Below are 71,395 nucleotides of genomic sequence, written 5' to 3' on the forward strand. Positions count from 1 at the left end.
TCCCAGGGTCCTGGGATCGAGTCCCGCATCGGGCTTCCTGCTCCTTGGGAGCCTGCTTCTCCCTCTGCCTCTCTCTCTCTCTCTCTCTCTGTCTCTCATGAATAAATAAATAAAATCTTAAAAAAAAAAAAGAATTGATTATACTCACAGGTCCTAGAAGAGGGAGGCCAGATGCAAACTCAGGGGCCAGATGGAGGAGAGCCCAGGAAGCCGGTTCAACCAAGCAGGAGGGGAGCAGAGAGAGACAGACACAGAACAAAGACCAACAGACAGGAGACAGGAGAAAGCAAGAAGGGACACTTGTGGCAGGAGCCAGCCTTATCACACTGGTGCATTGGTCACCTGGTGTTCACAACCTGTTTGTGGGGATGCTGAAGCATCAGGGACATGGGAAGTTTAAAAATTTTAGCTTACTGAGTGTGTGTGTGTTGTTTGATTGTTTTATCTTATGAATCACGTTGTGTTTGGGTGTCTCTAATAGCATGTCTCTAAAAATAGTGAGTGATAAGCGTGAGACTGAAAACCACCTTCTCTTTTTGTGGATTCAGGATTCTTTTTTTTTTTTTTATAAGGTTTTTTTTTTTAATTTTATTTATTTATTTGAGAGAGAGAGAATGAGAGATAGAGAGCACGAGAGGGAAGAGGGTCAGAGGGAGAAGCAGACTCCCCGCCAAGCGGGGAGCCCGATGCGGGACTCGATCCCGGGACTCCAGGATCATGACCTGAGCCGAAGGCAGTCGCTTAACCAACTGAGCCACCCAGGCGCCCGGATTCAGGATTCTTTTTATTGTGCCTGTGACATTAGATTTCTAGTAAATATCTGTGGCGATGCAAAGTAAACTTCATCTCCTATTTAGAGAAATAGAAGTCATGTTAAATAAAAAGTGATACAAAGGTTGCAAAAGTTGGAGAGCAGGAATGACCAGGAATTGTAGATGGGTTCCATGTGACCCCGACATGTAACCAGATGTAAAAGTGCTTTGATAGACTCTGAACTCAGCACTCGCTTTGGATCTGCTGAATTTGTTGGGATTTCTAAAGCTTTCGCCCCTCTCAGCCTTTGATTAGTGATAACTTAGTCTGTCTAACTGCTTAAGTTCCAGCCAGAAAAACTGGGGTGGGCATTTTCCTATTACTGTCCCTGAGAGATGCACCCAGCTTAATCCCTAATTGTGCCTGCATGAGGAAATGAGTTAGTACTTTATTTGTCCATGAATGACTGCAGTTCTTCAACAGCATGTTAATCTAGAATTCACTGAGATTCACAGAACATTTGTAGACTCCGTTCACCTTTTTTATTTTTAAATTTTTTGATGACTTTCATCTTACATAAATTGTACACTTTTACATACTCATTGAATTAAGTAATTTTTAGCTTCTATTTTTGGCATTGCTTACTAAGTATTTGCCATAACTCTTGGAAGAAATACACACATTTCTAAGTGGTTTATTCATGTGCTCCATACACACTTGTTAGAGCAGTGCGTAAACATGACACCTCATATTCCCTGTTTATGATTACTCTTCCGGCTACTCTAAATGTCCTCTTCAACTGTCTCTCCAAGCTGGTATTGCTCACTGTGCTCATGAATGAAAAAGAAGACAATATCCTCAGAGTGACCAAGCTTCCAACAGAGACACATGTTCTCACCCCTAAATGACTTCTCAAAGTCACTGAGGTCTTAAATTTTTTCACCCTTCCCTGATGTTTCCCCAGAGCTTCCTGCCACTATCTTTAAAGAACTACATAAACATTATCAATAACTCTGTCATTTCTATTTCACTACTGTCTTTCTGAGATAATCTGAATTCCCCTTGCAGAACTTTCCCTTCAGTAACAGAAATGATCATCATTTCCCAGCAAACTGATGAGACCATGCAGTTCAGGTGCTTCCTTCCTCTTGAGATTCAGATACCCCCTTAGTATTGGGGTTCAGATGCTCCTTTTGCATTTGTGCTGGAAGTGTGAAAACTGCAGCTACTGTCCCATACCGAAGTAGCATTTGTTGGGGCACCTGGGTGTCTCGGTTAAGCATCTGCCTTCTGCTCAGGTCATGATCTCAGGGTCCTGGGATCACGCCCCCACCTCAGGCTCTCTGCTCATCGGGGAGTCAGCTCCTCCCTCTCACTCTCCCTCTGTGCTCTTCTCTCTCTCTCAAATAAATAAATAAAATATTTTTTTAAAAACAGCATTTGTTTAGTTGCTCTCCATTTGAGGTACATGTCAGGTTCCTAAAAGGAGTTGGATATCTTGGAATATGGGGAAAGAAATAGCCTATGGATTAAACTGTTCCTCAATGGGTAGGACACAATCACAGTATATATAGGCGGGAGAGATGTTTTCTGTGAGAACCAGAGGCAGAGCTTCACCCTTGTGCAGTTGCTTCAGGGCAGCCCCCACATCCCTCATCGGATGAACCTGTCTCGAGTCTTCTCCTCTTCTGCCTGACCAAACGTACGAAAACTCACAAAACTCACTTCGACCTCTTGAGGTTTCATGCATGTGAAGAACAATAAATGATGTTTATTAGTTTACAGCTAAGAATGTATATATTTTATGTCGAAATGACTTTAGGGAATGATATGTCCATTTATATCAGACTTTGGGGACACCAGAAATACTGTTTTTATTCTCTGGGAGGCTGCTGAGCTTCATGGGGTCTGAAATCATGTTTCTAAGACCTTTTGAGCACTTGCAGACAGAACCCCTTATAGATCCGCGGGAATCCCTTAAGGAAGCCTCCGGAACGTTGTTAGACCGTCACAGAACCTCAGAGCCCTTGGGATGGTTCCGGTGGGGAACGTCCTCCCTTCCGCCTCTACTACATTACCCGGAGGGTGCCGCGCGGAGAAGCTGCGGGTTGAGCCAATTAAGGCCCAAGAGCGTGGGCCTCACGTGAGAGCTCTTCCGTGCGTTTAACAGCGCTGTGGGCGGGACTTCCGGCGTTCTCGTTGCGGCGGTGGTTTTGGGTGTTCCTGGGTTTGTTCCGGCACCGTCAGGCCGGTCCGGGACTCTGGTGACGGGACCGAGAAGGCGCGAGGGGAGGAGCTGTCCCTGCCGCACAGACTGGGGCCACCGGCTAGGGACGCCGCCCGGGCTGCCCCGCGCCGGGGCCGAGACGGGGACGGCCGGTCCGGGTGTCCGCTCCGCACACCGAGTCCGATGGCGGCGGCCGCGCCCAGGGAGCCGCCGCAGGTAAGCGCTTGTCCCCCGGGCCCTCCCCGCCGTCCCCCCACCCAGACCCCGGAGGCCCGAGCGCGGGGCGCCGGCTCGCGGCCCTGCGGCCCAGGCCCCGGCGTCGGACGGGGCGGCGGCGGGGGGCGGGGGCCCCGTGTGCGAGCGCCGGCGTGCCGGCGTGAGGAGCGGGCTCCGGGCCGGGGGGCCTGAGGCGGGAGGAGGCTGCCCGCAGGGGACAGCGCGTGAGGCGGGAGGAGGCTGCCCGCAGGGGACAGCGCGTGAGGCGGGAGGAGGCTGCCCGCAGGGGACAGCGCGTGAGGCGGGAGGAGGCTGCCCTCAGGGGACAGAGGGCGTGAGGCGGGAGGAGGCTGCCCTCAGGGGACAGCGCGTGAGGCGGGAGGCGGCTGCCCTCAGGGGACAGCGCGTGAGGCGGGGTCGCGCCGGGACTGGCGGGCCGAGGTGCCGTACCTCTGTCCCGAGGGCCCTGGGAGCCGTCGATGGTTGTGACGAGAAGAGGGACACGGTCTGATTTAGGGCCGGAAAGGTTTCCAAGGGCTGCTCAGAGGGAGAACAGGCTGGACCGGGAGTGATGAGGACGGTGAGGCACTGGGAGGTTGGGTCCAAGACACAGAACTGGGAGAAGGCAGTCCTGAGAACTGAAGTACAGAGTTGATTTAGCCTTTCGCCCAAGGGCTGCCGCCAGGGTCGGGTAGAGGTACAGGGGAGGTTGAGCCTGTTGAAATACTCATGGCCCCCAGCCTCTCTGACTTGCTGCTGTTCCTGGTTCTCTGAGGCTGGAGCAGCACTTACGGAACCGACGCGGTGAAGTGGAGGGTGTCCCTCCCCTCACGGGTTTGGATCCCACCCATGTCCGCTTTGGGATTGTGGTGTCCTGGGACTCTTCACCTGCTTTTCTGCCAGCCCTTTTGGTTTGGGGATCTGGGAGAGATCCCAAGGGCAGGGGGTGACCCTGATTCCAGGTTATGTGGACTCAGGGATGATATGGAGTTCTTATTCCTGGCCACCAATGGAAAGAAGTGTAGACGCTTATCCCGGGAACAGGGCGCAGCCTGTAGGAACTCTTAGGAACAAAGAGCAGGGGGACTGGAGTTAGTTTTGGAAATGGCTGCCTGAGAAGTTGGGCAACTATAATGGACGTAATGGAGATTTGGAACAGAGGAGGGAGGTGATCTTACCCAGGTTTAAATATCTCCATCTGGTTGTAGAGTCGAAAACAGACTTTGGGACTGAGGGAGGAGGAAGGGTGACCAGGGGAGAGGCTACTGCGATAGTCTAGGTGAGTGTTCATGGACCAGGGTGCTGGCTGTGGAGGTGGGAGAAGTGGTTGGATTCTGGATCCGTTTTTCAAGAAGGGCTGATTTTGAGGATGAGAGAGAGAAAGGAAGGAGTCGGAGATGACACCAAAGTTTGGTCTTAGCAGCAGGAAGTGTGGAAGTTAGATCAACTGAGATGGGAAAATCAGCAGTAGGAGTGATCCCCCACTGGGGATATCAGGAGCTTTGCTTTTGGCCATGTTAAGATTCTGAGATACTTCAGAGACCAAGTGAGTCGTGGCATCAAATGGGCACTGGACACAGGTCTGGAAATCTGGAGTGGGGTTTAGGATGGAGGCATCCGAAAGTGGTGACTAGTATGTGCACCAGGGTGGAGCTGTGGATCATATTTAGAAATTAGAATTCAGCTCATGGCAGTAATGTTATTAGTGGGTCAGAAAGAAGAATAAGAGTTCCAAGGGCTGGATCTATTGCTCGGGTACCTGTTTGGGGGTTATGGGTATCATAAATACAGATGTAGGAGAGAAATACCCACAAAGGGAGTATGTGGGGAGGCTGGTCTTGGCAGGCGGCCAAGACTTCCAAGAGAAGAGTGGACATGAGATAGATAAAGAGAACTACTTGAGATAAGATGGGTTTACTATAATTTTGCGGTGAGCTTTGGTGGGTTCTGGGGTATTTGCTGGTGTGTAAGGTCTGGGGCAAATGTGGTCATCTGTGAGAATCACTGTGCTTGGTATGGGTACCAGTATGGCTGAGCTTTGAATGAGGGTCAGGTGGAAAGAGGAGGGTTGTGGCTGCTGGGGGACAGCAAGTGCACACAGAAGTGGGAGAGGGTTGTGTGTATCTGAAATTCACATATAGTTCCATGTGATTAATGTTGAAGCAAGAATTAGAGACAGGCAGAGAAGGCCTTTGAAGCAGCATCCAGGGCTATCCCTGGTGTTGAGATCCATCGGAGGTCTGGAGTAGTACTGGATCCTATTTGAATTTGCCAAGTTCTTTCTGCATGCCATGTGCCAAGTAGCGTGGAGCAAGTCCAGGGAGATGCATATGGTGTGGGGCAGGGAGTTGGCAGTGGCTGTGGGGATGCATCTATGGGGTGTGAGGATGTGAGAGGTGCATGTGGAGAGAGGGAGTGTGAATGGATGGTCCTGGGCCCTGGTATTGGAGACTTAAGGATGATAGGTGACCCCAGATTTTATTGTGAGGCATGATATGGAGGACTCCAGGGAAATTGCCTGGCAGGAAGAGATGCAGCCCTGTAATTCAGTTCCTGAATGTAGATGGTGTCTCTCTGCCTACCTGCCTGCAGTTGCTGAGAGCTGGGCATGCTGATTAATAGAACCATGAGGAAAGAGCAGTACCAATGGCATCAGGTCCTGGTTTCTCCTCTCAGGTGGGGAGCTTGGGAAGGGGATGGGCATGGGGTAGATGTGTGAGAGTGGATTGTGGGTCCTCAGGAGGGAGGCTGTGGTTTCATCTGTCCCCAACATGACAGGACAATGTGACTTTGGAGGATGTGGCCGTGTACTTCTCCTGGGAGGAATGGGGTCTCCTTGATGAAGCTCAGAGACGCCTGTACCATGATGTGATGCTGGAGAACTTGGCGCTGATAACTTCTCTGGGTAAGTCCATCACACCTGCCACCATGACCTGGGTAGCAACTTTGCCTTTCTGCTTTTGCCTGCGGGCTGCTCTGTGCTTCCATCCAGACCATGGGCATTACATCCTTTCCTAGTTCCCTGGGTAGGTGCTGTTGTTGCTAGGACTGGATTGTTCGCCCTGCCCTTTTCTCTCCCTACTACCTCAACACCTGCTGCCCTGAAGTCTAGTAGCAAAGGGTTCTAGGTAATCCTTCTAAGTCTTTGCAGTCAGTCAGATGGATCCCACCTTGGTTGCTCCCTCCCTGGCTGGGTGATTTCTGCAGTTCCATGGTACCTACTTACTTCAGGTTTTGCGCCCTTCTGATAGTTCTACATGTCTGCATGTGCCAGGAATTGCCATCACTGACATGGACACTACTATGTGCACTATGGGTTGTTTTTGGAGACCTTTGTGTGAGGTTTCTTTTGTAATGTTTAGTTTTCTGTGATCTGTCATGTGGGCTGATAGTGGCCACTTACATGTCCTGTCTTTCTCTTAGGACTTACATTATCCACGTCCCATGTAGTTGCTCAATTTGGGTTGTGGGGGAGACTTCTGGGCACTTCACAGAATGATATCACTCCTGCCATGGCAGGAGGAGCCAGAGGAGGCCTGGCCCTGCTGATTGGCAGCTGAAACAGGACATGACATCAGGGCTGTGTTCACCTAATACCAGGAACTTCTTCAAACTAGTGTTTTGGTGCCATTTCCAGTGGCCACACCTCATTTTCGCCTTTTCTTCCCTATTCTTGATACTTGACTAGTTTGTCATTTTTACTGTGACCTCTAGTCCCTGGCTGCTGGCAACTTCCCTGCATCTATCAGTTGCCCATTCCTTTCCACTGCTGCCATTGCAGTGTTCCCAGCATTGGCTCATGCTTAACAGCTGGTGAGCACTATCCTCAATAGTCCTTGAACACTAGCTACTCACTAGCAATCATTTTTCTCTTCCTGGACAAAAACGTCTTCATAATACTCACATGTGAGCAACACCCCTCCTGGAGGTCATTCTGAGAGGAGTAGGTTGGAAACTCTGCCTGCTTCTCCTTAACTGTGCTGCGTCACGTTCTTTTTTTTTTTTTTTTTAAAGATTTTATTTATTTATTTGGCAGAGAGAGACAGTGAGAGCAGGAACACAAGCAGGGGGAGTGGGAGAGGGAGAAGCAGGCTTCCCGCTGAGCAGGAAGCCCGATGTGGGACTTGATCCCAGGACCCTGGGATCATGACCTAAGCCGAAGGCAGACACTTAACTACTGAGCCACCCAGGGGCCCGCTGCGTCACATTCTTAACTTCTTTCATCTTGTGAGGCCTCCCTACTTCCTAGAGGAGCCTTTTAGAATCCCAGTACTGCAAAACAGCCCCTTCCTCATCTTGCCTCCCAACTCCTTCATCCTGAGAACACTCTCATGTATTCATTCTTTGGTATGTCAGGCACATATTTATAATGTGGCTGCCACCTGTCCCCAGAGACAACGTACTTTACTAGCATTTCTCTGTTTTCAGATTGTTTGTGTGGCATAGAGCATGAGGAGGTGCCTTCTGGACAGAATGTTTCTCTGGGAAGAATGCCACAAATCAGGTCTTCAGAGCCAAATCCATCCACTGAGAAGGTTCATTTCTGTGAGATGTGTGTTTCTGTCATGAAAGATATTTTGTACCTGGCTGAGCATCAAGAAACACATACTGGGGAGAAGTCATACACATGTGTGGCATGTGGGAAACACTTCTGTTTCAGTGCAAATCTTCACCAACACCAGAATGAGCACAGTGGGAGAAAGCCCAATACCAAGGACATGGACAGGGCTTCCTTTGTGAAGACCTATAGAAGTCATTCATTAGGGAAGCCTTTCACCTGTGAGGTTGAAAAGGACTTCTTGGCCAGTTTGGGACTTCTCCAGCATCAGGCCACTCCCAAAGCAGTACTGAGTATACACAACAGTACTAAGTGTGAGGGTTCCTTTCACAGTAGAAAAAGTTCTTACAAATGCGGTGAATGTGGAAAAGCCTTCTGTCACAAACGTACACTTGTTCAGCACCAAAGAATTCACACTGGAGAAGGACTGTTTGAGTGCATTGAATGTGGGAAAACCTTCAGCTACAAGCATACATTTGTTCAGCATAAGACAGTCCACACTGGAGAAAAGCCTTTTGAGTGCAGTGAATGTGGAAAGGCCTTCAGGTTCAAATATAAACTTGTTCAGCACCAACGTACTCACACTGGAGAAAGGCCTTATGTGTGTAGTGAATGTGGGAAAGCTTTTGGATGCAAATCCAAACTTGTTCGGCACCAGAGAATTCACACCGGAGCAAGGCCTTATGAATGTGCTGAATGTGGCAAATTCTTTAGACAAAGTTCCAGCCTTGTTCAACATCGGAGAATTCACACTGGAGCAAGGCCTTATGAATGTGACGAATGTGGGAAGTCTTTTAGCCAAAGCTCTATCCTCATTCAGCACCGGAGAGTTCACACTGGAGAAAGGCCATATGAGTGCAGTGAATGTGGGAAATTCTTTAGACAAAGCTCCAGCCTCATTCAGCACCGGAGAGTTCACACGGGAGCAAGGCCTTACGAGTGTAGTGAATGTGGGAAATCCTTTAGCCAAAGTTTTAGCCTCATTCTACATCGGAGAATTCACACTGGAGAAAGGCCTTATAAATGCAGTGAATGTGGGAAATCCTTTAGCCAAAACTATAGCCTCATTCAACACCATAAACTTCACACTAGAAAAAGGCCTCAGGAGTGCAGCCAGCCTGAGAAAGTTTTCATTTAACAGTCTTTGATTCAACACCAAAAACTTCATGACTCACATCAGTCTTATGAATCAGGAGATGTGGAAAAACCTTCAGCCAAGATCTAAACCCATTCAGCCTGAAAAAGAAATTCCACGTAAGATAATGGCCTTAAACCTTCAGGGAATTTGCTGTCTCTTTGTTCAGTGTGACGGCACTAGAGAGCCTCTGTGAGGAGCCATCTACCATGCATTCCAATCAGGAGTTTTCAGGAGCTGCATTTCATATTTTGACCTGCTCAGACCTTGCCAGAATTGTGTCACTGCCAATTGTGGCAGAAGTTATCTCCCTCTGACACCTAGCAGGTCCTCCTCATGGCATGCATGTCACCTTAGCATGCTCAGAGAAGACAGATGTTTGTGCTCTCCCGTTCTCTGCTGGAAATCAGTCTGAACCCCTGGGGTGGGAGGTTCCCATTCCCTTCTCTCTGACTATGGCATGGACCTGATCCACTTTTTGCCCAAAGAACTCAGTCTAGGAACCACTGATATTTTGCAAGTTTTACCTCTTCATGGCCTTGTTGGTCTTATGCAATATTTTTTATGGATTTTCCAGCCTCCCAAGTCACTGATGTGGGACCTGTCTGCCTCACATTTGCTCTGATTTGTGCAATAATAAAGGTCTTATTAAGTCACATTTAATCTTAAGATTTTTATTCATTGTGTGGAGTGGGTTGAAAACAGTTGGGCTTTGCCATTGTGGAGAGGTAGACAGCTTTCTTGAGGACCTCAAGGGGACAGTATAATATCAGAGACTCTCTCACTATTTATTTATTTATTTGACAGAGAGACACAGCGAGAGAGGGAACACAAGCAGGGGGAGCAGCAGGCAGAGGGAGAAGCAGGCTTCCCGAGAGCAGGGAGCCTGATGCGGGGCTCGATCCCAAGACCCTGGGATCATGACCTGAGCCGAAGGCAGACGCTTAACGACTGAGCCACCCAGGCACCGCAGGGTTGTTTTTTGTTGTTGTTGTTGTTGTTTTCAAGATTTATTTATTTGAGAGAGAGGATGTACACACATGTGCATGATTGGGATGAAGGGCAGAGGGAGAGAGAATCCCAAGCAGACTCCCCAGTGAGCGCACAGCCTGACATGGGGCCCAGTTTCATGACCTTGAGATCATGACCTGAGCTGAAATGAAGAGTTGGACGCTTCAACTGAGCCACCCAGGCACCGCTTAAGACCAGTTTTAAAAGGCCTCATGGGGGCGGGGGAGTTGCCTGAGAGGCTCAGTCTGTTAAGCGTCTGCCTTAGGCTTGGGTCATGATCCCGGGGTCCTGGGATCGAGCCCTGCATCTGGCTCCCTGTTCAGCAGGGAGTCTGCTTCTCCCTCTCTCTCTGCCCCTCCCCCACGCTTGTGTGCTCTCGCTCTCTCCCCCCTCCCTCCCTCTCAGATAAATCTTTGAAAAAAAAATAAAAGGTCTCATTAGTAATGGAAATCTTACTGACACCATTGATGGTGACTTTCTCATTGCACAATGTCCACTTAGATTTTTATCAGCCCAGAGAACCTCTGCAGCATTCTCCATATTCCATTTGCTCAGTCATCATCTCAAAAAAGAGCCTCACTTGCAAAGCTGAGATACAATTCTTTTTTTTTTTTGAGATACAATTCTAAGGTGTTTTGTTGTTTATACCCCAATCTGCAATCTTTGATCTGACATCCAGATGCTAAGAGCTTCTTGAAATCTTATTTTTGCTTTGTACACTAACCACACTTCAATTCATATATGGACTCAGTGGTATGATGTGTTATAGGCTATTTGTAGCAGAATACATAATTCCTATTTATGATTCTAATGGGAACTTTCCTTACAGCAAAACCACTAGATCCAAAAAATTAGGGAAGTGTACTTGCACCCTACCCCAATAACCCTTGGCCCAGTGGCACATGGCTGCCATTTATATCATGGAGCATAAGCTGGTTGCAGATAGAGGGGAAAGTCAGATCCACCGTCTGGGGTCACAAACACGTTTTCTAGAGCCATGTACATCCCTGTGCTCAACAATTACTGCTCTAACATTCCACTGTTGCCATTGGCTAAAGAAGACTCCATATTTTGATTACTAATTGGCCTTATTGCCACCACCGTCAAACCTCACATCGTTTAGTTGGAGAATCCAGAAAATCTAGGACCTCTCTTCTATCCTGAATTGTCCTAATAATTAGCTATAAAGAGGTCAGTCCATATACTTAAAGAGCTGTCATTACTGATCTGTCACTTAAAAGCTTCCCAAATCCTAGCCAAGGACCTTACCTCAATCTTCCAGCTGTCCTCTACTCCTGCAGCCCCTTTTGCTCTTCTGTTACTTGCCTGTCCATCTTGATGTTCCTAGTTCAATATATTCACTAAAATCTCAAGAATGCCAAATCTGTTTTTTACTTTACGAAATTCCTCCGGTATTACTTTTGTCTCTGTTAATATTCTGCCACATTTATACAGAGAACAGAAGATCATTATTTGATATTGTTTGACAACATCCCTGCCTCCTAAATCTAAAATCTCTTGTGGGCTACCTGTGTTGAAATGGAAATGATGCCTCCCCTCAATTTAGCATCAATCCCTCCATGCCACCAATGACTTTCCCATGTCTTAGCTTCTGAGAGGTTTTGTTCTTGATATATCAAATCTCTTGACTAATCACCCATCACTGATCTTCAGTCTCTTAATCTCCTTGACAAAAAACATCAATACAGTTTGTATACTTCATAAAATAACTACCCTTCACTCTGAGCTAGTACATTTTCTTTTCTACCATTGCTCTCCCTCATCCTTTATTGCTAAACTTGTACAAGCATTTTCTCTCCTTTTGTTTCTGTTACTTCAATTCCTATGTAGTTCTCTACTCATTTGTATGAGTTTCTGTCTTCACAACTCCATCACCATTAATGAACTTAAAAACACAATAATGACGTCTAAAATTTTCTTTAACATTTCAGCAGCTTTTGTACCATGGGGTTTTTGTTGTTGTTGCTGTTGTTTTGTATTCTTAACTGAATATGCTGGCTTAAAAAAAAAAAAAAACATTCTCTTTGTACTATAATGAATAAAAGCCCAATCAGTTATTTCTTCACAGTCCGTCTATGTTCTGTTGGTCATCTTATGCAGTGGCATGATTGTAAATATTATAAGCTCAAAACTTTAGTGTGTATCTCCATGTAAAAATCCTGGGATCCTCTATCTAATGATCTACTTGCAGCCTGTTCCTGGACATCTAGTAGACATCACAGACTCAACACCTTTAAACTTGTCCTGAGCTTTCTTTAAAAAGCTTTTTAAAACTAAATCTTGGGGTTTTTTTAGAGAAGTTTTAGGTTCACAGCAAAATTGACAACAAGGTACAGAGATCTCCTGTATATCCCGTGCCCTCACATATGTATAGTCTCCTTCTTTATCAGCATCCCCCTCTACAGTGGTACATTTATTATAATTGATGAACCTACAACGACTTGTTACCACCCAAAGACCATGGTTTACACAAAGGTTCATTCTTGGTGTGCATTTTATGGGTTTAGGTAAATTATAATGACGTGTCCACCATAATAGTTCATACAAATTAGTTTCACTGCCCTAAAATTTCAGTTTCTGCTCTAAAAATTCTCCACTAATTGTCCCTCCCTCCTGCCTAACCTCTGGCAACTACAGATATTTCTATTGTCTCCATAGCTTTGTCTTTTCTAGAATGTTATGCAGTATGTAACCTTTACAAAATGGCCTCTTTGACTTAGTAATATGCCTCTAAGTTTCTTGTCTTTTCATGACTTGACAGTGCTCTAAGTGTTGAATGATATTCCATTGTCTGGATGTACCACAGTTTATTTATCCACTCACTCACTGAAGGACATCTTGGTTGCTTCCAAGTTTTGGTGATTGTGAATAAAGTTGCCTGTAAACATCCATGCACTGGTTTTTGTGTGGATATGTTTTCAACGCCTTTGGGTAAATACCAAGGAATTCAATTGCTGGATTGCCTGGTAAGCCTGTGTTAGTTTTGTAGGAAACTGCCAGAGTTTCTTCCAAAGTGACTGTGCAATTTTGCATCCCCACCAGCAATGAGTGAGAGTTCCTGTTGCTCTACATCCTTGCCAGCATTTGGTGGTATCACTGTGAGCTTTCTTTTCACTCTGCTCTGACCATAGCTTTCCCATTCTCAACTCCATCCTTCCAGTTGCTGAGACTAAAAATCTCAGGCTCATTCTTGACTCATTCTTTTTCTCATACCACAGAACCAGTCCCATAGGAAATCTGATTAAGTGTACTTTCAAAACATCATGAATCTGACCCCTTTTCATCACTATGCCTGCCCTTAGCCTGAGAAGAGCCACCATCCTCTACCTGAATTTCTGCAAGGGTCATCTAACTGATCTTTATCCTATGCTTCTTCTTTTCCAGTATTTTGTCAACTCTCCAGCCAACATGACCCTTTCAAAGTATGAATCAGGTAATGTCCATATTTGATCAAAACCCTGGAAGCACTCCTCATTTTACTTAGAATTCAAAATTCTCATAGGACCTTAAGGGACCTTCACAGTTATTTAGCTTATGTTCCTCTCTGACTAAACCCTCTGCTTTACTCATCTAGTTGCATGGGCATACATACCTGGCTTTGCTTGGCACATGACACTGGCCAATACCTGTGCTTGAATCATATGCTCAAAAATGCCACATGGCTTAATTGATCTTTATTCAAGTATTGCCTGAAGTTTCATTTTGGCATGAAGTCTCCCTTACTATTCTATTTAATAGTGCACCCTCTTATTCCCTGCTTAGCTCCCAACTGTAGCTCATTCCCCTCCAAGGTACCTATCATCATATAGCATAGTGAATAATTTGTTATTCATTATTATGTACTATCTGTGTCAATACAGGTAAGTTCTTGGCTAGCATCCCCCTTCCTCTCACCCCCTATGGATCACTTACACCAAGAATAATGTGTGACACACTTTAGGTGCTTAACATCTGTTTATTGAAGTAGTGAATAAAAGTTGCCTTGGGAGTGCCTGGCTGGCTCAGTTGGTAGAGTGATCCTCGATCTTGGGTTGTGGGTTTGAGCCCCATGTTGGGTGTAGAGATTCTAAAAAAATAAAAATCTTTTTAAAAATGTTGCCTTACTTTCCTCGTGTTAATTTCTAACACTTTAGCGATTTTTACTTAATGTTTCTTTCTTTCCCCCTGTCTTTCAGAATACAGTTGGACATTGTAAGAATCATATTGGGGTAGGCAAAATCCTCAGGTTGGCCAGAAACACAGACCAGCCTTGAGTGAAGCTTCCTTATTTCACTTCATGCGTACATGAGACCAGTGTCATCTATTTCCACTTGACACTTTTCAGACAACTTAGCTTTGTTTTCCTCTTGCTTCCTGCTTTTCTTTCTTTCTAAATGGATTAATTAATCACTACTAACAGCTTCTAGTAATTTGTGTTACAATTTTTTTTTTCAGAGAATTTCAACTCTCCGTGGAGACATTGTCACTGCAATTATAGGTGAAATGAAATCACTTCCCAACAAAGAGGTGAGATCATGATTTCAACTCCATGCAGACACTGTCACTGCAATTTTAAGTGAAATGATAATCACTTCTCAGAAGAGATGAGATCTGATGCCCCAAAACTTTATTTCAGGGATAAGATACACTTTTTGCACACATGCTTCAGATGTGACCACAAAATCTGCTGTTTCTGTGGGGAGTGATAGTTGGTAAGTAGAGCTTCCTTTTAGATAAAAAGAGTCTTAGAGAAAAATGACATTGCTAAGAAAACATTTTAAGTGGGCGCCTGGGTGGCTCAGTTGGTTAAGCGCCTGCCTTCAGCTCAGGTCATGATCCTGGAGTCCCGGGATCGAGTTCCGCATCGGGCTCCCTGCCCAGCGAGGAGCCTGCTTCTCCCTCTAACCCTCCCCCCTCTCATATACTCTCTCTCTCTCTCTCTCATTCTCGCTGTCTCAAATAAATAAATCTTTAAAAAAAGAAAACATTTTAAGAAATAGTATGTGTTAGTATAATCTCATTTTCCTGGGGTAAGAACCTGGACACAAATATATGCAGAAGAGATATTTTCTGAGGGTTCCCAAGAAGTAGAAACCTAATAGCTGATGTCCTCTGCCTTCTCTGTCATAGCCCTCTCTGAATTTCTGAGGTTAGGGAGGAGGAATCATCAGGTAATATTACTGTGTTAAAAGCTCCATATGACCCTGACATTTAACCAGATTTATAAAAGTCCTTTGATATTCCCTGAACCTTAGTAGTTGCTTTTATTCTGTCGTGATTTTTTTTTTAAAGATTTTATTTATTCATTTGAGACGCAGAGATAGAGAGCATGAGCAGGGGGAGAGGCAGAGAGAGAGGGAGAAGCAGGCTTCCCGCTGAGAAAGGAGCCCAATGTGGGGCTCGATCCCAGGACCCTGGGATCATGACCTGAGCTGAAGGCAGACGCTTAATGACAGCCACCCAGGCACCCCAAGTGTGGAAATATTTTTTCTTTCTTTCTTTTTTTTTTTATTAAAGATTTTTATTTATTCATTTGCGGGAGAGACAGAGAGAGAAGAAGCAGGGGGAGAGGCAGAGGGAGAGGGAGAAACAGACTCCCTGCTGAGCAAGGAGCCCGATGCAGGACTCGATCCCAGGACCCTGGGATCATGACCTGAGCCAAAGGCAGACACTTAACCATCTGAGCCACCCAGGCGCCCAGTATTTTTTCTTTCTTTTTTCTTTTTCGTTTTTTAAGTGTGGAAATATTTTAATAATATGTATCAAACGAACTTTTCTTTTCCAACTGATTTTTAAATTCATTTTTACTCACACTAAGTTTCTACTATTTTTCATACCTGTAAATCTTTATCTCTCTATCTTACATACAAAAAGATCTATCCAATTTTATCTATATTTGTCCCCTACCTCCCTACATGTCCAATACTTTGCAACAGTTTATAGCTCTGTTTATAATCTATCTCATAACCTTGATTTTACTCTCTAGCTATTGACCAAAACCAAGCTGTAATTGCATTTATTTTTCAATAACCAAGAGAATTAATCCTCTCATTAAACAATTTCATTTGGGGATCCCTGGCTGGCTCAGTTGAAAGAACATGCAACTCTTGATCTCAGGGGTGCGAGTTTGAGCCCCACGTTGGGTGGAAATTACTTAAAAATAAAATCTTTAAAATAAAATAAAATCCTTTAAAAAAAACAATTTCATTTGTTTTTCTTCTTTTTCACTGGCACAGGAAACTTGTATACATTATTATTTGGTTATAAGTTAGGTTGTTTAAGCATACATTTATTTATTTTATGGATTCATTTGTTAATGTTAAAGCTCCCCATTTGGGACCATGGCTTATCTCTGCTTTATTTAGATCTTTTTAAAAATTCATGCATTTTCGTTCAGTGTTTCTTCCACATTTCTATAATTTTATTATCAAATTATATAAATAAGCATATCCTTCATAACATTTTGTGCTTACATTTTTAAATACAACACTGTCTCTAGAGAGAAAAATGTAGTTTATTACTTTTTTTAAATGTAGTATTTGTGTATATTCTAAACACTTATTAGTATTAATAATAATTCATTTTATTCACTGTATTTAGCCATTATGCTCCTGCCTCTTCTCTGAATGTTATACATGTGATTTTGTGATTTCCATAAATACATCCAGGATTATATTTCGGTTTATTGACAGACTATGCCTGAAATATATTAAGCAAAAAATAGTGGTATACAGCATTGTGATCTTATTTCAGAAAAAATTTTAATAATATTTATCCACAATAATACAAAAATAAAAAAGAAAGGCAAAAAAACCCCCAATACCCAGTAATTTTGGAAAAAATAGAAGTTGTGCTTGAGGTAGTATCTCCTTAATATACTGCATCTTTATTGCTGAGACCATGATTGGAAGCCCAGATGTTACTCCTAAACAATAGGTATGTTTTGCTTGCCTGTATAGTGTTTTAATAAAAATTGAGAATATTGCAGAAACAGACCTGGGTTTGTTGATATGGCAATACAAGGTAAAAATTGGTCAGAGCTGGGAAGTACCCACCCACCTGGTTGGGTCTTGCATGTTTCACTTTGCAGCTCTACCTGTGTGGATGGCTTTCCTTTTATCACTTTCCTCTCCTTGTAATAAAGGCATATGAATTGTTGGTGCTGACTTAGGAAAAATACTAAAAAAAAGTAATATAAATAGATTTCAGTGAACTCATATCTGAAAATGACAGGGTAAATATGCAAAATAAGAAAGAATGGTGCTGTAGACAATAAAAGAACAAAATTATGGCAAACAGAACAAACAGTATTTGTCAGTTATTGCAACAAATACTTTACAACTTTAGTATAGACCTTTTCAAACATCTATAAAAGAAAAGCCGGTAATGATATGAACCACATGAATCCTTCACATGGTTACAACAGAAACCACCCCAGGCCACACTCATTTCTTCTGTGAACCTACCCCATCTTTCCTTCAGCAAAAATTCATAGGTCCTTGTATTGCCCTCTGGACCCATCCATGACATTCATCATGGTCCTGTCACCTATGGGTTTCCATAGTCCTTAATGAATATTGCCTCCATTTAGGTGCTGTTCCACTTTTGTTTCCCTTTTCTTATCAGGTTGAAACTTCTACAAAAAGAGAAAGTTTAGATAGCAAAAAGATCTGAATCCTTTATTTTCCCTTTAGAATGTGTTGATTTTGGCAGGCTCTGTAGCGCAATGGACTTCTAGAATGTGTTGATTTGGTCTTCTATCATTCTCCAAAGGTGGCTCAGTTGGTTAAGCATCTGCCTTCATCTCAGGTCATGATCCCAGAGTCCTGGGATCCAGTCCCCTATTGGGCTCCCTGCTCAGCAGGGAGTCTGCTTCTCCCTCTGCCCCTCCTTCCATTTGTACTCTCTCTCTCTCTGTCTCGCAAAAATAAATATATCTTTAAAAATACTATTTTTTTAATTTACACTATGTGCAGTAATTTGTTCTTGTTTACATATGTATTAATATAGAATATATGTTCAAATTATGGTGTTTAAAATATAGAAGTAATTCCTTTTCTTTGGATTTAACCTGAATTTGGCACACATTTAGGTTTATTTATTTTTTTGGTTTTATGTTTGAGTTATGTTTTATAATATTTTTGGCACCATATATATTTAAATATGTAAAAAAATTGAAACCAAAACCATGAACCAGATATATTGAGAGCAGTCTGACTTCATACTTTCTCCTCTATTCTTTCATCACTATCACCTACAGGTGCTCATTTTTATAATTTTTATTTTTATTTTTTTTATTTATTTTTTTAAAAGATTTTTTATTTATTTAATTGACAGAGAGACAGAGAGAGACAGAGAGAGAGGGAACACAAGCAGGGGGAGTGGGAGAGGGAGAAGCAGGCTTCCCGCCGAGCAGGGAGCCCGATGCGGAGCTCGATCCCAGGACCCTGGGATCATGACCTGAGCCGAAGGCAGTTGCTTAACCAACTGAGCCACCCAGGCGCCCCTCATTTTTATAATTTTTAAATGTGTTCTTACATTTAAAAAATATGGTCATATACACACAGATAAATGGATATTAGTTATACTCCCTTTATTAGGAAAATATAGCTAACTGCACACAATATTCTGACACTTTCTATTTTTTACTTAATTGTATGTCCTGGAAATGCAGCAGTAAAAAGAACTTCACTCCTGGCTGCCTAGTGCCCCATTGTGAAAATGCACTATGATTCCTTCGGTCTCCTCTTCATTGACATTGAGTTGGTTCCAATTTTTATTATTACAAATAGTCCTGCAAGGGGCGCCTGAGTGGCTCAGTTGGTTAAGCGACTGCCTTCGGCTCAGGTCATGATCCCAGGGTCCTGGGATTGAGTCCCACATCCGGCTCCTGGCTCAGCAGGGAGCCTGCTTCTCCCTCTGACCCTCTCCCCTCTCATGCCGTTTCTCTCTCTCTTTCTCTCTCTCTCTCTCTCTCTCTCTCAAATAAATAAATAAATAAATAAATCTTTAAAAAAAACAGAACAAAGAACAAATAGTCCTGCAAAAAATTGTCTTGCATATATGAAAGGCATGTCTAAATATCCATACTGAGTTGAGAAATTATGTGATCAGAGATGTTTTATTAGTGTATTGAGAATAACAAAATTTTCTATTTTAGTCTCCAGATTCCTGTAATTCAAAAATAAAAAGAGCCACCAGTATCCCCTTTAAATTGAAGAAATGGTTTCCACTAATTTAAATGTGGGTATTATTTCCCTCACTCAGGCTAGAATAGGGATCCTGGGAAACTCCTCACTTCTTTGTCTTTATATCTTTACTTCACTCACTAAGCACATGTGGAGACCCGCAGACTTGATTCTCATCCACCTAGTCATAGCTAACAACTTGGTTCTTTTTAATAAGGGAATTCCTCAGACAATGGCAGCATTTGGGTTAGAATCTTTCATTGATGATGCTGGATGTAAGCTTGTCTTCTATTTTCACTGAGTGGCCAGAGGGGTTTCCCTCAGCACCACCTGCCTTCTCAGGGGTTTCCAGGCCAGTAAGCTCAACACTAACACTGCTATGTGGTTAGAGCTCAAGATTAGATTCCCAAAGTGCATTGGCTTCTGCTGTTTCCTCTGGTAGATCCTGCATCTCCTGTTAAATATTTTATTGCTTTGCATGTTACTGGACCAAAAAAGAGAAAAAACACGAGTATGGAAAAAACATATGAATATTGTAATTCACCCATTCCGAACAAATCTGTAGTTTTATTTATTTTTTATTTTTTTTTAAAGATTTTATTTATTTATTTGAGAGAGAGAAAGAGAGAGAGAGAACATGAGAGAGGGGAGGGTCAGAGGGAGAAGCAGACTCCCTGTTGAGCAGGGAGCCCGATGCGGGACTCCATCCCGGGACTCCAGGATCATGACCTGAGCCGAAGGCAGTCGCCCAACCAACTGAGCCACCCAGGCGCCCACAAATCTGTAGTTTTAGTACATGCAGTCATGTTCCCCTTCGTTGATGTTACTTGTTTCAGCCTCATGGCCTGGTCTAGTGGCTCCATGGTCTTTGTCCTGCTCAGGCACAAGCAGAGAGTCCAACACATTCACAGCAACAACGTTTTTCCTAGACCTTCCCACGAGGCTAGAGCCAGCCACACGTACCACCCTGGTCCTGGTGAGCATATTCATCTCCTTTTATTTTCTCTCTTCCATTTTGTCTTTGTGGGTAACACTTATTGTGAACCCAAGCCACTGTTTGGTGAGTGTCTGTGCACTGGCATTTTCTGGCTTTCCAACATTCAGCCTCTTTGTCTTCCTTGGCAGTGACACCCGTGCCTCTTAGTTCTCTGGTTTCTGGGGAACACAATTATTTTTCCAAGTATGGTCTCTGGACAATAAGTTCCCTATAGGGCATCCTATAATTTATTTATTAAATTATTTAATCACTTTTTTGTGTGTGTTTACACATAAAACACTCATGTTTTATGCCAGATGATGTATTATCACATAGGGATCAGTATGGAATAACAGCAAAAATAACCCTGGCCTCATACTGCTTATATGATTGCCAAAAATGAACATGGTGTACATATGACAATGACTTTCTAAAACTGCATAAGCTATTCATTGAAGAATATCAGGCAATAATGATAATGACATGGGGGAAATTTTCAGTGTTCAGGAGTTCTGGAATGGAAACTCACTGTTGATTCAAACTCTGAAGTGGCATCCAAAAGATTTATTGCATTGTTAAAGCAGTTGAGTGAAAAATGTTTCAAGGGAAAAGAAAATGGCTGGGGAATACCCTAAATTGGTACAACACAGGTGGACTTCAAAGAATGAAAAGACGTTCATGATGTTTAGCTAAGAGTATGTGGTATACAATGTGGCAAGGCAGGAAAGTAGGTGATATCTTCTGGCAGGTGCTGGAGGTCATGTCAATGATCAAAACCTTTCATAGGAAAGATCATGGATCTCTGAGAATTTTTGTCAGTGAAATAATCAAAACTGTGGTAAAAAATAATTTAATTAAAATAAAATTTAGTACACATTATAGTTTAGCACTCTTTTACCTTATTTACAATATTTTTTCCTTAAAAAAATAAGTGGTAAAATAATGCACTTCCAATTTAGCAATATTTAGGGGTCAAAGCTTGAGAAAGAGTCTCTCCTTGACCAAACTTTAGTCGGGTTCCTCAGAATCCTATTCCCAACTAGACCTCAACGTTTGGACTTCTGTGCCCATCTTTGCATTGCCCAATTTTAGCAAGAATTCTATTAAGTTAGTTTAGCCAGAATCCATCCCTCCTTAATAGCTGAAAACCCTTGATATCTGATCAAACTGCTCATCCTACCATCCCCCAGATGGTACTAATCACATTTGCCTGCTTTCAGCAACAATCCCCCTTACCCCTGAGGTTTCCTACTACTTAGTACTTTTCCATCCACTGACCCCCCACACTGCTTCTTGGGCTATGAACCCCTAATTGTTCATGCTATATTTGGAATTGAGCCAAGTTCTATACTGGGATCTCTTTTCCACTATCACACAATTCCTGATTAAAACCTGCTTTTACTGCTTTAACTACTGTTCAGCTCTGGTTTTCTTTAATAGATCTTGAAACTTATTATTCTTTATGAAATAAAACTGATTTTTAGAAAATTTTGTCAGTTGTTGGTACTTAAAGGAAACTTTCAAAGAGTTCCATTTTTATTTCACCTTTATTTTCATCTTTAAATAATCATTTGGGATGCCTGGGTGGCTCAGTTGGTTAAGTGTCTGCCTTCGGCTCAGGTCATGATCCCAGGGTCCTGGGATCGAGTCCCACATCCAGCTCCTTGCTCAGCAGGGAGCCTGCTTCTCCCTCTGCCTGCTGCTCTCCCTGCTTGTGCTCTCTCTCTCTCTGTGACAAATAAATAAATAAAAATCTTCAAAAAAAATAATCATTTGACTTTTATTATCACTAACTTCATAAATACAATACTTGGTCATTAAAAATATATGTGGTTAAAAGATACAAATGTAGGGATCCGAAGGGGTACGTGCACCCCAATGTTTATAGCAGCAGTGTCCACAATAGCCAAACTGTGGAAAGAGCCAAGATGTCCATCGACAGATGAATGGATGAAGAAGATGTGGTATATATACACAATGGAATATTATGCAGCCATCAAAAGGAATGAGAGCTTGCCATTTGCAACAACATGGATGGATCTGGAGGGTGTTAAACTGAGTGAAATAAGTCAATCAGAGAAAGACATGTATCATATGACCTCACTGATATGAGGAATTCTTAACCTCAGGAAACAAACAGGATTGCTGGAGTAGTGGGGGGGTGGGAGGGATGGGGTGGCTGGGTGATAGACAGTGGGGAGGGTATGTGCTATGGTGAGCGCTGTGAATTGTGCAAGACTGTTGAATCACAGATCTGTACCTCTGAGGCAAATAATGCAATATATGTTAAGAAAAAAAGAAGATAGCAGGAGGGGAAGAATGAAGGGGGGGAAATCGGAAGGGGAGACGAACCATGAGAGACGATGGACTCTGAAAAACAAACTGAGGGTTCTAGAGGGGAGGGGGGGGATGGGTTAGCCTGGTGATGGGTATTAAAGAAGGCACATTCTGCGTGGAGCACAGGGTGTTATGCACAGACAATGAATCATGGAACACTACATCAAAAACTAATGATGTAATGTATGGTGATTAACATAACTAAAAAAATTTTTTTAAATGGAAAAAAATATATGTGGTTAAATGTACAATTCTGCATTTCTATTATGTCTACAACTAAAATTGTATTAAAATTAATTTTATTTATATATATTTTTTCTTTTTTAGAGCGAGGGCATGGGAGAGACAGAGAGGAAGAGAGGGAGAGAGAGAGAATTTTAAGCAGAGCCCAACATGGGGCTCGATCTCATGACTCTGAGATCATGACCTGAGCCGAAATCAAAAGCTGGACACTTAACTTACTAAGCCATCCAGTCACCCCTATTATAGTTTTGAAAGTATCTCATGTAAAATACAGTTTAATATATATAGAAATGAAACATGTACCTAAATTATCTAAATACCATTTTAATCCAATATATTTAAGCAATCTGTTTGTTATGAATGATAAATCATAATGAAATAAATTTCTGGCTTCTAGTTAACTCAAGAGAAACATTGTGTCTCAAAGAAAGAGCCCTTCTTTTTCTTCATTAGCCCATTGTCTTCTAATTGAAAATCTGCACTTTTTTTTAAGATTTTATTTATTTATTTTATTTATTTGACAGAGAGAGACACAGCGAGAGAGGGAACACAAGCGGGGGAGTGGGAGAGGGAGAAGCAGGCTTCCCACAGAGCAGAGAGCCTGATGCGGGCTCGATCCCAGGACCCTGGGATCATGACCTGAGCCGAAGGCAGACACTAAACAACTGAGCCACCCAGGCGCTGCTCTGCATATTTTCTTTAGGGAGTTTAACTTGTGTTAGTATTTTTCATGGGCTCAAGGTTTTATATAAGCACTCAGTGGCTTACCTTAAATGGGGAGCTCCATTACCTAGGAATGTTGAATCATTTAAGTGTTTCCTGAAGAAAACTGCCTGCCCTATATCATCCCAGGGCCAGGTACTAGGCAACTGGGGACCACCCCTATAACCCAAAGCCCACTGGAATTATTCAAACTAGCCAGTTCTCCTTGCCTTGCCTGTAGAAACACAATGAAGTCTCAGGGCTAGGCCTTCCCTTGGCTCCTGCTTTTGTGTCCTAACCCAAGCCTGGTGTTCCCTCTGTGGCCTTTCGTGGTATGCTATGCCTCTCATTTCTAGGGAAATGGTAAGTAACATTAAGCTTTTCTCTCAATGGCATTGACCTATCCATGTTGTCACTAAGTCACCTTTATAAACTAAGACATGGGTTCAAATCAGCCTCCCTTGGCTGTATAATACTACATCTCATACCCCATTTCTTGGCGCCCTCATCTCTCTTTTCTATTGTGCCTCTCACATTCTAACATTGTACATAATTCAGTATATATTTCATATTTCTTCCTCTCTCTTTCTTGAATACTGTAGAGTGTAAGCTCCTTGAGGGCTGGGGTCTTTGTCTCTTGTTTTCAAATACGTTCCATGCACTTAAGATAGTGCCTGAAATGCATAGATGTTCATTGAATGTTTGTTAGAGCCGTGAATAAGCATGGTATTACAGTATCCTTGTTCATCTTCATCATTCTGGCAACGCTTTTTTGTTTATTTTGTTTTGGGTGGGCAGCAAAGCAAGGTTTATTGAGTGATAGTACAAAGCTCCCAAAGAGGGAGGGGACCCGAGAGGGTTGCCCTCTGACAACACTTCTGAATGTTTTAATTCTCCCTCAAAGTAGATACTCAGCATTTTCAAGAATGGAAAGAAATTACATTCTGGAGACTAAACCCTGTTGTATTCGATGTTTCAGCCCCATTTATGCTCAGCCTCATTCTCTCACTTCTCAGACATCTTAACTGTTTTCTTGTCACAGATATGTCCCCCAGAGCCATTTTTGAGTATATCTGTGCATAACCACAGAATTATATTAATAGCTTTCAGTAATTTAAACAATTCATAAATGTTTTCCTTCTTTGCTTTCCTTCCTTCCTCTTTCCTTCCCTCCTCCGCTTCCCCTGTCTTCACCCTCCCTCTCCTCTTCTTCATCGTTTACCAAAAATAATCTCAACTCCCAATTCAGACACTGTCCCTGTAATTGCAAGTGAAGTGAAAATCACTTCCTAGCAAAGAAACGAGATCATGATGCTATATAAATCTTTATTTCTGGGTTCAGATGGTCACCTTTGCATATTTATTGCCACCAGTCCTGGCACATTAAAAAGCATTTATAACGGCCCTTTTCAGATAGGCGGCATATTCCTAGAGGGAAATCAATATATCTCAGCTTTGGGCTAAGAAGGATCTTTTGAATTACAGGGTGCTACACCCTGGATTGGCCGCCGTCAGCGCCCCCACCGGCAGGAAAGTGCCTTCGTCGGCCCAATAACCCTCCCGGGCGTCATCCCCAGGCCCTGTCGCTGACCTGACCCCTGACCCCGGGCCCCTGACCCAGCCAAAGCGCCCAAAACTGACTTAAAGCTTCCATCTACATGGATTTAAAAACCAGCAAGGAAATACGAGTGGACTGTGAGTGGACTCAAAAGGATATTTCACACGATGTGTCCATGTGGCTTTGTGGCTTTGGGAATAGCTACAACAATGTTTCCAGCATTTTTTGGACCCACCCCGCAGCGGACTGCACAGCACGCAACCTGGGCGCCGAAGCCCCGCCCCGTCCTCTGAGCCTCGAGGCACCATCTCCCCGCGCCGCTCGCGGGACCGCACCGCCTAGCCCCTGCGGGGCGCAAGTCCGCGGTCACTAGGGCCGATTGCTCAGGGAAACTACATTACCCAGAAATCTCTGCGCCGCGCTGCGGCGGCACTATTAAAGGCGCGCAAGCCGTCTGGGCGGGACTTCCAGCGTCTTCCTCGCAGCGGACATTTTGTCTGCTCCTGGTGGAGCCCTCGGAGCAGGTCTTTGGGGACGCGGGTTCGGTTCGGAGTGACGGAAGCGGGAAGGCACGGGCAGAGACCCTGCGCCAATTGCGGGAAGGCCCGGCGGTGGCAGCGCCCGCGAAGGCTCCGCGCCCAGGGCCAAGCGACGGCGGTGCGGGGGGGTCCCGACCCGGGACTCCTCCCCGCTCGGTGTGGTTCAGATTGTGATGGCGGCGGCCCCGGAGATGGATCCCGCGTAGGTGGGTACTTTATTCGCCGGACCTTGACGCGTTTCGGTCTTTCACTCTGAATCACGAAGCCCTGAATCGAATGAGGGGCGCCTGTTGAAGTCGTTGCAGCGCAGGCTCCGGTGTCCTGGGCTGTGGGGGCGTTTCTGGGGGGAGCCCCCATTCCTAACAGCCGGTGTGATGAGCCGTCGAAGTGTTCCTGGCCGATCGGTTATCACGAGCAAAGGCTTGGAGGCGCGACCGAGCCGGGAGGATTCAGGACACCGGGGCCCTCGTATTTGCGGGAAGCCTCAAGGGCGAGGGGTAGTTCCTGCGTGGGAAGGCTGAGTGAGCCGAGTGCCCTCGTGGCGAGGACGCCGGGAGCCGTGCAGGAACGTGATGTGATCTGGCTCGGGGGGATGGATTACGGTAGGCTGGAGTGGTGAGCATGGAGGCAAGGAGACCGGTGAGGAGGCCGCGGACTCCAGGAGTCTTGTGGCTGGACCAGAGCCGTGGCGGGGAGGTTGGAGGTGGAGAAGTGGGATTTTTAAAGGTAAAACCATCAGGATTTCTTGCTGTGTCAGATAATGGCTGTACGTGAAAGTAGGGAGTGAGAGGCCGAAACACTTTTGTTTCCTTTTTTCCCCCCTGAAGTTCCGTGGGAATGGGTCCGTTGAAGCAGGGAGCTCCGTTGAAGGAATCAGGAGTTGCATTTTGGACATTGTGAAGCTAAGGTGTTTCACAGAGGAGGTGTCCCATGGGCATCTGGCCATGCAGGTCTGGAGTTTGGCGGGGGGCGGGTGTGGGGGGGCCTGTGTTGGAGACCACTGAGGGATGAGGCCTCAGGTCAAAGCCTGGAGATCAGAATCGGAGGAAGAATATTAAGGTTGTGTTTATCTTACGTGGCCCTTGAGGTGAGAGATTGGAGGGCAGGAAAGAAGGGGTGGACATCCTTCCTTCCCTCCAGAAAGAAGCACGGGAAGTTCTGGCTGGTCTCAGCAGGAGAGGGCTGTAGGGTATAAAGAACCTGGCCTGAGATGCAGAGGCAGATGTGAGACCCTAGAGATTTGCCCCCCTGGACTCAGCAAAGGCACTGCTTGTGGAACAGAGGAAAAGTCAGCCTCGGCCCAAACCAGGGACCTGGTACATCAGTTCTCCAGCTCTTAGGTGAGGAGAGAGTATGAACATCTCTAATGAAGGGCCACCGGCAGGCTCACCTTGAGAGGAGTATGTACCAGGTAGGCTCGTTTGGTGAGAGGACTAATGGACACTTGGCAGGTATACACAAGCAGTTAAAAATTTAAAATGGATAGATATGATAAGTTTATATTAATGCTTAGTAATTGATTGAAGTGGTTGCCTGTAAGTGTTTATGATCAAAGTCTTAAATATCACATTTTCTTAAACAAATCCCAACTATCAAAAACCTATCCCTTCATTTGCTCCAAAACCATTTGGGAAAATGTGAAGCTTGTGGGCAGTAAAAGTTGATTCAAGGATCCTTGACATCTACTAACGTGTCCGATACAAACAGTAGCCCTGTTAGGTGGGTACCACTGTTATCCTTGCTTTACACATTAGGACACTGCAACACATCTTTGTTCATGGACACCCATCTGATAGGAGGCAACACTAAGGTCTTAGTATCTGAGATTAGACATTCAGAAATCATTCTCACCAAAAGGCAGGGCAGGAGTTAGAGGAATAGTTCAGTCCGTGATACCCCATTCTGGTAACCTGCCACGTTCAACTCCTTCTTTCTGCCAGGTTGCTTTGGTGGCAGAAGCACTTAGGATCTCTGCACTCACTTTACTTACCCTTCTACTTGCCATTGAGTTTGGGGATGCCGGTGTTACCAACGGTCTTTTGCCTTGAATTGAGTGCAGAGGGATGAAGTGTGAAACAGTGCCCTAGGCACAAGAACCAGCATGTGCAAAAACATCACTTTAGGCTGAACTAGGAGTGTTTAGGGAACCTCAGGTCTCCGTTATGTCTAGTGTGATCAGAGAGCAGGGGACAGGATTCAGCTCTGGAAGGGCAGCTGTGGAACTGGGCTTCTGTTTTGAGAATGGTGGGAGCCGTGGAAGGTTTGGAACAGGAGGGAGTGATCTGACTGTGGTCTTAACAGGCTTTCTCTGGCGGCACAGTGAAAAAAAGACTCTGGGGTGAGGAAGGAGCACTGTTGATGATGGCTGGACTAGACTGGTCACTCTGGAAGCGAGGGACAAATGCTTGGATTCTGGTCCTTTTTTTGTTTTGTTTTTCTTTAAGTAGGGTTAACCAGATTTTCTGATGTGGTTGGTGAGGAAAAGAATGGGAAGAGTCAGGGATGATTCCACAGCTCTCAAAGTTTTTGGCCTGAGAAGGTATAAGGATGGAAAAATCCTCCATTGAGATGGTGAAGTTGGTGGTGGGAGTAACTTTCAGAAGTAATATCAAGAATTAGGCTTTGACCGTGTTGAATCTGAGTGGAGGTACAGACAGACAGCTGGGCACACAGGTTTGGGTTTCAGAGGGATTCAAGTCCACAAGGTGGCAGTCAGTAGATGGATTAGAGTAGAGCTGCTTATCCGATTTATGGAGAGTACCTTTATGTCATAGTGGCAGTGCCACTGAGGGTCTGGAAGGGGGTGGACCTGGCAGAGTGGGATAGGAGTCGCCTAAGAGACAGGAAAAGAGGGGTTAGGGTCCATTTTGGAGGGAGAGAGTAGGATCTGGCAGGTGGGAAAGTCTTCCGGAGAGCGTGGACACAAGATGGATGCTGGGGTAGAGCAGTATTAGAGATGAGGTGAAAGTGAGGCCCACGCAGGTGCTTTCCCTTCCCTGTGTGCTTCCCAGGTGTTCATGGTGACCTTCAGTGGGACGTGGGGAGTTTCAGTCCAGCTGGTAGAAGAGCTCAGGGGCAGACTGGGTCAGCTGGCAGAGTAACTATGCTTGAGGTAGGACAGTGGGTGTGGGCTTTGAATGAGAATTTAGTATTAAGTGTTAAGTCTTTTATTGTTGAGAATAAAGCATCCTTAGTATATGACAGCAAGGTGGGAAGGGGCTGGGTTTATCTGATATCTTTATGTCGTTCTGGATTGCCGAAGTTGAATCAAGGAATAGGGCCAGGAAGGGAGGATTTAAAAGCTGGGTTCAGAGTTAAATGGCAGTGGGGACCATTGACTGGAGCCAGATGTGATCTTGGATGCATTAACCAAGAATTCTCTGGATGCTATGTGCAGATTTGCATGTGGGAGATACCTGTGTTGTGGGTATCCATAGACATGAGGGAGCTCTGGTCTCAAGAGTGATGTGTACTGGAGATGGAATCTGAATTTGTAGCCTGGGGGCTCTAGGGAGAATTCTGAACTCAAATTTGTATATGAGAGGTATGAACTCTAGACCCCAGGGGAACTAGCTGGCAGAAGTGTCTGTCTGGGGGCGCCTGGGTGGCTCGGTCATTAAGCGTCTGCCTTTGGCTCAGGTCATGATCCCAGGGTCCTGGGACCGAGTCCCGCATCGGGCTCCCTGCTCAGTGGGAAACCTGCTTCTCCCTCTCCCACTGCCCCTGCTTGTGTTCCCTCTCTCGCTGTGTCTCTCTCTGTCAAATAAATAATAAAATCTTTAAAAAAAAAAAAAAAGTGCTTATCTGTCCCCCGCCTGTTGTTCTGGGCTGGACAAAAAGATTATTAGGAAATGGGGAGAGTGAGTAGGCACCAGGCACAAGGGCCTGGTATCTGGTCTGAGTTGAGCTGGGGAGGAAAGTGAATGTGTGGTGGGTAGTCCAGGAGTTCAGGGGAGAGCTGCTGCCCCTGTGCTCAGTTGTTGACTTCATGCAGGGTCATGTGACTTTCAAGGATGTGTTTGTGTATTTCTCTTGGGAGGAATGGGGGCTGCTTGATAAGGCCCAGAGACTTGTGTCACCCACAGTGTTTTCTATGCTTTGTGCTTATGTGCTTACAGTCTTCCTGGGTAAGGCCCCACATACCCCAGTTTTCTGGGCTGTGTTCTATTCTTTCTTCTCTCAAAGGTTGCCATTTTCTTCTCATAGCTGCCACGGGCACTGCTGTTTTCCCTCACTAAGATAGGTTTTCTGGGTACTGGGGCTTAGCTGTGTATTGCCTCTTTACTACCTGTACTCCCCAGCCCGTGCTGCCCTAAACCGTTACCAGAAAGGGTTTGAGGGTCAGGAGTCTAGTGGTCAGCCCAGTGGACTACCCTGCTTGCCCTTTCCCTGGGTGTATGGCTCTACCCACATTCATGATACCTCTGTAGTCTAGACTCTGCCCCTTTCCTATAATTTCCTCGGGCCTACCTGTCTCATGAATTGCCATCATGGTCACTGCTGTGGGCCCAGTGTGCTGATCCTGCAAGACATTTCTGATGTTCATTTTGTAATATTTAGTTGTCTTAATCTCTTGTGGGTGGGCTGCTCTGGGCCACTGCTTTCCTACTTGCCCTGTCTTTCCTCTATGACTTGTTTTCTTCCAGATCCTTTGTCGTTGCTGAACTTAGCAGGGCGAAGAACTCTGAGTGCCTGACTTAGAGGGACTGTAGCCATGGCAGGAGGGACGTGGACAGGCCCTGGTGAGTGGGAGCTTGGGGAGGGTGTGACTTCAGGGCTGGGTTCAAATAGTGCCAGAAGCCTGTCCTGGCCCCACTCCTGTTTGGTACCTAGGTTATAGACCATACCTCTTTCTGTCTTTTTCTCCTCATTCTGGACGCTTTACACACTTGTCATTTCCGTTCTGACCTCCAACCAGGGCTGTCCACACCCACTCACCAGTGCTCTCTACTGCTCCTTCTGCAGTGCTCTCCTGTATTGGACAATGCTCATGTGTTGTGAGATGTACACATATCCTTAAATGATTCTTGAATACCACTTGGTCATTTTAGATCAGATTTTCCTGGGCCTAGACATATATTTCTGTAAAGTGCTCACCAATAGCCAAGGCCCTTCTAAAAATCATTTGCACAGGAGTAAATTGGACATCCTGCCTGCTGGTTCTCTCTGAGCTACACCCCCTCCTTGTGTCTTTGTCCCTTGTGCAGACTTCCTCATTCTTTCACTCTTTGAGGCCCAGTATTACACAGCAGTTTTTTCTTTAACCTGATGCCAAGGCTGCTGTCCTGCCAACACCCACATGGACTAAATCCTGGGTATACTAGACATATTTGTGACGGGGTTGCCCCTTCCCAGCAGTCATCATGCACTTCAACAGCATTTGTCTGCCTTCAGGTTGCTGGTGTGCAGGCAGAAATGAAGAGGATGAAGAGGCACCTTCTGAGCAGAACATTTCTGTAGAAGTGTCACATGATAGTATTTCCAAGGCACGTTCATCAACCCAGATGGCTCACCCTTGTGACATATGTGGCCCCATCTTGAAAGATATCTTGCACCTGGATGAACACCAGGAAACACACCAAGGACTGAAACCTTACACATGTGGGGCATGTGGGAGACAGTTCTGGTTCAGTGCAAACTTTCTTCCACACCAAAAGCAGTACAATGTAGAGAAACCCTTAAGAAGAGACAAAGGCAAGACCTCGTTTGTGAAGAACTGTAGAGTTTATGAAGAACCTCACCTGTCAGAAAAGCCTTTTCCATGTGAGGAGGAGCAGAACTTCCAGGCCAGTTTGGGCAGTCACCAGCAAAAGGCCACCCATAGCAAGAAGAAGACAAGGAGTACCGAGAATGGAGAGGCTTCTCACAGTGGACATATGCATTACAGGTGCAGCGAATGTGGGAAGGCCTTCAACCGCAAAGACACACTCGTCCAGCACCAGAGAATCCATACAGGAGAAAGGCCTTACGAGTGCAGTGAATGTGGGAAAGCCTTCAGCCGCAAAGCCACCCTTATCCAGCACCAGAGAATCCATACCGGAGAAAGGCCTTACGAGTGCAAAGAATGTGGGAAAGCGTTTAGCCGCAAAGACAACCTTACTCAACACAGAAGAATTCACACTGGAGAAATGCCTTACAAGTGTAGTGAATGTGGAAAATACTTTAGCCATCACTCCAACCTAATTGTACACCAGAGAGTTCACAATGGAGCGAGGCCTTATAAGTGTAACAATTGTGGGAAAGTCTTCAGACACAAATCCACACTAGTTCAACATGAGAGTATCCATACTGGGGAAAATCCTTATGTTTGCAGTGATTGTGGGAAATCCTTTGGCCACAAATACACCCTCATTAAACACCAGAGAATTCACACTGAGGCAAGGCCTTTTGAGTGCGTTGAATGTGGGAAATTCTTTAGTCGAAGCTCTGACTTTATTGCACACCAGAGAGTTCACACGGGGGAAAGGCCATTTGTGTGCAGCAAATGTGGGAAAGATTTCATCAGAACATCCCACCTTGTTAGGCACCAAAAAGTTCACACTGGAGAAAGGCCATATGAGTGCAATGAATGTGGGAAAGCCTATAGTTTAAGCTCCCACCTCATCCGGCACCAGAAAGTTCACACTGCAGGAAGGCTTTAGGAGTGCTTTCAACACAACGGAATTCATAGGGAGAGGAGCTCTGTGATTACCCTTTGAGAGGAAGACATCAGTCAGATGTTGAACCCTCATATATCAGCATTACCACCAGGGAGATACCTTATGAATGCCAGGTACAGGGAAGCTTTCATGGGTTGTGTTGCACTTTCAAACAGGTCCTTGCCAGATTTGTCACGCAATGCCTGTGGCTGAAACCATCTCAGCTCTACCAGCTTAGTTACCATAACATCCTCAGGGAAGGTAGAATTTTGTACTCTCCAGTCCCTGGAGGGAATTACAAGAATCCTGAATTAAATGGGATTTCTCATTTCCTCCCCACTGACTGATAAAAGGTGTGGACTTTACATCTTTAGCCAAGAGGATCTGAGCTGTGTTCTGGCTTACAGAAAAGGTTTACTTTCTTCATGGACATTGTTGGTCTCATGTGGTACTTGTGACAGATTTTCCAGCCTCCAATTCACCTAACCTGGAGAACTACTTGTCTTACTTTGCTCTGGTTTCTGTGATAATAAAGACCTTATTATTTAAGCCATCGTTAATCTTGGACATTATTTTTACTGTTTGGAATGGTTTGAAAACACTTAGGCCCTGCCAAACTGAAGAGATAAACAGTGTGTCTGTGGCGGGGGGGCTCCAGTTTCGTGTGCCTCAAATGGAAGAGCAGGTTGGCAGAGAACCATTTTCAGTCCAGTTTAGGGGTTTATGGGCCTGATTTTGTCTGGATTTCAGAGTTCTTTGAAGGCCCAGACATCATCCTGGGGGTGACAACCTTCAATATGTTTGGGAGCAGCATGGATTCTGTGTCTTATTTCCAGCATATATACCATATTTCGCAGCACTCTTGAGGGGAAGCTGTTTCTGAGGACCTGCCAAGTGCCATATGCCCTGAAGGCCAGAATCTGATCTGGTACCCAAGTCTGGCCACAAGACTTACCATTCCAGGAAGGAAACAAAATTGATACAGAAACACTGGGTGTGAATAACTGGGTTTGGGGAGACTGCAGCAAATGAGAGTGGATGTGCCCATTTTAAAAAGACATCCATAAACATTCCTGTCACTATGGCTCTGTGAGATGGGGATGCATGGGAATTCTTAGCATCTCCAGGGCTGTATCACTCTATGACCAAGGTCAGTGGCAGGGCAAAGAATGTAAAGTTTATCGATTTCTGTACCTCCCTAGGCTCTATACCTAGTGTCTTTGCTGCATGGGCAAGAAATCTGGGATGGACACTGTGGTCCAAGGATGCAGATTTTGTGACCAGCCAGAGCTTCTGGTGACTCAACTTGGAAACGGCCTTCACTGCTTGCCAGTTCTTCTTGCTGCTGGGGAAGAGGTTCTCTTACAAGGCGTTTGGAGAAAGATGGTAGAGTCACTATATTGATGCTCAGTCTGGTTTTCCAGTAGAAGTGGAAGACCCAGATGTTGCAGTGGAATCATTTTTTATAGTTTCATTGAGGTGTAGTCAACATGCCATATGCTGCACATGTGTAAAGTGTGCAATTTGTGATCCTTAATATATGTATAAACATAAGAAATCACCCAGCTATTGTATTGGACATATCCACCCCCAAAGTTACCTCATGGCCCTTCCTAATCCCTCTCAATGCCCGTCTTTTTTTTTTTTTAAATATATATATATATTTTTAATATCTAAACTATATATATATTTTATTAACATTGTTTCAGGGGTACAGGTCTGTGAGTCATTGGTCTTACACAATTCACAGCACTCACAATAACACATACCCTCCCCTATGTCCATCACCCAAGCATTTCATCCCTCCCCTCCCCGCCCCCCGTCCACTCCATCAACCCGCAGTTTATTTCCTGAGATTAAGAGTCTCTTATGGTTTGTCTCCCTCTCTGGTTTAGTCTTGTTTCATTTTTCCCTCCCTTCCCCTGTGATCCTCATAGCAGTGAGATCATATGGTAATTGTCTTTCTCTGGTTGATTTATTTCGCTTATTTCAATGCCCTTCTTAATACTTCCTATCCCTTCCCCCAGGCAACCATTGATTTACTTTCTGTATAGATAAATTTGACTTTTCTAGAATCTTATTTAAGTGGAACCTTAGAAGTCTATTAATTGTCCACTGTCTTTCATGCAACATTATTTTGAGAATCGTTTGTATAGATAGTTCATTCTCTTCATTGGTGAGTAATAGTCTATGGATATACTGCAATTTATCCCTTTATCTTTTCTGTGTGTATGTACAAAGTGGTGGTTTTATTAAAGCACGTCCCCGTGGGCAGAAGGAGCTGCCCCTTTATCTTAATTGACATGTTTTTCCCCAAATCCTAGATATTAAAAACAAAGCTGCTGCAAATATTAATGTACAAATCCATATATGGACATTTAGCTGAGGAAATTTCTAAACCAAGTATTTTAAGTGTGGCCTTGTTTCTTAACTGTTTATGGTAAAATGTGATAGGGAAGAGATAAACGTAGGGAAGAACTATTGAACAGAAAAGACCCCAAGACTTTATGATTTGGGAAATTCTTATTCCATCTTAATTGCAAAAGACATTGAAATGAAGTGATTCATGGTCAAGAAAGCATGTTCTGGAGAAATACCCAAGGGTGTAGCTGTACAGCCTTTTGTAATATCTCAGCAAGATCAAAAGACCAAAGTATTTAGTCACATAAAATTTCTTTGAAGAGATTGTGACTAAGCAGGTCTCAGTATAACCAGAGACCATCTAGGAAGTTTAAAGGGATCCCTTGGCTATCTCAACAAAAGCCAAAAAATTGATACAGGATTATCCAGGGAAAAAAATATGTGAACCAACCTCTTGTCTAATGGAACGAATCTCTGTGGTATATACAGAAGAACCACAAAGTTCTTGAAAATTCCTTTCTAGTAGAGACACCTTGAATCTTAAAGGGACAATATGAAATTAGGACCTACAATATTCTGCACACATGAAACCGCCTGAGAAAATTACTAAGCTGCAAACCTTTATTACCTGTCAGAGAAAAGGAGGTGGACGACAGAGCAGAATAGGGTGGGGAGCTGAGAGCCCAGTGGCCAGAGCCCTGAACCATAGAAGGTATTCCCAGGCCTTGATACCTAATGTAGTTTGCTAAACTTGATTTCAAAATTTCTTGGAACTTGTGGCTATTTATTTTTTCATTTTCTCCCATTTGAAACAATGTATATAACTATTATCCTAGGTCTATTCCACCATTTTATTTTGGGAGCAGATACCTTGTTTTCTGTTTTTACAGATCCACAGATGGAGAGCATTGTGTGCCGGGGTGGAGTATATCCAGAGCCTCAGCCATATCCATGTCTGATTTAGACAATTTAGATGATGAGATTTGGGATTTTTGAGCTGATGAGATTTGGGTGTTGAGTTGATACTGTAATGGAAGGAGACATTTTATGATCTTGGGATGGGTAGAGTATATTTTACAAGCAGGTCAGATAGGAATCTGCGGACCAGACAGCAAACTGTAGTAAATGGAATCACTGCTCCCAAAGATGTCCATGCCCTATTCCCCAGAATCTGTGAATGTTCCTGTAGATGGCCAATGGGGCTTTGCATATGTAATGGACTTTGTGATTAGACTTACCCAGGTAGGCTCAATCTAATCACATGAGTCTTTATTATTTTATTTTAATTTTTTATTTTTTTTTAATATTTTATTTATTTATTTGACAGAGCACAAGCAGGGGGAGTGGCAGGCAGTGGGAGAGGGAGAAGCAGGCTCCCTGCTGAACAAGGAGCCAGATGTGGGGCTCGATCCCAGGACCCTGGGATCATGACCTGAGCTGAAGGCAGATGCTTAACTGACTGAGCCACCCAGGTGCCCCTCACACGAGTCTTTAAAAATAGAGAACTTTTTCCAGCTGTAGGGAGAAAGAGGCAGACAGAAGAGTCAGACGTGGCTGTATCAGGCCCTTTGGTGCCCCGTTGCTGGTCCTGAGATAAAGCTAGGAACTAAGTTGAGCACCACACATCTGATAGCATCTTTAGTTCTGGCTCAGCAAGATCAGAAGGTCAAAGTATTGATCACACAAAGAGCCCTTAGAAGAAATTCTGTGACTTTGCAGATTACCTCATTATAGAAAGCACCCCGGAAGCTTAGAAACCTCAGTCCTACAACCACATGGAACTGAATTCTGCCAACAAAGCACACAAGTAGGAATCTGATTTCCCAGAGCTTCCAGAAAGAAACAACTTGCCAACTTCAGGCACAGCTGGAGCCCCAGGGACTGGGGGAGAGCTCCGCTGGCCGGTGCACTGCATCAAAGGTATGAGGGAGCTGGGGCCTGCCAGGGTAGCACTTGCCTGCAGAGAGGCTTTGGTTCAGAGAAGGAAGCCAGAGCCTTAAATCCTGAACTGCTGGCTCAGAGGTGCGGTGTCAGGTGGGTACCCAGGCAGAGTCAGAGAGAGCTCTGGTCTAACTGGCTGTACCTCTCTGGGCTCTCAGGCCCCCGGGCACCAGGTTCTGTTGCCTCCCACCTCTGCAATCCCTAGCAGCCCAGGGCTCTCCATGTGCCCTATTGGCCCTAGGAATTCCCTCTTCGCCTAATGGCTCCTTGGTGGCGGCACTGACTCCCTGGACCTCTTGCACTATCAAGACACCCAGCCCTGTGGCTGTCCAGGCCCTGTTCTGCATCCTTGGCAACCCACTCCCTCTATGGCCCGGCCTCTATGCTGGCTTCTGAATCCCCTATCTCCATGCTCTCCTCCTTCCTGCCCCCTGTGTCCTCAAGGCTACTTCTCTCACCTGCTTCTGCACTGCTGCGTACTTTGCCCTAGCCCCTATAACCCACCTCCTTCCACCTGGTCCCAAGCTCAAGGTGCAGGCCCCTGTGCTTTATCCCTGGCACCTCAAGGTTTTAGCTTCTCTCTGCCTGCTGAGCCTGCTGCAGAATCATTCCCTTTCTGGGGTGCCTGGGTGGCTCAGTCTGCCTTCATCCCAGGTCATGATCTCAGGGTCCTGGGATTGAGCCCCGCATTGGGCTCCCTGCTAGACAGGGAGTCTGCTTGTCCCTCAAATTATTGATAGGTATGTATTTATTTCCATTTTGTTACTGTTTTGTAGTTGTTCCTGTAGATTTTCTCTGATCCTTTCTTCTCTCTTTCGTGATTTGTTGGCTTTCTTTAGCAGTATCCTTGAAATTCTTTCTCTTTATTCTTTGCACATCTATTACTGGTTTTTGACTTGCAGTTACCATTAGGTTTGTGTATAACATCTGCATATAGCAGTCTGTATTAAGTTGATGGTTGCTTAAGTTTAAATGCATTCTTTACTTCTTTCCCCCTCACATTTTGGGTGTACTGTCTCATATTTTACATACTTTTATTTCATGGATCCTTGGGCTGATTTTTACAGAAATATTTATATTTGCTGCTTTTGTGTTTTTTACTTTTCATACTCTAACTTAGGGTCTTTCTTTCCAGTCAGAGAGTCCCCTTTAATATTTCTTATTGGTCTGGTTTAGTGGTCATGAACTCCTTTAGTTTTGGTTTGTTTGAGAAACTCTCTCTCTCCTTCTATTCTGAATGATAGTCTTGCTGGATAGAGTATTCTTGGCTGTAGATTTTTCCCTTTCAGCGCTTTGGATATATTATGCCACTCTCTTCTGGCCTGCAGTCTCTGCTGAAAAATCTTCTGATAGCTTATGGGGTTTCTCTTGTATGTAACTATCTTCTTTTCTGTTGCTGCTTTTAAATTTTTTTATCACTACTGGTTACAAAACACAAGAAGCAACAGATGTTGACAAGGATGTGGAGAAAAAGGAACTCTCTTGCACTGTTGGTGGGAATGTAAATTGGTACAGCCACTGTGGAAACAGTATGGAGGTTCCTCAAAAAATTAAAAAGAGAACTACCCTACAATCCAGGAATCACACTAGTGGGAAAGTGAGAGATTACATTTACTATTATGATGAAAAAAATAAAATGATTTAAAAACTATCTGAAGCTAGGCAAGAGGCAAGGAAGTAATCCTCCCCAGAGCCTTAAGAAGAAGCATGACCTTATTGACATCTTGGCTTCAGATTTCTAGCCTCTAGAGCTATGATGGAATAAATTGCTGTTTTTTAAGCCACTCGGTTTATGATAATTTGTTACATCAGCCATAGGAGACTAACACATTAACCAACTTGGTCTAATTGACATTTAGAGAATCTTTCTGCAACAATAGTAGAATGTATTTTAATGTTCACAAAGCATCTTCATCAAAATTGACATAGGCCATAAAATAAATGTCAATAAATGTAGAATGATTAAAACCATGAAACTATGTATTCTGACCATAAGGGAATTAAACTAGACATCATAAAGGAATACTCTGGCGGAAAAAATGCCCACATATTTGGAAATTAAAAAAAAACATTGATAAACAATGTTTGAGTCAAAAAAGAAATCACAAGAAAAAGTAGACAATATTTTGAACTGTGTGAAATGAAACCCAATGTATCAAGATTTGCTATAGCTGAGATTAGAAGAAAATGTATGGATTTTAATACTTATTTTGGAAATAAATAGGAGATGAAAAAATACTTTCAATACTCAAGCTAGGACACTGTAAATATAAAACAAATTAAAAACAAAGTAGGCAAAAGGAAGAAATACTAAAGAGCAGAAATTAATAAGATAGATCATAAGAACAGAGAAAAATCAATGAACTCCAAAGCTGTCATTTAACTAGATCAATAGAGTTGATCTGTAGGTAGATTGTTCAGAAAAAAAGAAAAGACACATTACCAACATATATATGAAATGAAAGATAGTATAGCACTAGATATATTAAAGACATTAAAATGATACATGATAGGGCGCCTAGGTGGCTCAGTCATTAAGCGTCTGCCTTCAGCTCAGGTTGTGATCCCAGGGTACTGGGATCGAGCCCCGCATCGGGCTCCCTGCTCAGCGGGAAGCCTGCTTCTCCCTCTCCCACTCCCCCTGCTTGTGTTCCCTCTCTCGCTGTGTCTTTCTCTGGCAAATAAAGAAATAAAGTCTTAAAATTAAAAAAAAAGATACATGATATTTTAAACAACTCTATGAAAATTAGAAAATGACAAATTTCCTTGAAATACTTCAACTACTCAGGTTCACTGAAGAAATGAGTAATCTGAAATGCCCTCTATTATATATATAGACATTGAATTGGTAGTTTTAAATTTTCCCACCATAATTTCATGCCAAGATGGCTTCACTAGTGAGTTCTTTTAAACATTTAAGGAAGAAATAATTCCAATCCCACTAAAATTATTTTTTTAAAAGAGAGGATGGAACTCTTCCCAGCTAGTTTTATGATTTTAGCTTTTTTGTTTAATTTGATATGAAACACAGGTAATTCTATTAATAGAAAACTGCAGACCAGTACCCATATGAACACAGATGCAAAACATCCTTAATAAAAATTTAGGAAATAGCATACAATGATGATACATAAATAGAAATTACATTTTAACTCGTGAGGTGATACACGTATACACAGGCATATACATATATATATATGAATATGTTTCCTAAATAAATGGAAACTATCATAACATCAATACAGTGATCAAAATGAGAAAGTTATGCTGGATAAGAATAGGATATACACATGAATAGAACAAAAGCATTTGAAATAATAGCATTCTAAAGCTTTGAAGCATTTGGGAAAAGGGTTTGTTAAAATAATTACTAATTTTAGATACACAACAATAATGAAAGTTAAAATATACAAGGTAACCTCCAAAGAAAGTAGGAAAAGGGTTTTCTGTACAGGTGGGAATTAAATTGATTTTAAACAACTCAAAAGGTAGAAAGAAAGGACAGAGAGGTACATAAATTTATGACTATGGAAAAATAACGCAAGTTAGAAATTAATCCAACCCTTAAGCATTTAGAAATTAAAGTAGTTTGACTTTTTATTTGAAAAGTCTCTTGTTAGGGGCGCCTGGGTGGCTCAGATGGTTGGGCGTCTGCCTTTGGTTTGGGTTGTAATCCCAGGGTCCTGGGATCGAGTCCCGCGTTGGGCTCCCTGCTCAGCAGGAAGCCTGTTTCCCCCCCCCTCTGCTGCTCCCCCTGCTTGTGCTCTCTCTCTAATAAATAGATAAAATCTTAAAAAAAAATAAAAGTCTCTTGTTAGACTTGTATGCATAGTAGTGGTCAGATGGGGATTAATTGCTAAAGAAGCCTCACATGATTCAGAACGACTGACACCAAACTGCAGTTTATTGAAGGGAAAAGAAAATATAACGACATTTAAGTAAGAATATCTATTCCAAGCAAGGCCTGTTTCACAGCAAAAGCTAGAGAAGCCAGATGTAGCTCAGGTTGTCTTCCCTCTGTAAGTAGCTCTGCATGACTTTACTCTCAAACCAGGAACCACTAACATGTAGACAGAACACCTGGGAAGCAGGGAACCCAAAATGAAGTTTATACTCTTCTGGTACTGTAGGCATATTCTCTCTGTATAATCAGCCTCAACAGCAGAGAGCCTCAGGCACTCACAGACCCCTGGTGAAAATCATCAATGTGATAAGTATCAATAAACACTATCATTAAACTTGTAGAAACTGCCCCAATACTCACCTCGAATTTATAAGTACAAAGCAATACCAATCATCACTATGTGGCATGCTTTGACTATGAGTCACTGTTGTGTACTGTTTTCAGCAAAACAGCTCAGGCTAGTTCAGACCAGCTGGACTGAACGAACAGAATGGTTTACCCATGTAACCCTTGGCGTTTTTATGACAAGACAATCATTCTTTATTTTTTTTTAAGATTTCATTTATTTATGTGCCAGAGAGAGACACAGCGAGAGAGGGAACATAAGCCGGGGGAGTGGGAGAGGGAGAAGCAGGCTTTCCACTGAGCAGGGAGCCCGATGCGGGGCTCAATCCCAGGACCCTGGGATCATGACCTGAGCCGAAGGCAGATGCTTAACAACTGAGCCACCCAGGTGCCCCTCATTCTTTATTTTTTAAAAAATTATTTCAAAATACTTTAGGTCAACGATAAACTCTCGCCCCATTCAGTGTACAAGCTACAAATGCTTGCTCAGCAGCTGAGGGGCACTCTTGAGTAGCATGTTTGAAAAGTGAATAAAAATCCATATAAAACAAATATTCAGATAGTTTCCATAGGAACACAGATAAGTGACCCCATCTCCTAGTCTTCCATATTGTTGCATCCATGCCAACCCTACTTACGAAGACATTTAGCAGTTAATAAGAAACAGCAGTAATTAAGTTAAACAGTCCCCCCAAATCCCATAATTCAAGATAAAGTTAACAGCTACAGGAGCGGCACGTCTGTGTTAATGCTAGCTGAAGCACAGATAGCAAGGGGACACTTCATCCCCCTCTTCCAAGCATAGAACACAGGCAGAGTGCTGACATGCTGCTCCTCCACTTCAGGTGAGAAGTCGTGGTCTGGATTTGCTGCGTCAGGTGCCATGTTGGCCCCAACATCACACAGTGGATAATTGGCCTCTGGAACCCATTGAAAGTAGAAGCAGCAGCAACAGCAACAGCATAAGCACCCATGTTTTCAAAGAGCATCCAGTTGCCTACATGCATCTCAGGCAAGTCACAGCATTCAACAATGCAATCGAGGCTGTCATATGTCTGTCCCCATAAACTGGTTGGATAATTCTTCTCATCACATGTGTGTGATCAACAACATCGCATAACCAGACAATTAAATGCACAGGCTACACATGATATAATCAATAGTGACTGATTGGTATGGGATTAAATAGAGAACTAAAGTGTCAAATATTACCAGCAAAAGCATTTTCCATATTCTGTTCTAATTTCACAGTGACTTTGGCCGCCTTGATCTACATCTATCTATAATTTATAGTATGCATATATGGAACCGTTAAGAACTGTAACTAATTTATTATTAATTTAAATCTACAGGTCAGTGCTCCCGCATAGAGACAGCATCCTGTGAAATGAGAATCAAAAAACATAGCCACATCATTATGTTCCATATAGTCATAGTCAAATCAAACAAAATTCTGTCCTGTGAGTTTTGAAAGATACTATTAAGCATGAAGGCAGGGGAATCATAAAGCTAAAGGATGGAAATAGCTATACCAGGTAAATATTTACTAGAATATAGCTGTAATATATCATAAAAGAAAAATCCTTTAAAACCCATGTCAGGATAGACATGATTGCTCTCAAGGGATTAAAAATTCAATCTCTTGTGAAAACCTGGTAATAAAATACTTGCATGCATCCAGACAGCTCACACAGGAGGTGCACAAGGGATAGAACTTTCCAGGAGAAAAGAACCCATCTGAATCTGACCCTGAAGTTGATCAAACCTCTTGGATGATTTGAGCTACTAATGCTGTGGTTTTTTCTTTTACAAGTTGCATTTAAATACTGTCTTCTCCATAAATGATAGTCTCTCCACTGACTCCTTGGATGAATATGCTTCCTGCTCCGTGTCTCTTACTTTTGTGCAGTGGGTTCTCAGGGGTATTTTCTGCACTCCCTGTGTTCATATCCTGAACTCTTATGTCATTTCTGTGGGATCTCACCCTGGCTTATGACTGATGTACCATCTGTGAACTAACAGTTTCCAAATTTATGTATTCAGCCTGGTTTCAGACTTAGAGCTAATTCTGCTTGACATAATTCTTAGGTGTCTGGTAGGCACCTGAGACTGAACAGGCTCATGACCAAATTCCTGATCTTCCCTAAAAACCTACTCCAACTTCACCCTTCCATATTCCTTTTGATAGCAACTCATATTCAAAGTTGCCCAGGCAAAAATTCTCAGACTCACCCTTGAATCCTCTCTTTCTTACTCTTCACTTCTGTTCCATAGGCTTCCTCTTGGCTTCACCTTCAGAATTTACCAGGGTTTAACCACTTTTCATTGTCAACCCCTTTCTCTCCAAGTCAGAACCATCATCATCTCACACTCAGAATCTTTTTTTTTAAGAATCTGTTCAATCCAGATTCCTTTTTTTTTTAAAGATTTTATTTATTTGAGGCCCAGAGATACAGAGAGAGAAAGAGAGAGCATGAGCAGGGGGAGAGGCAGAGGGAGAGGGAGAAGCAGGCTCCCTGCTGAGCCAGGAGCCCGATGTGGGGCTCAATCCCAGGACCCTGGGATCATGACCTGAGCCGGAAGGCAGACGCTTAACCATCTGAGCCACCAGGCGACCCGACTCACACTCAGAATCTTCTAAATGGTTTCTGTGCTTCCACGTGGTCCCTTCCACATTATATTCTCAACAGAGTGGCTGCATACCACTTCCGGTCAAGGCCTTGTACAGGCTCTGGCTTCTTCTGCAGTGCACACAATTCTGCACTTGTTGCCCCTCTAACTTTCTCTCTCAACCCTCTCCTCCTAATGGCATGGCTTTAGATGCATCACCCTGCTTGCTCTTCCCTGGACATGCCAGGTCGGCTCTTGGCCTCTAGACCTTGCGGTGGCTCTTTATTCTGCCTGAAAACAAGATATACACCTGGCTCAACCCCTCACCCTCATCTTCGTCAGGTCTTTGTCAGATACCCTCTAATTTGGAAGGCCCCCTCCCCTTACTATTCTAGTTACCATGGCCACACATGCCCACCTCCCTATAGCACTCACCACTCACTCCATATTCATTGTCCACAGCAACATTACTTTTTAGAATGATCACCAAGTGATCTCTGTTTCTGTTTGTCATCCTCAACCAGAATGTGAGCTTTATGAGGGATTCTTGGCCTAGTTGGTTTCCTTTTATATCTTGATGGCTTAGAAAAGTGTCTGCCACAGAGCAGTTACTTACCACATGTGTACTAAAGGAAAACATGAGTGGTTTGTGCCCTCTGGCAACTTTTCCTTGCTGCTTTCTCTTGCTCACTTCAAGGCCATTGTGTGGGTTTCTTAGGAGTGAAAAATAGTAATTTTGGGGAATGGAATAAAGACACTCAATATAGGGGGTGCCTGGGTGACCCGCTCAGTCGTTAAGCGTCTGCCTTCGGCTCAGGTCATGATCCCAGGGTCCTGGAATCGAGCCCCGCGTTGGGCTCCCTGCTCAGTGGGAAGCCTGCTTCTCCCTCTCCCACTCCCCCTGCTTGTGTTCCCTCTCGCTGTGTCTCTCTCTGTCAAATAAATAAATAAATCTTAAAAAAAAAAAAGACACTCAATATAGGCAGGAATGAGGCTTGGAGTTGTAATCTGCTTCATTCTCTTGCTTCTTAAACATCAGCGTTGGGGCATCTCTCCCACTCTTCCTGCTTGTGCATTCTCTCTCTCTGTCAAATAAATAAATCTTTTTATTTATTTTTTAATTTTTTTCTTTTTAAAGATTTTATTCATTTGAGACAGAGATACAGAGAGAGAGAGCATGAGCAGGGGGAGAGGCAGAGGGAGAGGGAGAAGCAGGCTCCCCACCCTGCCAGGAGCTCAATGTGGGGCTCGATCCCAGGACCCTGGGATCATGACCCGAGCTGAAGGCAGACGCTTAGCCATCTGAGCCACCAGCCATCCCTAAACAAATCTTTTTTTTTTTTAAAGATTTTATTTATTTATTTGACACAGAGAGAGAGAGAGAGAGACAGCGAGAGAGGGAACACAAGCAGGGGGAGTGGAAGAGGGAGCAGCAGGCTTCCCACTGAGCTGGGAGCCCGATGCGGGGCTTGATCCCAGGACCCTGGGATCATGACCTGAGCTGAAGGCAGACACTTAACGACTGAGCCAACCAGGCGCCCCTAAGCAAATCTTTTTTAAAAATTAAAAACTGCAGTGTCTTCTGCTGCCCTTCCCGTGACACCTTATCATTTTTTTCGACACCTAAAGTAAGACTGTCCTCTAGTTATTTCTGTTCACCTCACCCTCTTGGATAACTTTTTTTTTTCTTTAAGATTTTATTTATTTATTTGACAGAGAGAGAGAGCACAAGCAGGGGGAGCAGCAGGCAAAGGGAGAGGGAGAAGCAGGCTTCCCACTGAGCAGGGAGCCCCAGGACCCTGGGATCATGACCTGAGCTGAAGGCAGATGCTTAACCAACTGGGCCACCCCAGTGCCCCTCTTGGGCAACTTTACAAATAAACGTTAAGAACTATCAGTGTTATGCACAAATCACAGATGTTTCTCAGAGATAATCTCAAATCCCTGTGCAGATCCTGTCAGCGCAGTTAGAGATGATAATTATTTCCCGGCAAGGAGGTGAGCTCACTGAGTCTCAAACCTTTATCTTATGGTCCAGAAGACCCCTTTCTACACCTGTGTGAATGCTGCCCCTGCAGTCACTGTCCTGGTTATCAACCATCAATTTGGTAAGTAGCTATTCTTTTCAAATAACTGTTAGACTCTTAGGAGGAATAGAATCCATCTCATCATCCCATATTTCCAGTAGGAAACAGGGTATGGATGAAACCATTCTGCCTGCCGGGGCTGGAACATGGACACATAAACAGAGGCAGGATGGCGGGGTTCTGAGGAATTTAAAGAAATGCTGTTGCCACTGTCCAGCTCCTTTGGGACTGCCAGGCATTACCCCTCCATCTTTTCTGTGCCCTGAAATCTCCTCCACCTTGTTGCTGACAAACCCACTGACCCTGAAAATATTTCCCCTAAGACTCTTCTCTGTAGACACACGAAGGGCAGGGAGATGTGTTTGTCAGCTCCCATCCCTGAGGAGACGCCTGGCATCTGCTAATACTTGGTGGTGCTGGCGTTTGGTTTCATCATCTCTGGGAGCCAGTGTGCCTAAGCCTAACTGGTCTGTAACAGAGTGTCTCCAGAATTTCTGTCCTCAGTGGACGATAGTACACTTCTAACTCCCCTTTACAGAAATAAGTCTCTTTAAAGGAAAAGTGACTCAAAAACTGCAGTTTTAAGATGTGCTTTGAGGGCGCCTGGGTGGCTCAGTTGTTAAGCGTCTGCCTTCAGCTCAGGTCATGATCCCAGGGTCCTGGGACCGAGTCCCACATCGGGCTCCCTGCTGGGGGAAGTCTGCTTCTCCCTCTCCCACTCCCCCTGCTTGTGTTCCCTCTCTCGCTGTGTCTCTCTCTCTCTGTCAAATAAATAAATAAAATCTTTAAAAAAATAAAATGTGCTTTGACATTCCTGTTCATTTAGTAATATATTAACCTATCAGTACTCACAGGGCCTCTACATCAAAGGGCACTCTAGGAGTCACGCCACCTGTCCACCCACAATTAATAAGATGGTTTATTATTACTGTAAATAATTCTAACCAGCTGGGTACTTTCCCTTCTTCCTGAGAGCAGGATGCTTTTCATGAAGTTATCCGTAGAATACCTGTGAGCAGAGAAGAGCTGAGCTTTATCAGTCCTTAGTGGACAGATGGGATCAGTAACCACAGTAGTTTTAGGATTCACAGGCTCAGTTGAGGTCTAGGTGATGCAAACTTTATTCGTTTTCCCATCAAGTCGATTGACCTGTTTATTGTCTAAATTCATCACGATTTAGAATAATTTTACTCTTTCCCTTCTCCCTTAACTTAGTTTGCTTCATTGATTAATTCGATTTATTTTTATCCTAAATGTGCTTCCCTCTTTCTTTTTAAAGAGTCTATTTATTTATTTATTTATTTGAGAGAGAGGAGGGAGGGACAAGCAGATTCTGCACCGAGCACGATTCCATGGCTCCTAAATCATGACCTGAGCCAAAATCAAGAGTTGGAGGCTCAACCAACTGAGCCACGCAGATGCCCCTCTTTTTAAGTGCTACTGTGTGAATTGAAATATCTTCCACGAAAGTTCTGTATGAGCCGCGTGTGTGTGTGTGTGTGTGTGTGTGTGTGTGTGTGTGTGTGTGTGTGTGTGAAAGAGAGAGAGAGAGAGACATTGGAGTAGATACTGCTCTCTGAAGCCATCCGCCACTCCCTGTGTCTCCTCTATATCCATGGGGTGAGCACTCTTGTCAGCAGTGTGGGCTCTCTGAGAAGCATTTGGTTTACTTAGAAATACATGGTGCCTTCTCTCTTACTTGCCCTTTTTAGTTAATCATTTTCTCATTAGCTCTATAAAATACACTCACTGAAGTTCCAGAATGCAAATCATTGCTTGGAGGATGTGTTCTCTCATGCCCTCTGTTCCCACCAGAGGGTCTTATGTTTATCAAAATTCAGTTGATTTCCTTGCCAAATTCTTAATTCCAATGTTACTTTTAAATTTTATCATTTATTTAATATAACGTATACAAGTGGAATGCAATTGCAAGTAAAAGTTTCTATTTAAGAGATTCCTTAAAAAAAAGTGTTCACTTTGTCAGCACATATGCTTAATAAATAAATAAGTAAATAAAAATTAAAAATTCTTCACTTTAAAAATTTTAGGTCCTTACAATAAAATTCTATATGAGGGTTAAAACTATAAATGATTAGGATGTAATATATAATCTATGACATTCTGTACTCAGAAGATTTGTGAAACATTTTGAAATTTTTAGTCCACTAATTTTTTTAAAGACTTTATTTATTTAAGAGAGAAAGAGAGAGGGAGAGCATAGAGGGAGAGTGAGAGGGAGAAGCAGACTCCCCAATGAGCAGAGACCCTGATGCAGGGCTCCTTCCCAGGACCCTGAGATCAGGACCCCAGCCGAAGGCTTAACCTACTGAGCCATCCAGGTGCCCCTTTAGTTCACTTAAAGAACTCTAGTAATTAAATAGCAGCTGTATTTTTTTTTAAAGATTTTATTTATTTATTTGAGAGAGAATGAGAGAGAGAGCATGAGAGGGGGGAGGGTCAGAGGGAGAAGCAGACTCCCCGCTGAGCAGGGAGCCCGAGGCGGGACTCGATCCCGGGACTCCAGGATCATGACCTGAGCTGAAGGCAGTCGCTCAACCGACTGAGCCACCCAGGCTCCCCAAATAGCAGTTGTATTTAATTCACTTTTGTTTTTTTATAGACACAAAGGATGATATAAAATATTTATCAGGAGATCCATAATAAAAATTGGATCATATAAGAAATTATAGAAAATTAGGTACCTTAATGGTGAAATATCAAATGTCATTTATTATTTAACTTGTATTTTCATAAACATATATGAGATGAGCTTTTAATATGTGTTTATGATTTTCCTCCTAAAATGCTTTTTTTTATAAAATTTGCTAGAATTTTTGTCTTTTATCAAATTGATTAATAGGGGTACTGAAAATTATCAGGACAGCTTCCTCTATATAATTTATGTATTCAATATTTTAATTGGGTTGCATTAAAAAAACCTTGTAGTATGCTTTTTTTTTTTAAGATTTTATTTATTTATTTGAGAGAGAGATTGTGCACTAGAGCGCAAGAAGGGGAGAGGGAGAAGCAGACTCCCGGCTGAGCAGGTTGCTGGATGAGGGGCTCCATCCCAGGACCCTGGGATCATGACCTGAACCAAAGGCAGATGCTTAACTGACTGAGCCACCCAGGCGCCCCTCAAATGATGTATTTCTTTAATTCACTGGAAATATTAATAGCCAAGTTGGACCTGATACGATTGGTGACTGAAAGTTTCAGAATGCTATTTTATTGACAAATAAATACCAAAAAAGGCCAAATGCGTTTCTTTGTCCCTGACCCAACCGACTGAAGCTCACAAAAATGACTTTAACACCTCAGGCTGCATGTGTTTAAAGAGCAGTAAGATAATGCTTATTCGCTTCCAGCTACCAGTGGATGTCCACTAGAGTTGGCTTCATAGAGTCTGAAATAATGTGGGAACACTTCAGTGATCAGTAGCACCAAAGACTTAAGGGCACTTAAGACTCCCCAGAAGTTGGCCCGCCGCCCCTTTAAGGAGAACCCAAGTCCTTCCCCGACCCTAGAAGTATAGGAGGGTCGTTTCCCTTAGGCCTCGCCTTGCTGTTTGGTCATTTCTCTGAGAGTTTCTGGTGTTGGGCGCCCCTCTTCCAGGCCTGAACGACGAAGGAACTACGTTACCCAGAGAGCCTTGGGTTGAGCGGCAGCGGTAATAACCCAATGAAAACCCGGAAAGGGAACGTTCCGGCAGGACGAACCGCCTGGAGGCGGGGCTTCCGTCGTTCCGTGGCGGTTGTTTTAGCGGTTCGGGGGTCTGTGGGCTCCGTCAGAGGACCCGGAACAGGGGTTGGAACTCAGGCGACGGACAGGGAAGGCACGAGAGGAGGCTTTGTCCCGTGGGGAGGCGGGTCTAGGGTCGGGGATACCGCCGCCTGCGAGGCCGGCCTGCAGACCTCGGTGCCCGCGACTGCCCGGGTCGCTCAGCTGTCATCACTTCACTCTGCCCAGAGGCTCCGATGGCGGCGGCCGCGCCCAGGGAGCCGCCGCAGGTAAGCGCTCGTCCCCCGGGCCCTCCCCGCCGTCCCCCCACCCAGACCCCGGAGGCCCGAGCGCGGGGCGCCGGCTCGCGGCCCTGCGGCCCAGGCCCCGGCGTCGGACGGGGCGGCGGCGGGGGGCGGGGGCCCCGTGTGCGAGCGCCGGCGTGCCGGCGTGAGGAGCGGGCTCCGGGCCGGGGGGCCTGAGGCGGGAGGAGGCCGGAGGGGGCCTGAGGCGGGAGGGAGGCTGGAGGGAGGCGGGGGGGGGCCTGAGGCGGGAGGAGGCCGGAGGGAGGCTGCCCGCAGGGGACCGCGCGTGAGGCGGGGTCGCGCCGGGACTGGCGGGCCGAGGTGCCGTACCTTCGTTCTGAGGGCCCTGGGAGCCATGGAGAATTTTGAGGAAAACAGAGACACAGTGTACGCTAGGGTTTGAGAAAGCCTCCAAAGTCTGTTCAGTAGAGCAGATTGTAGGGGGTGGTGGGGGAGGTTGAGCCTTTTCCCAAGGACGCACGGCGCAGAGGTTGGCCAGTCTGCCCGAGGTTACCTGGCTCTGGTGCCCCGCAGGGACACAGGGAAGGCCTGAGCCCCTGGAAAGTCGCCGTGGTCACATCCCTCGAAGACCTGCCTCTTCCCACAGGTTTCCATGGTTGCAGAAGTGCTTTTGGAACCTGCACAGGTGAGTGGAGGTGTCCCAGGCCCTCACTGGTCCCGTCCCACATTTTGTCCGTATTTGGGGTGTCATGAGACTTATCACCTGCCATTCTCCCAGCCCTTGATTTTGGGGCCCCTGAAGAATCCTAGCTCAGGCTCGAGTCTAGGCCAGGGTTTATATGGAGTGGCTCTCATTTGGGGCCATCAAAGGAAAGAGACGTGGAAGCTTCTTACAAAAACAGGTGTTGGTACGTGGACCTGCTTGGAGGTGAGGCTGAGCTCATTCAGGTGATGGCGGGCCTCCTTTCTTTCTGGTGAGAACACACTGGGGCAGGGCGCCAGAGTCAAGCTCAGAATGACTGCCGGTGAAGTTCGGCATCCATCTGGAGGCAAGGGAAGGTCTGGCTCGAGGAAGAATGTGATTTTTTTTTTTAAGATTTTATTCATTTATTTGAGAGAGAGAGTGTGAGAGAGAGCGTTGGGGGGGGTAGGGGGGAAGGGCAGAGGGAGAGGAAGAAGCAGGCTCCCCACTGAGCTGGGAGCCCGAAGCCGGACTGGATCCCAGAACCCTGAGGTCCTGACCTGAGCCAAAGGCAGACACTTAACCGACTGAGCCCCCCAGGTGCCCTAGAAGACGATCTTATCTGGGTCTTAACACACTCCATCTGGTTGCAGAGTGAGGAACAGAGTGAACACAGCGACTAATGGGAGTATAAGGAAAGTGCAGACCCCAGTGACACCAGAGTCTGGTATCTCCTCTGATTTGGGGATCTTGGGAGAAGGAGGGACATGGGGTAGATGTGTGGGGATATGGATTATGGGTCTTCAGGAGTGAGGCTCTTCGTGGTTTCATCTTTCTCTATCCTGGCAGGGAAGTGTGACTTTTGAGGACGTGGCCCTATATTTCTCCTGGGAGGAATGGGATCTCCTAGATGAGGCTCAGAGATGCCTGTACCACGATGTGATGCTGGAGAACTTTGCACTCACATCCTCACTAGGTAAGGCCCTCACACCTACCCCTGTGCCCCGGGCGAGGCTCTGCCTTTCTCTTTTCTGTAAGGGCAGTTCTCACATCTGGACGATGGAGGCTGTTGCCTTCCCCAATTCCCTGGTTAGGTGCTGTGGTTTCTAGAGCTGTACTAAGTGCATGCCTACTTCTCTTCCTTTATTGCCACAACACCTGCTCTTTCAAACCCTCACAGGAAAGGATTCAGGATCAGTAGCCTTAATGTCAGCCTAATGGATCTTCCCCATTGAATGGTCTAGACTAGAGTCTTGGCCTCCTTGTAGAAAATCATTTGACCATATATGCAAGAGTTTATTTCTGGAGTGTTTATTCTGTTGCATTGGTCTATATTTGTCTTTATGACAGTATCACTACTGAATTCAGTGTTTTGACTACTATAGCTTTGGAGTAAATTTTTAAATTAAGAAGTGTGACTCCTTCAACTTTAGTCTTTTTCAAGATTGTTCTATTTGGTGTCCTTGAGATTCCATGTGAATTTTTCTTTTTTTTTTTTAAGATTTTATTTATTTATTTGACAGAGAGACAGGGACAGAGGGAACACAAGCAGGGGGAGTGGGAGAAGGAGCAGGCTTCCCACAGAGCAGGGAGCTCGATGCGGGGCTCGATCCCAGGACCCTGGGATCATGACCCGAGCCAAAGGCAGACGATCAACAACTGAGCCAGACAGGTGCCTCTCCAGGTCAATTTTTCTATTACTACAAAAAAATTTGGGATTTTGATAGGGATTGTATTGAATCTGTAGATGGTTTGAGGTAGTATTGATAACAGCATTAAATCTTTCAGTCCATGAATATAGATGTCTTTCCACTTACTAATTTCTTTAATTCCTTTTAGCAATATTTTGTAGTTTCTTGTGTTCCTATCTTTTACTTTCTTGGTTAATTTCTAAGTATTTTATTCCTTTGATACTATTATAAGTGTAATTGTTTTCTTAGTTTCCTTTTTAGATTGTTCTTTTTTTTTTTAAGGTTTTATTTATATATTTGACAGAGAGAGACACAGTGACAGAGGGAACACAAGCAGGGGGAGTGGGAGAGGGAGAAGCAGACTTCCCGCTGAGCAGGGAGCCCGATGCGGGGCTGGATCCCAGGACCCTGGGATCATGACCTGAACCTAAGGCAGACGCCCAACAACTGAGCCACCCAGGCGCCCCAATTGTTCATTATTGTACAGAAATAAAACTGTTTTTTTATGTTCTTTTGTATCCTGTTATTTTGCTGAATTCATTTATTCTAAAAGCTTTTTAAGTCTTTAGGCCTAGTTTTCTGTGTATAATGTATTCACAAGCAAAGATGATTTTACTTATTCCTTTTCCTTTGGATACCCTTCTTCTCCTTCCTCCTCCTTCCTCCTCCTCCTCCTCCCCCGTTTTTTTCCCTGTCTAGAGCTTCCAGTACCATTTTGAATAGTAGTAGTGAATGTTGGCATCCTTCTTCCTGATCTTTGAAGAAAAGCTTTCAGTCTTTCACTATTGAATATATTAGTCATGGGTTTTAATCTTTTACTATATTAAGGTAGTTTCCTTCTGTTCTTAGTTGTTGACTATTTTCATCATGAAAGGGTGTTAAATTTTGATAGATTTTTTTTTTAAGATTATTTATTTATTTGACAGACACAGTGAGAGAGGGAACACAAGCAGGGGGAGTGGGAGAGAGAGAAGCAGGCCTCCTGCCGAGCAGGGAGCCTGATGCGGGACTCGATCCCAGGACCCTGGGATCATGACCTGAGCTGAAGGCAGATGCTTAACGACTGAGCCACCCAGGCACCCCTTGATAGATGTTTTTTATGCATCAGTTGAAATGATCATAGAGTTTTTTCCTCATTCTGTGAATGTGATGTATTACATTGATTAATTTTTGTATGTTGAACCATCCTTTGGTTCTAGAAATAAATCCCAATAGGTCATGGTGTATAATCCTTTACTTTGCTGAATTCAGTTTCCTAGTATTTTGTTGATGATTTTTTATCTTGATGAATTGTCAAGTATATTGGTCTACAGTTTGCTTGTAATGGCTTTGTCTATTTTTTATAAAAATAGGTGTGTGTTCTTCGTTAGGTGGTTGGCAGAACTCACCAGTGAAACCATCAAGTCAGGGCTTTTCTTTTTCTTTTTCTGTTTTTTTCCAAAGGAAAACAGAGTTTATTTTATTTTTAATATTTATTTGAGAGAGAGAGATATCACGAGCAGGGAGGAAGAGTAGAGGGAGAAGCAGACTCCACACAGGGAGCCTGATGCAGGACTCGATCCTAGGACTCTGGGATCATGACCTGAGCTGGAGGCAGACGCTTATTTAACCAACAGAGGTACCCAGGGGCCCCAGGGCTTTTCTTTGTCAGGAGGTTTTTGATTAGTGATTCAGTCTCCTTACTAGTACTCTCTTATAATCTCTTTTAGTTCTGTAGAATTGGTAGTTACGTTCCCACTATAATTTTTCATTTTACTATTTTAGTTTTCCTTTTTTTAAAAAAAAGCCAATTTAGGTAAAAGTTTGTCAATTTTCTTTTTTTTTAGAGATTTTTTTTTTTAAGTAATCTCTAAACTCAACATGGGGCTCAAACTCAGTTCCAAGATCAAGAGTCATGCTCCACTGACTGAGCCAGCCAGGCACCCCAAAAGTTTGTGTAAATTTTGATAACAGTTTTCAGTTTTGTTGATTTTTCTTTATTGTTTTTCTTGTCTCTATCTCAGTTCTAATCTTTATTATTTCTTTCTTTTTCTGCTAGCTTCGGGTTTCTTGGATCTTTTTGTAGTTCTTTAAGTTGTAAAGTTAAGCTGTTGATTCAAGATCTTTCTCCTTTTTAATGTAAGTGTTTATAACAATTTCCCCCTTAGTGCTGCTTTTGCTTCTTCACATAATTTTTGCTGATACTGTCTTTTCATTTTCATTTGTCTCTAAATCTAAGTATTTTCTAATTTCCCTTGTGACTCTTCTTTGACCCATTAGTTGTTTAAAAATGATTTGTTTAATTTTCATAGGTTTGTGAATTTTACAGTTTTCCTTCAGTTTTTGATTTCTAATGTCACCCATTGTGACGAGGGTGTCATTTTGCTATTTGCTATATGCCTTGTAGCTTATTTTGTCCCTCATTTTCTGCATTATTGGCTTTTGTATTCGGTTGGCTTTTTGTAGTGAAATGTACTGATTTGTTGGGTTTTTGTGGGGGGGGTTGTTTTGGGGTTTTTTGGTATACTTTCTAGAGGGCTTTGTTTTGGGATTTTTTTTTTTTTAGTTAATCATGGGGTTCACATTTAACATATAAAATTATAACAGTTAATTTGAATTTATGCCAGCTTATCTTCAATCACATTTTTTTAAACTCTGCTTCTATATGACTCTGTCCCGATCCCTTTTAGTTATTGATGTCATGAAATTACATCTTGTGTGTGTTGTATGTCCAAAAATTTAGGTCAGTAATTGTTATTTATGTGTTAATCTCTTAAATGTAGAAAACAAAAGGTGGAGTTATAAACCCAAGTTACTAGCTTTTATAATTGTCTGTGTATTTAATTTAACAGAGACCTTTATTGGTCAAATGGCTTTGAGTTACTATCTAGTGTCCTTTCATCTCAACCTGAAGGACCCCCATTAGTATTTCTTGCAGGATACATCTAGTAGTAAAGAACTCCTTGGCTTTTATTTATCTGCAAGGTCTTAGTTTCTCTCTCATTTTTGAAGGACAGTTTTGCTTGTTACAGGATTCTTGGTTTTTTTCCTTCAACACTTGGGTATATCAACCCACTGCCTCTGGCCTCTGTGGATTCTGATGAGAAATCTGATAATCTTTGGAGATCCATTGTATGTGATGAGTGGCTTCTGTCTTGTTGCTTTCAAGATTTTCTCTTTGCCTTTTGCTTTTGACACTTGGATTATAATGTGCCAAGTGTGAGTCTCAGCGTTTAGCCTGGTTGGAGTTTGAGCTTCTTAGATGTTAATATTTGTGTCTTCCATCAAATTTGGGAAGTTTTCAGGCATTTTTTCTTCAAATAAGCTCTCTTTCCTTTTGTTTCCCTCTTCTTCTTCTAGACTAACACATTGCATATATTGGTTTACTGATGGTATCCCATAGGTTCTTATGTTCTGTTCACTTCTGTTCAATCCTTTGTCTTTCTTTTCTTCAGATTTGATATCTTCAAGTTCACTGATTGTTTCTTCTGACTACTCAAAGCTGTTTTTTGTATCCCTCTACTGAGTTCTTTTTTTAAAGATTTATTTATTATTTATTTTGAGAGAGTGAGAATGAGAGAGAGAGAGCACATGAGAGGGGGGAGGGTCAGAGGGAGAAGCAGACTCCCTGCTGAGCAGGGAGCCCGATGTGGGACTCGATCCCGGGACTCCAGGATCATGACCTGAGCCGAAGGCAGTCACTTAACCAACTGAGCCACCCAGGCGCCCCCTCTACTGAGTTCTTTCATTCAGTTATTATACTTTTCAGCTACAAAATTTCTTTTTGATTATTCTTTATGTTTCCTATCTCTATTGGTATTTCTGTTTTGGTCATGCAACACCTTGACTTTGTCCACATTTTCTTTTGGCCCTTTGGGCATCTTTTAGACAAATATTTTAAAGTCTTTGTCTAGGGGCACCTGGGTGGCTCAGTCGGTTAAGTGTCTGCCTTTGGCTCAGGTCATGATCCTGGGTCCTGGGGTCAAACCCCACATTGGGCTCCCTGCTCAGTGGGGAGCCTGCTTCTCCCTCTCCTGCTCCCCCTGCTTATGCTGTCTCTCTGTCAAATAAATAAAATCTTAAAAAAAAATAAAGTCTTTGTCTAATAAGTACACAATGTGGTCTTTCTCAAGGACAGTTTCTCTTGTTCTTTTTTTTTTTTTTTTTTTTTGGAATGGGTTAACTTTCCTGTTGGTTTGTATGTCCTGTGACTTGTTGTTGTTGTTGAAAACTGGACATTTGGAGGTTGGTGTTTGTTTGTTGAATGGTTGTAGGGTGTCTCTACTGGAGATCAGTCTGGGGTGTAAACTTCAGGTCTTCTCTGTTTTTTTCTGAGACTGTGCCTTTCCCTGGGCATGTATGATGATCTTCTCTATTCCTCCATGTATGTGATTTTGAATATCCTAGTCCTTGAATTTCTGCCTCCAAAAAGGGGAATAAGAGAAACGTGACGGGAGGGTGGTGGAGGGGATAGACATCTGCCTTTTAAATCCCCTGAGTCAGGAGAGGGAGAGGTTTCGCAACAATGACTGCCCACCTGTATGTCACATCTCCACCATCAGAAGCACATATCTGTGCTACTTGGAGAACAGAGTCCTTATTGCCCACCCTGGCTCCAGCAAGCTCCTCCAGGAAAATGTGCATGGCTGCCTGCTGAAGCTCAGAGTTAGACAAGTTGGGACATGGATAACTTACACAATGCTAATAGCTGATATTGACCAAAATTAAAGCAATTTAGCATGTTGCAAGCCTTCATTAGACTGTAGAGTTGCAAAATAGTTACATCAGATTGATTCTGTCAGTGCATTTGTGATCCAGGTGAGGAGACAGGCTCTGGGTGCTTACTATCCCACCATCTTCCCTCTAACTCGGCCTGGAGGTACTTTTTGTAGTATCTTTCCTGTGATCCGTTGTGTGCTGAGTTGTTCCAGGCCAGTATTAACCACTGACCCGTCCTGTCTTACCCTTAGGATTTGGATCTTCCAGGTCCCATGCAGTTGCTCAGCTGGGGTTAGGGGAAGAGTCCCCTGTGCTTCCAGTCTCCACAAGATGGGCCCCCAGAGGGCCTGACCCAGGTGAATGATAGCTGGGGGAGAATGTGATATCAGAGCTTTGTTCAAATCATACCAGGAACCTGTCATGTTTGACTTGTGTTTTGGTGCCATTGCTGGTGGCCAAAATTCACTTCTACCTTCCCTTCTCCATTCTTGACACTTTGCTGACTTGTCATTTTTATTCTTTCTCTAGCCCCAGGCTAATCCCCATCTCTGTGGACCTTTTTTCTCACTCATTCCTCACACTCTTCTCTCCACAGTGATTTTCAACATTGTTGTATTCTAAAATATGCACATATCTTTTAAGAATTCTTTTTTTTTTAAGATTTTATTTTTATTTATTTGACAGAGAGGCACAGTGAGAGAGGGAACACAAGCAGGGGGAGTGGGAGAGGGAGAAGCAGGCCTCCCACTGAGCAGGGAGCCCAATGCGGGGCTCGATCCCGGAACCCTGGGATCATGACCTGAGCTGAAGGCAGATGCTTAACGACTGAGCCACCCAGGCGCCCCAATTCTTTTTTTTTTTTTGAGAAGGGTGGGGGGCAGAGGTTGAGGGAGAGAAAGAATCTTAAGCAGGTTCCACATGCAGCACGGAGCCTGCCGTGGGGCTCGATCTCACTACCCTGAGATCACAACCTTAGCTGAAATCAAGAGTCAGATGCTTAACTGACTAAGCCACCCCAGGCACCCCATCTTTTATTTATTCTTAAAACCAGTTATTTTGTTCCAGTCAGATTTTCCTACATGTGGATGTAGACTTCTGCACAGCATCACATGTTACCAGCAGATGTAATCCTGCTAAAAGCCGTTAACATGAGTTGTAAAACATGTGTTTCACCCTGGCCCAACCCTTTCCTTGTATCCTGTGCCCAGTGAGGCCTTCCCAATTCTTTTTTTTTTTTTTTAGAGAGAGTGATGCAGTTAAGTTACATTATGGTCAGAGAACATACTTTATTATTTCAATCCTTTTAAAAAGCACTGAAGTTTGTTTTATGGCCTACTATATGGTCTATTCTGGAGAATGTACTGTGTGCCCTTGAGAGAAATGTGTATCATGCTGTTCTTAGGTGAAGTGTCATAGAGATGTATGTTAAGTCTCTTTGGATAAAGTGTTCAAGTCTTCCATTTCCTTGTTGATCTTCTCTGATTTTTTTTTTTAAACATTTTATTTGAGAGAGAGAGAATGAGAGACAGAGAGCACGAGAGGGAAGAGGGTCAGAGGGAGAAGCAGACTCCCTGCTGAGCAGGAAGCCCGATGTGGGACTCAATCCCGGGACTCCAGGATCATGACCTGAGCCGAAGGCAGTCGCCCAACCAACCGAGCCACCCAGGCGCCCGAGGCCTTCCCAATTCTTGACCTTGGGTACCCAGTAGTACAAAGCAGCTGCTTTCAAAACCTAACCCCAACTTCCTTTTCCTGAAAACAGTTCCATATACTGGTTCTTTAATATGTCAGGTGTACATGTGTGATGGTTTTTGCTCCTTCCCAATAAAGTCAACAGGTATTTCATCATCACTTCTTTGCTTTCAGGTTGTTGGCATGGAGTGGAGGATGAGGATGCGCCTTCTGAAGAGAGCATTTCTATAGGAGTGTCACAAATTGGGACTCTCAAGGCAGGTTCATCTTCCCAGAAGGCCCAGCCCTTTGAACTGCATGGCCCAATCTTGAGAAACATTTTGTACTTGGCTGACCACCAGGAAACATATCTTGGGGAAGAACCATATACATGTAGGAAACAATTCTGTTTAACTGCCAATCTTCAACAGTACCAGGGGCAGCACACTAGAGAGATACCCTTCAGAAGTTATGTGGACAGAGCCTCATTTATAAAGAACTGTACAGTCCACGTGTCAGGGAAGCCCTTTACCTATGAGGAGACACGGAAGGACTTCTTAGCCAGCGTGGGATTTCTCCAACAACAGGTCACTCACACTGGGAAGAAGCCGAACAATGAGTGTGAGGCTGTCTTTCACAGTGGAAGAAGTCATCACAACTGTGGAGAATGCAAGAAAGCCTTCAGCTACACAGACACACTTGCTCAGGACCAGAGAGTTGCCACTAGAGAAGGAATTTATGAATGTGGCAAATGTGGAAAAGCCTGTACCCGAAGATGTAACCTCATTCAGCACCAGAAAGTCCACACTGGAGAAAGACCTTATGAATGCAGTGAATGTGGAAAATTCTTCACCTATTACTCCAGTTTCATTATACATCGGAGAGTTCACACTGGAGAAAGGCCCTACGAGTGCAATGAATGTGGGAAATCCTTTAGCCAAAGCTACAGCCTCAATAGCCATAGGAAAGTTCACACTGGAGAGAAGCCTTATGAGTGCAGGGAATGTGGAAAATCTTTCAGTCAAAGGTCCAACCTCATTCAACATCAGAGAGTTCACACTGGAGAAAGGCCTTATGAGTGCAGTGAATGTGGGAAGTCCTTTAGCCAAAACTTCAGTCTCATTTACCACAGGAGAGTTCACACAGGAGAAAGGCCTCATCAGTGCAGTGAATGTGGGAAATCCTTCAGCCGAAGCTCCAGCCTCATTCACCACAGGAGACTTCACACTGGAGAAAGGCCTTATGAGTGCAGTAAATGTGGGAAATCCTTTAAGCAAAGCTCCAGCTTCAGTTCACATCGGAAAGTCCACACAGGAGAAAGGCCTTATGAGTGTGGGGAATGTGGAAAATCCTTTAGCCATAGCTCCAACCTCAAGAACCACTGGAGAGTTCACACTGGAGAAAGGCCTATTGAGTGCAGTGAGTGTGGAAAGTCCTTTAGCTGCAAATCTAACCTCGTTAAACACCTGAGAGTTCACACTGGAGAAAGGCCTTATGAGTGTGGGGAATGTGGAAAATCCTTTAGCCAAAGCTCCAGCCTCATTCAACACCAGAGAGTTCACACTGGAAAGAGGCCTACTGAGTGCAGAGAATGTGGGAAATCCTTTAGCTCCAAATCTGACCTCATTCAACACCAGAGACTTCATACTAGAGAAAGGCCTTAGATGTACAGGGCTGTGCAGTTTCCTTTTAGATAATTACACTGGAGGAGAGATGTTGTGAGGAAGCCATCTACCTAAATTTAAGCCCATACATCTTAAAATCCACGGTGGGGAGATCTCCCTTTAGTTGAAGTATGTGTGAATCTATAACTGTCTAGGGATTTTGCCTGATTTATGTCACTGCCAGTTTCTGTGAAAGAGTTTTGTCACCTCTACCACTCAGCAGGTTCACACAGTGTGCATTAGTACATTAGTTACCACCACAATGTGCCCAGGGAAGCTGCCTCTTTCCCTCCTCTTCTGCTGGAGGAAATCATGATTATTCTTAGCCCTTATAGGGTCTTCATTCTCTTCTTGTGTAGAAGTTAGGGCATGGCCCAGTGGACCCAATCTGTGTTCTGCTGGTAACTTGCCAAGAAGGACCGCATTTTCAAGGATGTGTTAGTTTTGTGTGACACTCCTCTTGGATTTTCCTATCCTCCAAGTCACCAACCTGGGATCTCCCTGCCTCATATTGCTTTGGATTTTACAGTAATAAAGACATTATTGTTGGGGTTCTATTCACTGTGTGAGGTGATTTGAAAATGGCTGTGCTCTGCCAGCATTAAGGAATGAACAGCTTTGTTGGGGTTCCCAATGCTTTGTGTGCCTGAGAGATGACAGTTTGATGAAAGAAAATAGCTCTCTTTCCAGCTTTGGCCTAATATACACTGTTGCCTGAGGTCTCCTAGGAAAGACTGCAGGGCCTTGTCCTAATTTGTGAACTGGGTATCGGGATTTTTTTTTGTGGGCTCAGAGAACACTCTGAAGAGTCAGGAAGTTGTGACAACCTCCAGTGCTTCTGAGAACTACACGAATTGTTTTTCTCTTTCACAGTGGATGTCATATAATGCTCAGTAGTGTTGAGGGGAATCTCTACCCCACACCCTGCAAAGGAGCCATGTGCCCTGATACCCAGAATTCTCTAGGCTAGTGTCATGGTGAGAACACAGGGCCCTGGGGGAACTATAATCAGTACAATAACACTGCAGTGGAGAAGACTGCAGCAAAGTAGATGGCATGTGCCCCTTTTAGCATTGCATCAACAAATACTCCAATGACTGTGACTGTGCAGAATCAGTGTGCCCAGAAACTCTCAGGCCCTCCAGGTATGTGCATCTTTTGTGGCTGAGATCTTTGTCAAAGAAAATAAGCTGTTTTGTGGATTCCCATAGCCTTTCTGGTAGAGTTCACCTAAAGGCCAATTCTACACAGATAGGAAAACAAGCATACAGAGAAAGGAGATCCCTTAGTCCCTCAGTGTGGCTCTGTGACCTAGCCAAAATTCCTGTTCACTGAGTGGAATGGATTTACTTGCTCAGAAATATTTGCTACCACTAAGGCAAGGCTGCTCCTCCAAGGTCATCAGGAAAGAGACAGAGTCAATATAGGGCTGCCAAACCTGATTTTATGAAAAGAGTGGGAGACCTAGGGTTTTGTATTTTTTGTTTGTTTTTTTTTGGAACTATTTCATAGAACTTTATTCAGGTATAGTTGACATGCAATATACTGCACCTATTTGAGGTGTACAGTTTAAGTTTTGACATACGTATAAACCCACAAAACTTCATCATAATCATGATTATGAACATGTCCATCACCCCTAATTTGCCTCATGTCATTTTATAATCTGTCTTTCCTGTCCCCAGGCAACCTTTGATTTACCTTCATTTATAATAAATTAGTTTGTATTTTCTAGAATTTTATATGATCTGAGTCATAAAGTGTTTATTCTTTGGTTTCATTCATGATTTATAATTATTTTGAGATTCTTCAATGATGCTTATATAAATATTTCACTCTACTGCTGCATAGTATCTTTTCTATGGATATACCACTTGTTTATCCATTCATCTGTTAGGGGCCTTTGGTACCTCGTTTTGTCGATTGCAAATAAAGCTGCTAGAACATTTGTGTATAATTTGATATGTATATATATAGTTTTCATTTCTCTTGTGTTAGTAATTCAAAGTAAAATGCTTGAGTCATAAGATAGGTGAATGTTTAGCTCATTAAGAAACTGCTCAAACTGATCTAAAATGATTTTTTGCTTTTGCATACTCACCAGGAGTGCATGAGCGTTCCAGTTCTTTAACATCCTTGCCAGTCCATGGCATCAGTCTTTTGGTTCAGTCTTTGGAATTTACCCTTTTAACAAGCAAGCAGTAATTTTAATCGCATTTCCGTAAGGATTTATGATGTTGAACTTTTTTTTCTTGTGTTTGTCATCTGTATATCTTCTTGATAAAATGTCTATTCATATCTTTTGCCTATTTTTTAATGAATTGTGGCTATTTCCTTTTTTATTAACAAACAGCTTATTTTCCTCAGGTGTTTTTGTGCTATGTACAAGGTAAGACTACATACACCACACACTTTTAAGTTTAATCTGCATTATTTACATATTTTCCATTATGTTCTTAAGTCTAGACTTTCTGTAATACATGTAAGTCCTGGTTTGTAGTGTCTTTTAAGTTCTCTGGTGTAAATACTCCCACTATGGCCAATTTCAAGCTGTCAATGTGATGTCACTGAGCTCAGTTGGGAAGAGTTGCCACAGGCACAGCATTCTATCTCCACCCTTCTGATCCAGGAGCTGCAAATAACCTGTAGAACATAGACGATAATAAAACATACTAAAATGATTAAGACATGGCAATTTGAGGAGATTTATTTAAGACTTATAATTAACAACTATAAACTGTACATAGTTAAGATATACATTTTTTATTATGTTAATCACCATACATTACATCATTAGTTTTCGATGTAGCGTTCCATGATTCATTGCTTGCCTATAACACCCAGTGCTCCATGCAGAACGTGCCCTCTTTAATACCCTTCACCAGGTTAACCCATCCCCCCACCCCTCTCCCCTCTAGAACCCTCAGTTTGTTTTTCAGAGTCCATAGTTTCTCATGGTTCGTCTCCCCCTCCAATTTCCCCCCCTTCATTCTTCCCCTCCTGCTATCTTCTTCTTTTTTTTTTTAACATATAATGTATTATTTACCTCAGAGGTACAGATCTGTAATTCAACAGTCTTGCACAATTCACAGCGCTCACCATAGCACATACCCTCCCCAATGTCTATCACCCAGCCACCCCATCCCTCCCACCCCCCACCACTCCAGCAACCCTCAGTTTGTTTCCTGAGATTAAGAATTCCTCGTATCTGTGAGGTCATGTGATACATGTCTTTCTCTGATTGGCTTATATACATTTTAATGTTTTGATACATCCTTAACATCCCTGAAACCAAAAATTTCATTGAAAACATAAAAGAAGATCTGTAATACTGATGATCATTCAGTTTAATACTTCAGTTGTTCAAGAAACAAAAACAAAAAGCAGGCAAGATATCTGAAATACAGGAAATTCTTGGGAAAAAGTCAAACTTTGAAGATGGTTTTCTCACAAAGGATCAGCAAGAATGCAAATTAACAGTTGAGATGCAATTTGCCAACATCTTATTCTGGGGTTAAAGTGTGTTTTTATTTTGAGCCCTCTGGAAATTTGTATCTTTGTTTTTGTTGACAGAAAAACCATGAATAATCCAACATAATTCTCAGCTTGGGGTTCCATAAAATGATTGGCAGATTTCAGTAAATTTGAAAACATTCAGAGGGAACATTTAAAGTGTTACTATGCTCTCCACATTCTTGATATTATCACCCATATTTAACTGAGGAACAAGTCTTAGCCTCTAATTTCTAAAGTTTCCCAGTGCATATAAATTAAGGTTTATTGAAATCTCACATTTCGGTTACCCACATTTGGTATTTTTTTTTTTAAGATTTTATTTATTTATTCATGAAAAACAGAGAGAGGCAGAGGGAGAAGCAGGCTCCCAAGGAGCAGGGAGCCCAACGCAGGACTCGATCCCAGGACCCTGGGATCATGACCTGAGCCGAAGGCAGACGCTTAACCATCTGAGCCACCCAGGCGCCCCTGGTATGTTTTTAATAACAAGAATACAAGTAGCACTCGTGTTTGGAGAAGATGATAGCTGTCTCTTGTCTCCCTGCCTCAGATCTAGGGCTGGATCTCAGAACACATCTCACTAGCTATAATCACAGCTATCTATAGGCATCTGGCAGAGGCTAAATGGATTTGTGTAAATTTAGCCTCATTTATTTAAATGAAAATTTTAAAGTTCAAAGATGACATAACAAAAGGAAGTAGTAGGCAAACGTCAGTAGGCAAAACAACAATTGAATCAATTCAATAAAAGAAACTGGAAAAGGGCCAGGAATCACTTTTGAAGATGTATCAAGAATATATTTAACATACAAATTAAGTAAGGTTCATTGACATGTAGGAAGTAACCAATTTTGTTTACATCTGAGAAACCACAGTAGATATCTAAGAATCCTCAGAGGAATGTCATTTCATGGTAAGTTACTGCTACCTTGGTCCCACCTATTAAAGTCCCTATACTCACATAATTGAAATGAATGAAGCCATTCAGTCGTCTGCTTGCAAGTATTTTGCTGTTCTATGTGCTCTATTCAGTGCCTATTTCAACAACCTTTCAATCACATTCACTGTCAAAGGTGAATTCAACAGTTTATCACTTTATTCAGTTTCCTGTGGGATACCTCAAGTTCAGCCATCACATACAACCTCTACTGGCAAAACCCTAATTGGTTTTAGCTGTCCCCAGGCACCCATGTATAGCACTACATTGATGACATCCTCCTCCGAGGGAACTTACTAGACATACAGGATATGAAAACAATCGTTGCGCTTACAGAGAGCAGATGGGCTCTTGCCCCGCTCCCCATAAAGTTCAAGGTCATGCCACCTCAGTGAGTCTTAGGTTCATCTAGTGTGCCTAAGGGCCACTCTACTCTTGATGTCGTTAAAAGGCAACTTCTAATTTTGTCAGCTTCAGTAGGTCTCAAGCAGGCCAAACAGTCTTTCTGGCTTCTGAAAGCAATATATTCTCCATTTACAGATACTACTAAGGTTTATTATGCACTCACCCACAAATCAGCCTACTTTTGGGATCTTTACAACAAAAGGCCCTGGATTCAGTTCAGATGGCCATACAACAGGCCCGTCTCTTAGTTGCCTACTGGCAACTACGTGATGGAAGTTCTGGTGCTCACCTCCTATGTTTCTTAGAGTTTCTGGACCAGTCATGCTGGCATAAGGTACCTATAAGCTTTTCTGGTGCAGAAAGCTGCCTGTTTCAATTCCACATTACATGCCCTTTGAGCAACAACTGCTGGCTGTATGCTGAGCCCTTTTGGAAATGGAGGCTCTCACGGGACCTGACCCTGTGACATTCTGTACTCAGTTACCCATTATTTCCTGGGTCATGAAGGCAACATCCCATAAGCTTAGCCTGACCATCAAGGCTTTGATATGGGATGGAGTCAAACCTGGACCCTCTGGTGTATCCCACCAGAGGGATCCCACCCTCAAGGAAGAGGGCCTTACCTGTCCTCAGTCTCTGGCCAGATGCCACAGTGCTGAAGGAGGGCACCCTTCTCCTGGACCCTTGATTTCCTGAGGATACCTTTACGATCAACTAAGTGAACAACAAAGGGGATCACATACTTTATTGATAATATTGCCACCAGTACATGTGATGGAATTCTCTCGAGAGCCGCTTGCTTTTCTTCCTCTAAACAGGACATCCCTGATAATGGACCCAAGATTCAATACAAGTGGCCTAACTCCAGGCAGTCATCTTAGCATTGGGGGATGCCTGGCCAGCAAATGACTCCAGTGACACTTCACAGACTCCTGTGCAATTGCCACTTCTTTGGTGCAACCAATGGCAATAATTTCTCATTCGAGACTTCCCCTTCTGAGGTGAAGAACTTTACCCCAAAGATGCTAATTAACGTCACCTATGTCTGCCCATGCCAGATTTCATGCTATTAGGGCCTTGTTTAATTCCCAAGCTGATAGATTGGGACAACTTTCAAAACCTTAGGTGGAAACTATGTCAGATGACCCTCCAGATCCCATTTGTCTTTCTTTGGCACAATGGACCCATGAAATGTCAGTCACAGAGGAACCTCAGCCCTTGAAGCTTGGGCTAAATTCAAAGAGCTTCCCCCACTCTCCTGTCATGGCCAACATGGTGACAAGTCAATGCATTCTATGTGGGAACATTGTCATTGGCAATACAATGGAGGGGTGCCATCCCAGAGGGATCTCACTCCTGTAGTCACCAGCAAATCAATTTTATCAGGCATCTGCCTGCCTCTGCCAACGCCACTTATTATGACTTTAACAGTAGTGAATACCTACCCATATATCTTATTTTCCACCCCACTAAACATGCCACTGATGCAGCTACTATACAAAGCCTTACGAAAACACTCCATTCCCTTTACATTTCAGACATTATCAACATTGAATGAAGCTCTCACTTTAGAACAAGGTGTTCAACAGATATTTCACCTTGCCTATCAGTCCCAGGCTGCTGGTCATATAGAATGCTTCAACACCTTACTTAAATCTTTTGGAAATTACAAACAACAAATGATCTTATAAATGGGTCTCCCTCCTACCACTGGACCTCATTATACTAAATTCCCAGCCCTTGGGTTCCTCTACTCAATATCAGAATGCACTGAAATCAGTTGCCTTTGCTTACCTTCTGCAGTGACACTTCACATATCAGCATCTACAAAGATCATATTGATTAGGCATTCCTCCTTGTTCCTCTTCTCTTTTATGTCTTTTTTTAAAAGATTTTATTTTTTTTATTAACATATAATGTTTTATTTGTTTCAGGGGTTCAGGTCTGTGATTATCTGTCTTCTGTCTTTTTTGGTCTTGCCCCAGTCCTGAGTGGGATGGAGTCCAGGTCAAGGCTTGAGTTACTGTGAGATATGATCATCTCACTATCAAATGTCCCTTTGGCTATCTGCCAGAGTTATTTGGCAGCCTAATAAATGCTGATTTGCTTAGCCTACACCACAAGCTTTGCCAAATATTCCTGGCTATAAAAGATACTTAATTTTTAATGCCTGTAATAATCTCACTTAGGAAGTAGAGATCATGTGTCCAGAACTCACACCCACAGCAGTGTGAATAGCAGAGAGGCCAAGAAAGACTAAAACTGGACTTATCTAGTAAGATATTCTACTGAGGAATGCAGTTTCCCTCCCACTACATAGACTGAAATGGGAACATCACCCAGTCCGCAATAAGCCCATGTGATCAGTGGGCCCCCATAGCACTCACACAAAACATATACTATTGCCCAGCCTTCTGGCTTCTCATAGCTTGGCTATTCCTACTTTGGGTAGGTAATAGCATGGCCCTGGAAGACTGCAGGGCATGAGCAGACCCCACCTGGCAATGCAACAGCCATCTGGCTATATTTTGGCACACTGACACCCATGCCCTCTTAAACACCACCACCACAGCCAACCACTAGTTAGCACCATAATTTTGTTCTCATCTCACGGGCAAAATTTTGTACAATTGGACATGCCATAAGTTTCCCTTTCAACTGCCTGGCCTTGTTGAAGCCCACTCAGATGATCTTAAACTTTGGCCATAGCACTACGCACACCCTATTGATCTATTTGGCTGGACACATTTAAATCTCTAAACCTTGATTGTTCTCCTGGCCTTTCCTTTAAGAAACAACTCCCAGCTACTCAGGATGGTCATGACCAAAATTCTTACTGACAACATAGAAATTCTTGGTTGCTCATGTCAAATGCTAAGACCAAGATTTTAGCCCCCAAGGACTATTTTTATAAATACCCCTCATTTCTGCAAGCGTATATTGCTCCACTTCAGACTTCTCTTAATTTGATTTGCACCATCTCCATTTGGGGGCTAAATATAACCTTTTGAACTCCTGCAAAATAATGTTCTGTATCTTGATTGTGGAGGTTGTTAATGAATCTACACATATGATAAAATTGCACAGAACTCCACACACACACAAGGACATGTAAAATGGTAACTTTGAAAAAGGTCTGAAGATTGAACCAATGTTAAATTCCTGGTTTTGATAGTAAGATAATGTCAGATGTTACCATAGGGGAAACTAAGTAAAAGGTATTCTGCACTATATTTGCAACATCTTGTGAATCCATAATTATTTCAAAACAAGACATTTTTAAAAAATCATGTGTCTGTCTTGCTAAATCCTTCCCACAACTTCCCAGAACAGTAGAATAAAATCCAAATTTCTCATCATAGCCTATGAAACCATGTTCATCAGCCCCTTTCCCCTCATCCCTCCAACCATCACTCTCATCTTCCAGCCCTACTGGCCTTCACTTGATCACAAACAAGCCAAGCTCTCACTAACTTTGGAGTCTTGGTACATGCTTTTCTCTTTGCCAAGACTCTTTCTTCACCTTTGCACCAGGATCAGGTCTTCACTGGGCTGTATAGTATCTGTTATTTAATGTCTGCTTCACTTTCTGTGCTATACAGTTTTATGTCCATTTTTCCACTTTTATAGACATGAATTCTGAAGCCTGGGGAGAGTAGACATGACCAAGGTCAGCCAGTTGGTAAGCTGAGCTGGGCATAGCTCAGATGATTTAGAATCCCAGTCTGTCCCCAGACTCAAGCACTTAGCTACTAGCCCCCCTACCCCCTTCACACATGAATTGGAAGAAGATAAGAAGATAAAGAGCCAAGAAATCCAGTTCTAAGCTTCATCTTTAGTTTTGTTATGAAGACAATAAAATCTTGAGGTTATGTTTACTTCAAAAACTAATGAAATAAAACATATATGGAAATGCAAAAGACCTATAAGAGTCAAAATATTTTCTTTAAAATATAACAAATTTGGACCTTTAAAGATCTGAATTCAAAACTTATTAAAGCTATAACAATGGGTGTGACATTATTCTGGAAAAAAGTGTATATCCTCATTCACTAAAAAACAAAACAAAACAAAAAACCCCAACTCTTACCTCAAAACGTTCACAAATTAACCCCAAATGGAACATAGACCTTAATAAAAGAAACAAAAATATATACCATCTCAAAGATAACATAGGAGGAATGCTTTTCATCCTTGCTTTAGGCCAAGATTTTTTACATAGGAAAAAACAAACACAAACCATAAAAGAAAAATATAAACTAGGCAGTAGCTCTTTCTGCCCATGGGTCTTGTCCCCATCCTTTAATAAACCACCATTTTGCACCAAAAAAAAAGAAAAAAAGAAAAAATATATAAACTAGACTTTAATAAAATTAAACATTTCTTGCAGTTCAAAAGATACTGTCAAGAAAAAGAAAACTATCTACAGCCTACAAAAAAATATTTGCAAAACCTGTATCTGATAATTGTTAGGTATCCAGAACATGTAATAAGATAAACAACACTATTAAAAATTAGGCAAAATATTTTAACATATATTTCACTGAAGATGATACATGAATGGTAAATAAGCATATGAAAATAAGTTCAGCATTATTAATATTTAAGGAAATACAAATGAAAACCACTACACATACTCATTTCAATGGGAAACAAAGACTGACAAAACATTGAACGTTGAAGGTATTAAAAAAACCAGAACTCGGGGCACCTGGGTGGCTCACTTGTTAAGAGTCTGCCTTCGGCTCGGGTCATGATCCCAGGATCCTGGGATCGAGGCCTGCGTCGGGCTCCCTGCTCAGCGGGAAGCCTGCTTCTCCTCCTCACACTCCCCCTGCTTATGTTCCCTCTCTCGCTGTGTCTCTGTCAAATAAATAAATAAATAAGTACATAAGGAGGCGGAGCAAGATGGCGGAGGAGTAGGAGACCTAGATTTCGTCTGGTCTCAGGAATTCAGCTGAATAGGGATCAAACCATTCTGAACACCTACGAACTCAACAGAAGATCGAACAGGAGAGTAGCAACAACTCTCTGAACAGAGAAGCGACCACTTACTGGAAGGTCTTCAATATTCATCTGTCTTGGATTAAAAGAAGTAAATTAAAGTCTCTTACTTTTGGGGCGGAGCAAGATGGCTGAGGAGTAGGAGACCTGGATTTCATCTGGTCCCAGGAATTCAGCTGGATAGGAATCAAACCATTCTGAACACCTATGAACTCAACAGGAGATCGAAGAAAAGAATAGCAACAACTCTCTGAACAGAAAAGCAACCATTTTCTGGAAGATGGTGAAACAGACCTATAGAGGTGGTTGACTCTCGCAAAGACTCTGAGCCAGTAAGTGTTGAAGATGGGACTCATACCTGCCTTCTGACTCTTAGGCCAGGAAGCCTCCCTCCACACCCTACTGCTTCTGAAGATTAATTAAGAGCTTTTTTTTTTTTTTGATCATTGCCTCCATATGACTCAGCAAATACTCAGAATCTATTTCACGAGAGCATAGTCCATTCTATTAAACTTTCTGTAGCCAGTGAAAAAAAATAAATAAATAAATAAATAAATAAGTACATAAAATAAAAAAAAAAAGAAAACCCAGAACTCTCAAACTTTGCTGATGGGAATGCAAAATAATAACAATACGTTTGGAAAACACTGGCAGTTAACAAAGTTAATCATCCACTTATTATTTGATGCAAACTTCTTCATAACCACAGGAGAAATGAAAACCTGTATTTGCACGTTCCCAGCAAATTTATTCTCAAAGCCAGGCATTAGATAACAAAAACAAACATCCATCCACAGATGAATGGTAAGAAATTATGTTATATTTATAAAAGGAATACTCCTCATCAATATAAAGGAATGAACTACTGATACAATGAAAAACCCATCAATATCAAAAGCATTATAATTAGTATGGATGTGTGCATCATCTTTATCAACAACTGTCTTAGAGAGACCAAAAGCCCTCCTACTGAGAGGAGATGTTAACAACTAACAAGAAAACCACAAGAAGCCTGGGATATGGCCCTGGGTGCCCAGTTTTGATGGGCCAGCCTGAGGTGAAGGAATCAAAAATTTGTTCCTCTCCTCTGAGCTGTACTAAATGGAGAAAGATTGAGGACCAGTGGGAGTTGGGAGAGAGTTTTTCAATTCACACCATGGTCTCCTCCACCAAAGTATAAATCTCCCTTTCCCGCCTGTCCTGTCCCAGACCCTGCTCCATCTGTTTCACTTTAAATGAGCTGCACCATTTCTCAGTGAGGAAATTCTGGCCTTTCTTTGCCCTTCCTACCAGCTTCTATACATACGCCCTCTGGTCACATTGTCATGGTGCCTACAACAACGGTCACCTGTGCATCCTCCTTGTCCCCTGAGTGACCCATAGTGTGTGTCTTTCTGCCTCATCCCTGAATTTCTTCTGCCACCTCCTCCTACATGCCTCAGAGTCCAGCAACTTCAGGATCTTGTGTCCATGCCCAACTTAAGCCACTGAATCTCCTACCTACATGTCTTCTACTGGATCATCACATACTTTCCCCCTCATTTGGGGAATACTTACATCCAGATTTTGGTAACTCTACTTTCATTTCTTTATATATTCCACAATGATGCTTAGTAGCATTCTGTGTTAGCCACTGTTTCAGAAGCATAAAGCAGAATATCCCTTCCCACAAGTTGGATCACGACCTTAGCTCTTTTATGCTTTCTACGTCATTCTTGTGTCCTTTGCCTTTCAGATGTTATCTTCATTCTGATCATCTGACTCACCAATTCTTTAAATATCTCATTCTATTTATTCTGCCCAGTCCTATCT

General features: G+C 43.3%; 2 protein-coding genes, 1 long non-coding RNA gene and 2 pseudogenes across 8 annotated transcripts; all 5 read left to right on the plus strand.

Moving 5' to 3' along the window:
- Positions 1-2,917: 2,917 nt before the first annotated feature.
- LOC113936737 (zinc finger protein 134-like) lies at positions 2,918-32,657 on the plus strand. The gene is made up of 4 exons (XM_027620319.2): positions 2,918-3,196; positions 5,975-6,101; positions 7,625-8,861; positions 31,331-32,657. The coding sequence occupies exons 1-4, from the start codon at positions 3,164-3,166 to the stop codon at positions 32,082-32,084; spliced, it is 2,151 nt and encodes a 716-aa protein (XP_027476120.1). The 5' UTR covers positions 2,918-3,163; the 3' UTR covers positions 32,085-32,657.
- On the plus strand, positions 13,373-14,752 carry LOC113936750. The gene is made up of 3 exons (XR_003524344.1): positions 13,373-14,129; positions 14,356-14,427; positions 14,537-14,752. It is a non-coding gene; the product is annotated as an uncharacterized LOC113936750 (long non-coding RNA).
- On the plus strand, positions 18,923-20,232 carry LOC113936748 (annotated as a pseudogene).
- A 16,410-nt stretch (positions 32,658-49,067) lies between the features above and the next one.
- On the plus strand, positions 49,068-62,361 carry ZNF211 (zinc finger protein 211). Of its 6 annotated transcripts, XM_035725193.1 has the most exons (6): positions 49,248-49,339; positions 49,962-50,000; positions 50,651-50,724; positions 50,847-50,973; positions 56,638-56,742; positions 58,253-62,361. In XM_035725193.1, the coding sequence occupies exons 4-6, from the start codon at positions 50,940-50,942 to the stop codon at positions 59,719-59,721; spliced, it is 1,608 nt and encodes a 535-aa protein (XP_035581086.1). In that variant the 5' UTR covers positions 49,248-49,339; positions 49,962-50,000; positions 50,651-50,724; positions 50,847-50,939; the 3' UTR covers positions 59,722-62,361. The 6 variants fall into 6 exon arrangements, with proteins under 6 accessions (XP_035581083.1, XP_035581082.1, XP_035581084.1 ...); XM_035725190.1 differs by lacking the exon at positions 50,651-50,724 and having other exon boundaries at positions 49,068-49,339; positions 49,889-50,000; XM_035725189.1 differs by lacking the exon at positions 50,651-50,724 and having other exon boundaries at positions 49,068-49,339.
- A 5,879-nt stretch (positions 62,362-68,240) lies between these two features.
- The window catches only part of LOC118356429, a 7,624-nt pseudogene continuing 4,469 nt past the window's right edge, over positions 68,241-71,395 (plus strand).

Source organism: Zalophus californianus, chromosome 17, assembly GCF_009762305.2.
Source record: "Zalophus californianus isolate mZalCal1 chromosome 17, mZalCal1.pri.v2, whole genome shotgun sequence".
Classification (NCBI taxonomy): domain Eukaryota; kingdom Metazoa; phylum Chordata; class Mammalia; order Carnivora; family Otariidae; genus Zalophus; species Zalophus californianus.

What these genes read in the sequence shown, in the direction of transcription:
- LOC113936737 (XM_027620319.2), top strand. Translation starts at nt 3,164, where the DNA reads ATGGCGGCGGCCGCGCCCAGGGAGCCGCCGCAG. An exon ending in CGCCCAGGGAGCCGCCGCAG is followed by an intron (nt 3,197 to 5,974) that starts GTAAGCGCTTGT and finishes CCAACATGACAG; the next exon opens with GACAATGTGACTTTGGAGGA. An exon ending in ACTAGAAAAAGGCCTCAGGA is followed by an intron (nt 8,862 to 31,330) that starts GTGCAGCCAGCC and finishes TATGCATTACAG; the next exon opens with GTGCAGCGAATGTGGGAAGG.
- ZNF211 (XM_035725189.1), top strand. Translation starts at nt 49,307, where the DNA reads ATGGCGGCGGCCGCGCCCAGGGAGCCGCCGCAG. An exon ending in CGCCCAGGGAGCCGCCGCAG is followed by an intron (nt 49,340 to 49,961) that starts GTAAGCGCTCGT and finishes CTCTTCCCACAG; the next exon opens with GTTTCCATGGTTGCAGAAGT. An exon ending in CCCCAGAGGGCCTGACCCAG is followed by an intron (nt 56,743 to 58,252) that starts GTGAATGATAGC and finishes CTTTGCTTTCAG; the next exon opens with GTTGTTGGCATGGAGTGGAG.